This window comes from Setaria viridis, chromosome 8, assembly GCF_005286985.2.
Source record: "Setaria viridis chromosome 8, Setaria_viridis_v4.0, whole genome shotgun sequence".
NCBI lineage: Eukaryota > Viridiplantae > Streptophyta > Magnoliopsida > Poales > Poaceae > Setaria > Setaria viridis.
Window position 1 is genome coordinate 27,378,705 of NC_048270.2, and position 72,089 is coordinate 27,450,793.

At 45.0% G+C, this 72,089-nt stretch overlaps 2 protein-coding genes and 2 pseudogenes across 2 annotated transcripts; 1 reads left to right on the forward strand and 3 right to left on the reverse strand.

The window, feature by feature from the left end:
- Positions 1-112: 112 nt before the first annotated feature.
- Positions 113-1,991, forward strand: LOC140220267 (uncharacterized; annotated as a pseudogene).
- Positions 1,992-10,625: 8,634 nt separating this feature from the next.
- Positions 10,626-15,448, reverse strand: LOC140220268 (uncharacterized). Its single transcript, XM_072290286.1, has 2 exons — positions 15,230-15,448; positions 10,626-10,932 (listed from the first exon to the last, which is right to left on the reverse strand). The coding sequence occupies exons 1-2, from the start codon at positions 15,446-15,448 to the stop codon at positions 10,675-10,677; spliced, it is 477 nt and encodes a 158-aa protein (XP_072146387.1). The 3' UTR covers positions 10,626-10,674.
- An 11,623-nt stretch (positions 15,449-27,071) lies between these two features.
- On the reverse strand, positions 27,072-30,240 carry LOC117834162 (uncharacterized; annotated as a pseudogene).
- A 14,846-nt stretch (positions 30,241-45,086) lies between these two features.
- Positions 45,087-46,422, reverse strand: LOC117834144 (uncharacterized). Its single transcript, XM_034713771.2, has one exon. It carries the CDS (start codon positions 46,291-46,293, stop codon positions 45,349-45,351), a length of 945 nt encoding a protein of 314 aa, XP_034569662.1. The 5' UTR covers positions 46,294-46,422; the 3' UTR covers positions 45,087-45,348.
- Between the last annotated feature and the right edge of the window lie 25,667 nt (positions 46,423-72,089).

Consider the following 72,089-nt stretch of genomic DNA (forward strand, 5'->3'; position numbering starts at 1 on the left):
AGCTCGTTTAAGTATCATGTTAGGCATTGCTAGATTTCTCCTTTTGCAAGCTCTAGCCTTTCGTGGACACGATGAGTCTAAAACATCAAGAAATAAAGGGAACTTTATGGAGATGCTCGAATGGTACAGAAAGAAGGATCCTAAGGCTGCACTTGTGACTGGTGAAAATGCTCCAGGGAATAATCAAATGAGTAGTCCAATGGTTCAGAAAGATTTGGCTAGGGCTTGTGCAGAGGAGACAAGTGAGTTAATTAAAAGTGAAATAGGAGATCGTTGTTTTGCGGTTCTTGTTGACGAGGCTCGTGATGCATCTATTAAGGAACAGATGGCTGTGGTTGTGAGGTATATACCTTCTCTCTATTTGGTTATTTTATTGGTTTTGTTTTGTTGCGTTCAAGTAACACTATTTTCTCTTTTCTCTTGTAGGTTTGTCAATGATAAAGGAAGTGTGATTGAGAGGTTTCTTGGCATTGAACATGTTTCTGACACCACATCAACTTCACTAAAAGAAGCATTGGATACTATGCTTAGAAGATATGGTCTATCTATTTCCAAGATTAGAGGGCAAGGATATGATGGAGCTTCAAATATGAGAGGACAATTTCATGGGTTACAAAGACTAGTATTGAACGAAAACCCATATGCCTTTTACATCCATTGTTTTGCTCATCAATTGCAGCTTGTGGTAGTTTCTGTAGCTAAGTGTTGTGGCTCAACTTTTGATTTTTTTCAATTATGTCACTTCAATCGTCAATGTTGTTAGTGCTTCTTGCAAGAGGAAAGATCAACTCCTTCAAAGTCATCATGATAAGCTTGTTGAGCAGTTAGATAGTAGTGCTATTTTTTCTGGGAGAGGGAAAAACCAAGAAACTAGTCTTGCTAGGCCTGGTGATACACGGTGGGGTACACATCACAAAACATTGGCACATCTTATGATCATGTGGTCCTCTGTACTGGAGGTGTTGGAGAATATTAGTGAAGATGGAACTGATGGGGAAAAAAAACTACAGCCTCTGGATTGATTCAAAGAATGGAGTCATTTGAATTTGTGTTCATATTACATCTTATGATTAGAGTATTGGGGATGACTCAAGACTTGTCACAATGTTTGCAAAAGAAAAATCAAAACATTGTTCGTGCAATAGGATTAATTGGCTCTGTGATGAGAAATATGAATGAAATGAGGGAAAATGGTTGGGATGCTCTTTTTGAAGAAGTAAAGGAGTTTTGCCTCCTCAACAACATAGAAATTCCTAATATGGAAGATATGATACCAGTTAGAGGTCGTTCGAGATGTCGTGGTGCTAAACTAGTGAGTTACTACCATCATTTTCATCATGGAATTTTCAATATTGTGATTGATAAAGTTTATTGTGAGTTAAACAATCGATTTCCAGAAAGATCAACTCAACTCTTGAGATGCGTTGCTTGTCTTGATCCGAGGGATTCTTTTGCCAACTTTAAAGTACAGAAGTTAGTTGAGCTTGCTAAGATTTATAAAGATGACTTCTGTGATTATGACTGCATAAAGCTTGCGGGTGACCTTCCTATATTCATTGATGAAGTCAGAAATGATGATAATTTTGACACTTGTATTGATCTTGGGAACCTTGCTGAGAAGATGGTTCAGACTGGAAGAGATACAGTTTTTCCTTTGGTGTATCGTCTCATTGAACTTGCATTGATTTTGCCGGTGGCAACAGCAACAGTTGAAAGAGCCTTCTCTGCTATGAATATTATCAAGACTGAACAAAGAAATAAAATGAATGATGATTGGTTGAATAATAGCATGATGTGCTATATTGAGAGAGATTTGTTTGCATCGATTGAAGATGAAAAAATTCTAAAGTGCTTTCAAGGCTTAAGAAACCGTAAGATGAATTTGCCAAACGAGTGCTCAAGGTGCATGTTGTTTACTTGTATTAGTCTATTTCAATACATAATGTTATCTTGCTTTATATAGGGCTGATATGTTGAAAATTTTAATGTAGAATTGAGGACGTCGGAACAAGTGGAAGTGGTGTTAATTCATGAATACATGTATGGTTCTTTTTTTATCATGGAAGACTCTTAATTTGGTACTTTTCTACCTTCAATATTTTATGTATTGTTTGAGTCTATTGGTTGAATTGTGCTCTTTGAAAAATATATTATATCTAATAGTGTATGGCTAGTAAGATTTTAAGCCTTATATTAGTTAGCCCGGGGCGGAGCCCGTTTCTGGATCGGCCACTGGTGTAGAGTGCCATGGAAAGTATGTTGGCCCAGCCTTCTAAAGGTTTAGAGACACCAAGATCTAGTACTGAAATTGTTTCCAAGGTTCTGTCACAAACCAGTGCTGCTTCTACATTCCTCAAGAATGCTGGTCTTGAAACACCAAGAAGCAAATCTCCAGCATCAGAAGCACAACTTCGGGAACAGCTACATGCAGAGAAGCAACGAGCTGATCTACTTCAACAAGAACTCGACACCCTGAGGAAGAAAGCTGAAGATACAGAAGAATCAATGGCCAAGACCCAAGAAGTTGTGCTCAGGACCCAGCAACAGATGGAGGAGTTCAAGAAGAAACAGGAAGCGAATGATCTGATCCTTCAGCGCATCTTGAACCTCAACTCAGGTAATAGAGCTACTTAGCTTGTTTGTTTCTCTGCAGTGCCATGGAGGTGTGCTTAGCAGTGCTTGGGAACTGATGTGTTTGTGAAATGGTGTTTGCTATGATGTGAACTTGTGTGAACTTGTGGTTCCCCTGTGTTTGGGAACTTTGGCTGTATGAAAATTAAGTTTGTGATGTATGAACCTACGTTTGTGCAAGATGTATGAACTTGTGCTAGATGTGTGAAAATAAGTTCCATTTCTAGAATGAGTGCAAATGGTATGGCCTGTGCATATATCAAATTCGTCAAATTTTTATGACGAAAAACAATGTTACGTAACTGTTGCCACATCATCGCTCGCATGCTGCCACGTAAATGCACACGAGAACGCCACATGTCAACCATGAAATCGTACACGTGTCAACCTCCCCATCATACACGTGTCGACCTCGTCATCATACATGTGTCGACTTGTCCATCATACACGTGTCCACTAGAACGCCGGTTGAATCAGTTCAGTGACGGGAGCAAAATCGTCATGTTTATAACTATATCTATGATGAAATACACCAAATCGTCACTATGCAACAGCTATGACGCTACATAGGTGACAAACAGAATTTCATCATAGCTTCGTCACAGATATGTTTCCATGACATTATTGGCCTTTACTATGACAAAAATGAATCGTCTTAGAACTTGACTTTTTTAGTAGTGAGAGTTGGGTTAGGCCTTTCTTTGGCCAAAGAGTAATTGGTTAGGATTCTCCTTTATAGTATGGGTGATATATACAAACTCAATTGTACTAGGGAATTAATCAAGCAATAATATCAGAGGATATTGTTGCCCAGCTCTCCCACGTTCCCCTCGCCACCACAGCTCGACGTCGTGCGACCAGTACGGCGCCTCCCCATCGCCACCGCTTCAAGCCCTCTCCTAGGCCTGCCCATAGCTACTTCCTACGCAGCAAGGCGTGTTTTACCAATCTCGTATCAGAGATGCCGAGTGCTGATTCATCTAAGGCGGACAGTGCCGTCGCTTCCGCCAGTACACAGCCAGATGGCGGTGAGTCCATCCTGCTCACCATTCAACGTCAATTGGTGGACCTCTCCAAAAACTCATCGCCCAACACCTTTGCATCGCTGAGGTGGAGAACCGCCCCACCGATTCTGCTGCTCTTCAGCTTGCTCGTCCGTTTGGAATGCCCAACGATGGCAGTCTGTCGCCCGCTTCCACCGCCGCCACTTCCGCTGTCGCCCCCACAAGTTATGTTCCTCCACCTGCGCCTTCCTAGCACGCCTCCATCTTGAATGTCCATTTTCCCCCCTCTCGATCACATGTGCCACACTTGCCACCGCTACCACTGCCTACCGCCACCACTAACCTTCCTATCCCAGGTCCGTTGGTCGCCAGGTCGGCCGTTCCTCACTTCCACAAGCTTGAGTTTCCCACCTTCGATGGCAAGGAAGATCCCTTCGGCTGGCTCAATTGCTGCGAGCAGTTTTTTCGCGGCCAACGCACCTTGGAGGAGGATAAAGTTTGGCTGGCATCGTATCACATGATGGGGATAGCCCAGACTTGGTACTTCATGCTGGAACGTGACTCTAGGCCTCCGTCGTGGTCTGATTTCAAGGAGTTGTGCAATCAGTGCTTCGATCCACCTCTCCGGAGCAATCCCGTGGGCGAGCTGGTGTGGCTACAGTTCCGCTCCATGGTGGCCGAGTACCAGGAGCACTTCCTCGCCCTTTTGTGCCATGCTGATCGTCTAGTGCCGCGTCAACAGGTGCAGCTCTTCACGACTGGCCTCCCGGAGCGGATTTGCGTTGATGTTGAGCTCCAGAACCCCGGGGACCTACAAATGGACATGTTGTTGGCATGGGCTTATGAGCGCCGTTCCCAGGCACCGAAGGATTCCACACCAAGCTGGCCACCTCGCTCGTTAGCCCGGCCTTTCTTCCCTACCCCAGCGACTTCGCACGGCACTACCCCGATGTCTACACCAGCAGCGCTGTCTCCTACACCGCAGGGTGCTTCCGCCCCACCGCGCCCGTTTCGCCGGTTGTCCCCGGCCGAGCTCCTGGAACGCTGCAAGCAGGGCCTCTGCTATAACTGTGATGAGCAGTATGTCCGCAGCCACCGCTGCCAGCGCCTCTTCTACATCGAGGTCGCGAACTACAATGACGATGGAGGGACAGAGTTCCCTGATCAAGACACGGATGAAGCCATGCCGACTATCTCCCTCCATGCATTCACGGGCATCCGGACCAAGGATACAATGCAGCTCCACATCCAGTACAAGGGCAAGTTCTTGCACGCCCTTCCCTTCTAGACTTCGGCTCCACCCCCAACTTTGTCAACAGTGCCATCGCCTGTCACCTGGGCATCCCATCCGTCCGTGTACGGGTCTGCACGTTGGCGTTGCTAACGGCAACAAGATTGCTTGTGAAGGCTGCACCCTGGATGTCCCTATAACCATCGGCATGGAAGCTTTCTGCATCAACTGCTACGCCATTCCATTGGGCTCCTTTGATGTGATTGTGGGGGTGGAATATCTCTGCACTTGTGGCCCAATCTTGTCGGACTTCAATGATCTATGTATAGCTTTCTGGCGTGGTGACCGCTGGGTGTTTTGGAAAGGGATTGGATCAGCCAGCGCTGACATTCAGGAGCCTACGATGCATGTCATCAGTGGCACTGGTTCTAATTTGATGGATCACCTACTGCTGGAGTTTGGCACCGTGTTTGATGAGCCGTCGGGATTGCCTCCGGCACGCGCCTATGATCACCACATCCATTTGTTGCCTAGCACAGCTCCGGTGGTAGTCCAGCCTTACAGATACCTAGAGCTTTAGAAGGATGAGTTAGAGAAGTAGTGTCAGATGATGTTAGAACAAGTCATTATCCGCCTAAGCACCTCAGCATTTTTAGTGCCTGTATTGTTTGTGAAGAAGCCAGACGGCACATGACGCTTCTGCGTGGATTATCGGGTACTCAACTCAGTGACTGTCAAGGACAAGTTCCCTATTCCGATGATGGATGAGTTACTGGATGAGCTGTGCGGTGCCTGTTTGTTCACCAAGCTGGAACTCCGTTCGAGCTATCATCAAGTTTGTGTCCACTCGGATGACATTGAGAAGATGGCGTTCCGTACACACCATGGTCACTTCGAGTTTTTGTTGATGCCGTTCAGTTTGACCAACGCACCGGCAACTTTCCAGAGTCTCATGAATGAGGTGCTTCACTCGTTCCTCCACCGCTTTGTCCTTGTATTCTTTGACGACATCTTAATCTACAGTGCTACTTGGGCGGAGCATTTGCAACATGTTCGTGTCGTCCTCACCACGCTCTGCGCCAACTCCCTCTTTGCCAAGCGCTCAAAGTGTTCGTTTGGGGCTATGTCCGTTGCCTACCTTGGCCATGTCATCTCGGGGTACGGTGTGGCCATGGATGTAGACAAGGTGGCAGCCGTGATGACTTGGCCAACCCCATGGTCAGCCCGTGGCCTCCACAGTTTCCTCAGACTCATGGGGTACTATCGCAAGTTCATCAAAGAGTTTGGGATCATCGCTGAGCCATTGACTAAGTTGCTGTGCAAGGAGGGTTTCCTATGGTCCACTAAGGCCGAAACCGCCATGTCCGCGTTGAAGAAGGCGCTGTCCACAGCTCCTGTTCTACAGCTGCCCGCGTTTGACAAAGAGTTCTTGGTGGATTGTGATGCTTCGGGGTTCGGGTTTGGCGCCGTTTTGCACCAAGGGGCTGGGCCTATAGCGTTCTTCAATAGGCTGTTTGCTACTCGCCACTTGAAGATTGCAGCATATGAGCGAGAACTAATTGGATTGGTCCAAGCTGTGCACCATTGGCGACTATATCTTTGGGGCCACCGCTTCATCATCCGCACTGACCACTACAGTCTCAAATATATGCTGGACCAGCGTCTCTCTACTATCCCTCAACACCAATGGATTAGCAAGCTGTTTGGTTACGATTTCGCAGTCGAGTACCGCCCAGGCCACCTGAACACAGTGGCTGATGCCTTATCACGCCGTGATGCCCCAGAGATAGCAGTGCAGGTGATTTTTGGACCTTATTTTCAGTTATTAGCTGACATCAAGAGCGACACCGAGACAATAGACGAGTTGCGCGGCGCCCGTGATGACATACTTGCTGGCCGGTTGGGAGATCCTTGGAGTGTACAGGATGGGCTGGTTCTCTATGGCAGGCGCATTTTTCTTCCTGAGGGTTCCGAGCATGCCCACACGGTGCTCCATATGGCGCACACGGTCAGTCATGAGGGGGTTCAGAAGACCCTCCAACGGCTGCGTACTGACTTCCATATTCTCCATGACTGACACCTGGTCCATGAGTTTGTTTGGTCTTGTTTCACATATCAGCGCAACAAGATGGAAACACTACCACTGAAGGTCCCATCACGTGTTTGGATGGACATCACCATGGATTTACTTAAGGGGCTGCCCAAGGTTCATGGGAAGTCTATCATCCTCACCGTTGTGGACAGATTCTCCAAATTTGCGCATTTCATCACCCTCAGTCATCCATATACTGCTGCTTCCGTGGCCAAGGCATTTTTTGAGGGTGTCCGGCTGCATGGATTTCTGGAGTCCATCGTCAGTGATCATGATCTAGTTTTCACAAGCACTACGTGGCGGGAGTTGTTTAGACTTGTCGGTGTGCAATTGAAGATGAGCATGGCGTTTCATCCACAAACAGATGGTCAGTCCGAGGTGGTCAACAAGACGATTGCCATCCCCGCGCCCGAGCTAGTTGAAGCCGCTCGCGCAATCCCCGTGGCCGAACTGATCAAAGCCACCAACGAGATCGTCGTGCCGCCTGTCGACGCCATCGTGCAGCTCGACATTTCTGTCATCGCCCCGCGGTTCCCAAGCTCGACGTGGCCCTTGATGTCATTCGTCCTGAGCTCAAGCAGTAGGTCCTACTGCCTCCGCTACCACCGTCGGCAAGCATGACAGCAGCCCCATCTACAGTGAGCTAGACGAGGTCTTCCTCCATGAGGTTGGGCACCTCCACATCCTCCCCACCAAAGCCAAGGGCCCTCGCCACCCTTGCGATCAGCTACACCTCAATGGTGATTTCGTAGAGGATTTTGAAGACGGTGGAGGAGTGGCCGAGTGGGCAGTGGTGACGATGTCATTGGAGGTGGCACACACCCCGGTGAAGCACACGACCCTCATCTGGACCCCATCCTTAGGTCCAGCTCCATCAAGTCCACACGGAGATCTGGAGCAGGTCCAGCTCATCGTAGTGCTTGTCGCCCGGAGAAGGCCCTCCAAGGAATGCAGATCGACCTCCCAAAGGTTGCGGCTGGCGTCCACCTGGATCGGGAGGCGGCGGTAGATCGCGGCCGCTTGGAAGAGATCACCTGCCCCGACGAACACCGCGGAGACCCCTAGGCCAGAAGAGCTTTGTGCTGGGAGCTAGAATGGATTTGTGCTGGCAGGGCACGCACCTGCCAGTAACATTGAGCCAGCAAAAATGCTATTTGCACTAGCGGGTGCTTGCCCACCAGCACAGACCGCTCTTTGCTGGCGGGCGACGTTAGCCACCTGCTAGCACAGATGCTTTCTATGCTAGCAGTGTGGTTACATCACCGGCTAGCACAGATGGTTTCAATGCTAGCTGGTGCTTATGCCGCTCGCCAGAAAATGTATTTTTCCCATTCAATATATTATTTTTCATGAATTATTAATTATTTCTATTTCACGCTAGTTTTTAGCTGCCAAATTGAAATATACATCTCCAACCACATAACAACAAACTTGAATAATAAATAATTCATATTATTAAAAACTGCATCATATTGTACATAATATATAATTCACATTATTAAAAATCCAACATTTGGAATAGAGTTGTTCTTTGCCACGCTAATATTAAAACTACTACGCCCATCTACGAAGAGTTGTGCACTCATCCGTCATCAACACGCCATCTTTATCAAAGAATACTCCATCCTCATGACAAATCTCACGTAGGATGAACCTTGCCATGTCCGTACAAATGTAGTCAATTTGTTTATCTTCGATCTTGGTGTAGTTACTGTTGATGGTAGGCATCTGCAGTTAAACAATAAATGAAGATTACGATGTATTACCATTAGGAAGTTAGAACATGGCAGTGTAAGAGACTTACATCTTCAAGGTTATTCCGGTATATCCTATTGTTTTCGATGAACTCGCACACGTAATATCCGCATAGCACACAGCCAGGAGGTTACCTGTGGCACTGCAAAAAAATAGAAAAATGATACAATGATGAGTTGTTATTAATGACAAGTCTACAATATATGAAAAAAGCAAGTTTTTATGTTCTTACATATTTATGATATATTATTTTCATAGATTTCATCCTTTTTGGACTATGGGGCCCACCTTTTAGTATGTTAAGCTTGTACGCTCTTTGATGATATAAAGATAAGAGTTAGTAATACAACTTAGGTGCATAGAATGTCAACATGCATATAAGTACTACCAAGGAATGTCTTACTTTTGTATAATATCTATGAAATCCTTATACCTATCTCTATCATAGCTGGCTGAGTCAAGGACCACTGCTTCTCCTCGCTTGGGTAAAATAATGATGCAAATCCAATGGTTTCTGCATTATATTAAAATAATTAATATTATAGATGGCATTAAATAGCACCTAGTATATATATAGTAATTAAAACTAGCTTACTCAAAACTGTAAAGAGCTATGATATAATCCTTGTCAGCCCTTTGCCGCATCACTTTAGAAATGTATACGGACACTTTGTGCATCTCTTCTCTATGGGCTTTATTTCTGATAGCATCTTTCTCCGCTTGTGTCTCTGCTGCATCTATTTGTGCTTTGATCATTTCCGTCATTTTGAGCTTGTGCTCTGGCTCTCTTATTCTTGCTGGGTCAAGGTACACTACCTTGAACCTGCCTCCCATCAATTGTTCCTCCCTCCATTGCATCCTGCATAATAGGTTGCTCAGGTACTTGACATAAAATACGTATGTATTTAAAACTCGTGTATGTGATACATGTGGACTTACACGCACCATATGGAAATGAGATTCATGTCAAGATGTTGTCAACGGTAAAGGCTGTGCAAATCCTCAAAATTGATCACAATTTGGTATGGGAGAACGCCAAAGAAAACACTAGTTGAGACATGCGCGGTGATTGCTCGAATGCCTTGTTTCAATGCATTCATGATCCATCCATGTAGCTTATTCAGTTCCCATGGGCTCTCCAGCAGATCCCACTTATACAAGAATGGTCTGCCATGCTCATATTCCATTGGGACCTCATTTGACGCAAAGAAATTGAGGTTTTGATCCTTTTCCTTTTGCCGAGAGGTGCTGCGACTTACAGATTTTTCATTGGATTATGAAGCCTTCTTCTTCAATACGTTTAAAAACTTGTCGATGTCTGCTAATGGAGCCTTTTCATATGTGCTAACCATACAAGGTACCGCTCTCTTGGGAGGTGGAGATGCCGGTGAAGGTGATGTTGGATCATTAACTTCTAAATCATCTACCTGTTCACTACCTTCTAGTGCTGTTGTCCCATCATCCTCATTGAGAGCTTCTAGGACAGGTGATAGCTTTGGCTGCTCGTCCTCATTGTTAGCTCCCTGCACATGTGATAGAGTCGGCTGTTTCATGTCAACATTTGAATCTGGAAGGGGTAGTTCTTGGCTTGACTGTCAGGTTTTCGGCGATGCATTCAGAATGATATCTCGGTGATGCCACAATATGTTCTGGTTCATCGCATCACCGAGAACCCCAATCCCCTCATCAGTAGGGATGTCTATCTTGCACAACTCATCAAACACCGTAACAACTTGCACCCAGGCATATTCTAGCGGGGGTACCTTTTGGAACACATGACCCGTTACTGCCATGCCAGTTGAGACCTCTCGAAACTTATTTTATTTCCTTCTATAAGGTATAACCAACCTACATGGTATATCTACTTGTATGTCATCAATGGGATACCTCACGTTTGCAATGGAGCCAGCACTACTCGGAGCAATGAATCCTGTCTGGGCAAGTAGCATGGTTGGTTGTGCCTATTGTTGACCATCGGATACTGTCAGGTCAGCCACTGTTGCTATGTGCGGGTTGGCCACAAACTCTAAGAACTCCTGCCTGGCAATTTCTCTCATCTTTTCTTCAAGGTTTTTCTTATAATGGTCGCGCTTCCTGTAGCTATCTTGATCGTTGGGGAATGCTTTACCCCAGGCCAATGTTGATGACATCCCTCGAACACGCCCAGAGTGCTCTATAGTTCTGATTGCAGCAGTTAGCTGATCTTTCTCCCTGAGGAGCTAAAAAATGTGGCGGAACCGCCCAGATTAACCCAGCTAAAGTGTATTCAATGTCACCTCATATGCGAACTGACACTTTAATCAAGTTAAAATGGCAGTCCGTTGGGTTTCACCCGATAAAACCACTTGTCTCGGATCGAAACAAAGTATACTCACACGAAGGCAAGTCCAGAGATTACAACATTTCAGTAGTTTAATACATAGGTCCTACTTTATTTATTACATCACAGTAGTTCAAAAGTGCATAAAGTAAAGTTTCTCAGAGTTTAAGCAGCGGAAAGGACACGATGCAACTAACGTCGATACAAAATACCATGACAAAGCTGACCACGATATCAATCACCACGCTCCTCAGCATCCGAGGATGGGTTCCACTCGACCATCCAACCCGGAGGGAGTTGGGTCAGCCAAGTCAAACTGGCAACCATTTCCTCAAAATCAACACTACCTGAAAACATAGCCACAAGCACTGAGTATACTAATACTCAACAAGACTTACCCGTCAGGTGGTAACTACTCCACCGACTTCTAGTGCAGAAGTGGGTCAAGTAGTCTCAAACTGTGAGAGGCAGATGATTCGAATCGAGTTTCTTAACCTTGCAAGGTGAACATAATCCCACGACATTGTGTACCACGACGGGTCCACACATGTCAATCATCCCCATCAATCCACAGGCACGTGGTCGAGCCCACTTCCCTTGGATACAATGCCCCACGGTCCCGGAACATCACCGTACCGTGACTGCACTTGTACCCACATGATGCACCAGGCGAACCGAGTTCCAGATATAGTGAGGTGGTACGCCCACGTCCCGGTTCGATCAGCTACTAGGCTTCCCTATCCCATACTAGGTATGAGATTAGTACTTTCAAACACTTGACCACAGCTCTAAACACATTTCGACCTTAGCATCCTTTCCTAGACAGACGGGGCAAATTCCACCGAATCGGAACCAAAGCCCGACCCCGTCCGTCATCCTTATGGTTGCAGCATAGGTAATCAAGCAACTCCTATAACTTGCGAGTGATAGGAAATCACTCGACTTTTACCGAGTTCCTATTTAGCATAGCAACTACTCAGCCTATCATGCTAGTATTCAACCTTAGGGTCCTGAGATCATGCAATTAAGTTTTCAATCAACTCCTATGAACTTAAATGCGCAAACATAAGTAACATAGAGATTGCATGAATGTTTAAACACAGGGTTATGCTCCGGGGCTTCCTTCCTATTCTATGTTAGTGGGGAGCTTGCTTGAAGCTGGATTGGGCTCTTGCTTGGCCTCGACGTGATGCAGCTCGACAGGTACTTCCTCAGTTGTCGAGAGCAGTTCTTACGTTCCATCTACGAGATTCGCTTCTACACAAGATGCATATACAATAGTTCAAGATTCCATGCTTTCACATGCAGGATGCAATTCATGAATTACTGCAGAAGTGTAAATTACATTTTGACCACATTCACCTAGACAAGATTCCAAACTTTCATTATCTTCATGAAGTAAGGTGTGTTGTGATTTAAAACCCAGGGTTGACTTTGATGGTGATTGTGCACACATATAGGGTTTTAACACTTAGACTTCACAAAAGAAAGGTGGGGTCACTCTAGGGTTGCTCAAGGTTCATTTGCAAAGTTATCTTGTTTCTGAATTTCTGAACAACCTAGTTGTACATTTCCCATATTACCCTTCTCATTCATTAATTGTTTTGATTCCATTTAACTAGATATAACTTCAAAAACTGTTTCTGGTTGCATCAAGCGTGATCTAGTGTTGAAAATTTTACAGAAGCTCCCTAATATCATTAGTGGGCTACTGTAAAATTTTAGAACTCATCTGATTTCTACAAAAATCATCAAAAATAAAACAACACCCGATGGCAGATTTCATATAACTATTTTTAACTCAAGTTTCACTGGTGCTTTGGCTCTGAAATTTCTACAGTGGGTTCTCTATGTTCAATCAGAGGTTACTGCAATTTTCCCATGATTTAATGAGAAGGACATCTATTTTCCATATTTTACTTTTGTTAAACCATGTGCACAAGTTAAGCAAGATCAATCATGTTTCAAACAGAGGCTAATACTTTTCTTAGGGAAGTACTTGTATCAGCAACTAAACAAAAGTGGTTTCACATTTTTATGTATTTTCTTACATTTATAAAGAAAAAAGCAAGGTCAAACCTAGGATTTCAATGTGTGACTCAAATCAGTGTGTTTATTATCTAGACTAGTGCCACAAAATTCATATCTAGAACAAGGATGACACAAGTAAACTAACAGAGGTGGATTCATATTTTTACCATTTTTGTGTGGTTTATAGGGCATTTGAAGGCTTAAATACAAAATAAAAACTAGAGAAAAACCTACAACAGTAATATGTCCAAAACTATTTTTTCAATGAAACTATTCAACACCAGGAGTCTAACACGGTTGGATTTGTATTTTTAGCATTTTTCTACCATTTTATGCATTTTCAAAGTTCGGCAAATTTAAAACAAAACTAAAAACAAAAAAGGTTAAAGCAGTCTACAGAGAGACCCTTAAAACCTTTAAACATTTGCAACGAGGCCCTCACATCTTACACCTAAGACCCTAGAAAAAGTTTTGGCTTTGCAATGTCACCCTTGGAGGCTCAGCCAGCAGCGCTCCGGTGAAATCCAGCGAGCTTCGGTGAGGATAGGGTCGGGAAAGGGGTCGAGCGAGGTCAGGGGCTCACCATGAAGATATGCGCCGCAAGGAGCACGAGTGGAGGAGGTCCGAAGGTGGTGGCTAACAGCGAGGGGGAAAGCGGCGGCTGTGAAGCTCTGGTCCGGCGCCGGCGGTGGCGGCGCTAGTCGGGAGCTGGCTCGGGGAGCTCAAGTGGGGTGTGCGTGGTGCACTGGAGGGCTCAGCGGGCGGCAGTGACCACCAAAGGGTGGAGCTCCATAGTGAGGTGGCACGGCGGCAGAGGGGCAGCACTTCCGCGGGGTGGTTTGTGGCGATGAAGCGTCGGCGAGCTTGGTGTAATGGCTTTTATAGCCAGGAGGTGTGAGGATAAGCTTGGGCTGCGGTTAGGGGATAGAAGGAGGGTAGTGCGCCACTGGCGGAGCAGAGGAGCGAGCGCGCTCATTGGCTGGTGGTGGCGCGGCGCGCGTCGGTGAGCTGCTGCAGTTGGCGGAGGGGGATCCTTGGTGGGCATGATCGTTTTGCCGCGCGAGGGAATTGGCCAGCCGTGCTGTCTTGTCTCAGTGGCGAGTGGCAAAGCGACCTGGCCAGTGGTGTGGCTTGACGTGGCGGTGGCGCGTGCGGCGAGCGGCAGGGGTGCGCGTGGGCGTCGGGTAGCCATTGGCCGGTGAAGATGCACGGCAGAAGGGTAGGGATGTGCGCGCAAGGTAACTGGATGAGCGGCCGGGGCGAGGGGTCGTGTCGCCGGTGAGGATTGGCAGCAGTGTTGCACTGGTCAAGGGGCACCACGCGGCGCGCAGGGACGCGCCGTGCGCGATCACCAGATCGTGACGCACATGGGCGCGCGCGCGGTGTGCAGGGACAGAGGATTTGGAGGGATGTTGTGGAAAAATTTCAAACTGCACTTGAAAAATTTCAAAACTAGAAGTTGTAGGCCTAAGTTCAAACTACAACTCTTAGAAAGGCATCACATTCAAAACTGGTTTATATTTGAAGATACAAACAGGCAAAGTTTGGAGGAACGCTGGTTTACAGGACTTAGGGAAATTTTGAACTGAGTTTTGAATGCCACTGAACTTCAACCCAAATTTTGAACTTATTCCCCTTCAAATCAGGAAAAACTCAAATAATAAAAGTTGTTTATTTTGAAAATTTTTACAACTTTTATATTGGCAAAAGTTTTAGTTGTTATATAAAATTTGGAATTATAAACTGCTCCCAAAAAGTGCCTTTTTAGGAAATTTTGGCAATTTCAGTGTTTGAGTTTCAATTTCAAATTTACTCTTTGGGATTTTTGGTATGTTTGCTACAATTAAAACCTATTTTGAGTGTTTTTCAAACGTACCCTTTTGTTTGACTTAGTTTGGTTCAAATTAGCCCCTATTTGTGATATTTCATGTGTTTAAGTGAAATTGCATTTCAAACAAAAGCAAGTTTAAAAGATTAGGTGCTAGTTTTGAGTCCTTACACTTTAATTAGCCTTTCAAGAATCTACCAAACTTAGGGATGTTACAAAAAAGAACCTTCTTTTGCACCTCGATGAGCTGTGCCAACCTATTGTAAATTAGCTATGTTGAGGTTTTCTTGAATTTAACCTTGCTGTCGGGTGTTACATTCGGAGTTCAAGCTAGTACCCAATTCCTGCTGCGCTCATCCAAGCCTGCAAACATATTTGGTAAACAAGCTCTCCTCCGTTCTACTTCCTCTCTCCTCCATTTAGCGATCTTGGCAACATACCCACCCGCACCCAAGTGATGGGGGTTCTCAGCGGCTTTCATAGCCTTAGCAGTGTTTTCTTCGCTCAGGGCTTTTGCTTCCAACATGTTCTTCTGTTGTTTAAACTCTTCCCACATGTCTATAGGAATCTTAACGAAGTCATCCCTAGCATACTTGCCTTTCTGTACATATTCTTTATTAAGAGTAGACCTCCAATTCCTAAAATATCTCCCAAGTAGGCCCTCAGCAAAGTGTCTTATGAATTTCTCTTGACCTTCAGGAAAATTGAACCTTTCTTTCACTGTGTCCCACAATACATCCTTTGTAGTGGTAGGCACCTTCTTCCAATTACTAGTAGTGATCCAGTTCTACAATTTCTCCCTGATAATAACTCCACATATGTTCTGAAACCTAGCAGATATCACCTCAGGTAATATGGGCTCACCTTTGGCGTCAAGCTCTTCTATTACGAGAGTACCTTTATCAGGGATCTGATTTCGGCTTCGTTTCCCATGTTTCCTTTTCGGGTTACTACAAGAAGCAGTAGTAGCTGAAGGATGTGGTGCAAAGGTAGCTACCTCCTCTTCATGCAGAGTAGATGTTCTACGATGTCGCAGCAGGGAATGCACTAGGGATTGATCATCATTCTATAGAGAAAACAATAGTTGAAGTTTAGATCTTCATGTGACCAACATACATATCATGTGGATATGTATGTGCATGCGATATATACATGATGATCCGCGATTGGATCATATTCAGGGTCATCTTCTTCTAGACACCTGCGAGACCTTGGTGGGCTTGGTTTGTACTCAGGTGGAGTAGAATACGATTCACAATCGTCGTCAGAATTGTCGTCCTCCTCCTCCTTCGAGGATTCAACATCCGGTCTTGGTTGTTGTTCTCCCCCATCTTACAATGTAGGGTTGACTAATTTGGTGGCATATGGTTCCGTGACATTGTTCTCATTGTTGGTCCCATTGTTCTTGTTGTTGTCCATGACTTTTAATATGCAAAATTGTAATACTTACAATTAAAAATTATTTCTATCGCAATTTGTATACATAAAAATTATTTCTAACACAATTTGTATCCTACATACATACATAAAAAAGTCTATCACAATTTGTATCCTGTATCCAAATTGTTTCCTATCACAATTTGTAACCGCTGACGCAAAAATCGGATGGTCACCTTCACGTACTAACACACGAAAGGCCTGGGAGATTTGCTTCACTCCGGTGCAGGTCCTGTAGATCGGCGTGCGTGGTGTGCGCGGGCATGCCAGTTAGTTTGACCATTCAACTGACAAGGTGGAGATAATCCTTTCAAAGTTCGAGGCAATCGGCCGATCAGGTCGATACGATCCTAACACCAGTAGTAATAATGTTGTAGCAAAATAAAGCATGGTGAATAAATATATCGGCCGTGAAGCCGATTCCAATATCTTGATGAGTGTGAGTAGTTCACCGGCAATCCAGCCAATTCAACATAATTTAGCAATAACCATCGGCTAGAAAGCCAATAGGAAATGGAGCGTTGCCGAGCTCTTACCCCACCATAGCTAGAGCCACAAGCTAATGAGATTCAAACTAACGTTGCTACCAATATTTCTAGGTGAAACCACACTGATGCGTCCGGTAGTTGCAGCCTAGAAACACTTAGCAGGATATCAATTTAAACCCCCCCAGCTGATGAATCCAATCACAATGGAACTCAATTCCAATAACACTCGAGGGATAGCCAAGATTAAGATGCAACAGGCTATTAAGTAATCGATCCTCTATGATGATACAATCTAGAGCTAATTAAAGCAAACCAGACGACAAGACGATAGAATAAATAGATATCAGCCGATGCAAGCTTAATCAAGGTAGGATAACTGTGATTCTACCACATCTAGCAAGAGATCGAACCATGCAGCCTTACAAGATACAATAAAACCAATAACTGGTGAATACCGTGGATCGAGACAGAAGCGATGCGCCGTAAGTCGAAGATCCAAGAGTACTTGATAACTTGTATGTAAGAACTAGATCCAACGACAGCGATGCGCCCGGAAGTTGAAGTCTAGTACACCTGATGACGGGAACTTGCAGCTTGCCGGAGATCAAGGTTGATGCAGCCCAGCTTGCTAGAAGGAACTTGTCGAGAAGCTACATTACTTCTACTCCTAGGGCAATGGCGTGAAGCCAAAAGGTAGATGTGTAAAGGTAAATATGTTTGTTGATTGATCGTTGGATGCTAATTACAAGGACCGGGGTATGTATTTATACCCTAGGCTAAAGACTCCTAGTTGATCCATACAAAGACTTGCCTAACAATAAATATCTAAACTAAAAGAAATATTTAAAATACATGGACTCTAATTTCCTATATGTAGAGTCCTTGCCAATGATGCTTCCTTGTCCATCCGTGAAGAGGCCAATACGTGATTAACTTGGTCTTCTCCTTCTCATGCGGGAACCTAATCTTATTTTAATCATCTTCACGTACACGTGCTGGTCTGTACGCTCTTTCTTCATTCTAATCAACATTTATTTATTCTGATTACCTCTTCCTGTCCAGCTGATCCCACTTAGCCGATGTCCATCTTACTCCAGATTATTTGGATTTACTGGTTAAAATCCGGTGTCAACACAGGCCCGCCAATTTTGGAGCATGAAGGCTTCATATTTCGAAACTAATTATAGAGGTCCGATGCTTGTCTTTGGAGCCAATGACGTCTGATTGCAATATTCAAAGCCGCATCGACTACTCCTAAAATATAAAGAACCCCGTCGGCTTGATGCCTTGATCCCACTCTGAGCCGATGAATTCGTTGGCAGTGGAAACAACCGATAAAAACTATATACATAAAAATTATTCCTATCACAATTTTTAACCTATATACATAAAATTTATTTCTACAACAATTTGTATACTATATCCAATTATTTTTCTATCACAATTTATACAAATTTATGATTCTTGAAAATTGCAATCAATAAATATTTATACACCAAATTTTCCTATCCCAATTTTCAATACAATAATTATAATTGAATTAAATAAAAAAATAACCGTTGGGGAGGGCTCGGGAGAGGAGGAGGCGCAGTGGCTAGGGGAGAGGAGGTGGCGCAGCTGCCTCGGGCGCCGTCGGGGAGGGGGTCGGCGCGGCGGCAGCTTGGGGAGGGCGGCGGTGTCGGATGGGGAGGTCGCGACGGCAGCCAGCGGGGAGGAGGGTGGCACGGGGGCAGCTCGGGGAGGAGAGGGTGGCGGCGGAGGTGCTGCAGGAGGGCCAGTGGCGCACTGGGAGGCGTGCGGCATCGGGGAGGGGGCGGCGCTCGTGGAGGAGGGCCGTGGTGGTGCATGGGAGGAGGGGCGGCGGCGCTTGTGGAGGCGGGCCACGACGGTGCACGGGGAGAGGGCCACGGCGGTGCTCCGGGAGGCGTAGGGGCGCACAGGGGAGCGGCTGCGGCGGCATTGAGGAGGGTGGCGGTTCCGGTGCAAAAATTTGGCAGCCTGACGGTGTCATGAAAATTTTGCGTCGGGACTTAAGAAAATTTGGTGCCTTGGTTGCGCGTTCTATAGGAGAGATCTGTACTGGCAGGCGCTAATGCCCCCCGCCAGCATGGAGGTTTTGCGCTGGCGGGTGGCATTAGCGCTTGGCGGGCAGCATTAACGCCCGCCAGCACAGATTCTATGTGCTGGCAGATGGCATTAAGCACCCACCAGCAAAGAGTTTTCACCAAATTTCAAACATTTTGAATACATGTTAAATGATTTCAAAATTATTTGAAACGTCTACACCTAAACATAAATGTTTTATAGTGCTTGTGAAAAAAATATTTTCATAAATAACACAAATATTTTTGAGTAGTTAGTTTACATGTCACTATAGGTTCAAACTCATCGTGAGTTATATGGTGATTATGAGATGGATATCCATTTTGGGAAGGACGTACTCTTATACCATCTTAAAATTGTGTTATTTTTTTATCCATGCTGGGGCACTGCTAAAGTGATTACATGCCAAATATGATGATTGTTGGACCAAATTATATTTTATTAAAATTTAGTTAAATCAAAATGTAAATATATTTTTGTGTTAAACCTTTTAAACATGTCCATATTTAAGAAAATTCCATAATTTGAGATAAAAACTAAGATGTATCTTTGCTGGAAAACACAAAATCCAAGGGGAAGGTGGATCGTGCCATTCCATCTAGGTTTAATGTAATTTTAATAAAATATAAATTTGTCGAATAATCATGATAATTAGCATGTAAGAACTGTACCAGTAGACCAACATGGATAAAAATAATAATACCATTTTGAGATAGTATAACAGTGCGTCCTTCCCAAATGGATATCTAAGTCATAATCACCCTATAACTCATGAGGTGTTTCAACCTATAGTGACATGTGAACTAACTAGTCAAAACACTTGTGCTATATTTTTTACATTCACTATAAAATATTTATGTTCAGGTGTAGAAGTTTGAAACAATTTTGAACTCATTTAGCAAGTATTTCAATTATTTGAAATTTGGTGAAATTACTTTGCTGGCGGGTGCTTAATGCCACCCGCCAGCAAAGACGAGCTATGCTGGCGGGCACTAATGCCAGTCGCCAATGCAAATGCTCTGTGCTGGCGAGCACTAGTGCCACCTGCTAGCACTGATGCCTCCACTATAAGGCAGGGGAGGCCCTGAAAATTTCTAAGTCCTGGTGCTGAACGAAAAGACGCTATCAGGCTACCCGACTCCGCCGTAGCGCCAGGCCGCCTCCTCCCTACCGGCATTACTTTTGTAATGGCTAGCATCACAATTTGGATACTTTTCCAATTTTGCACACTCACCGCGATATAATATGCAGTGGTTCCTGCACGCGTGTATTCTTTGCACATACATATTTAATAGATTGATAATCTTTTTTGCTTTGTATGTGTTTTTTAGCATAAAGTTAGGCTTCGGAAGAAATTTTCCCAGCAGAGTAAGCAGATCATTGAAACTATTATCTGACCAGCAGGATTTAGCCTTCAGGATCAGAAGATAAAGGACAAAATGTATGACTGTCCACTTCTTCCCACAACCCTTATACATACTGTCCTTTGCTGCTTTCCTAAGCGTCTCGAAATTCTCTAACCCTTTAGCACTCCCTAGCAACACTTTTGGTTAAATGTGGCGCAACATGTCCTCCATATCAACATCACATTCCTTGTCCACCTATGGTTCAACACGTGCATATATTTGATCATCATTTTAATCTCCACGGTCATAATCATCATCCATCATAACATGATCACTTTCGTTTACATCATCACCACCCACTTCATCATAGCCAGTGTTGATGTCTGTGTTGTTGAAAGTACCTCCTGCCTCACCATGGTAGGATCAAATTGTGTATCCATCCACAAAATCTTACTTTATCAAATGCCTCTTGATGACATCAGTATCCTCCCATACAATATCGTTGCTGCAGTCAAAACATGGACAACATATTTGCATTGTCTAGCAACTGCGAGTGTGCTTCTCCGCAGCCTCGACAAACTTTGATACCTCTTACATGAATACATACCAATGTCTCTGTATGCCGTACATCCATGCTCTATGATCCATCTTTAACTACCTATGACAACAATCCTATGTTATATTAACTAATTTAATAAGCTATGGATGCAATAATTAATAATTCAATTAAACCATGGATGTAGTACCTAATAAGTAGGATGAAATATAATCAAAATCAATTCTATATTATCCTAAATGAAACTCAATTAAACCATGGATGTAATAATTAATAAGTAGAAAGAAAAAATCAAACTCAATTATATATTAAATTCAATCAACCTTATTAATTAAAACTATGGATCTAATAATTAATAAGTAGGAAAAATATAATCGGACTCAATTCTATATTACAAACATAGCATTGTAATGGTTATAATATGATCATAGAATTTTATTTATAAAAACGGCGCTACTAGCGCCCGGACGTCCGATGGGGACTTACCCATTGGACACTCCGTTGCAACATCCAACATAAATATCCGCAACATCCAATACATAAGACTGCAACATTGAAAAAATATGTGAAAAATGTAGTGCAATGTAAATATCGTATTCTAAAGGAAAGAAATTTCCGCCACAACATCGAACGCCTGTTTCATGCAACATTTCTCAACCATATGATAGGTTGAGTTTGAGCACGGTGAAACACTAAAACACAAAAGTTGCAATATAAAACATCAACAGATGAAACATCAAAACCCAACTGTTGCAACATTTATACCGCACACATCTATAGCATTTTGCAACATCCAAAAACTTCTACTGCAACATCATGGGGTACCTAATGCAACATGGAGTCGAAAGCGCAAAGTTCGCCTCGTGCGCCGCCAGCCTCGCACGCCGCCGCTCGTGCGGGACTCGCCGGCCTCACCCTCGGCTAGCCTTGTGCGCCGCCACCCTGGATCTCCCGCTGTTAGCTTCGCCCTCTGCTGACCTCGTGCGCCACTGCCCCGGATCTCCCGCCGCCCGCCGGAGGCGATGGGGCTGTCAGCCGGTCATGGATAGGCTGCGGAGTCGCCGGACCTTGACTTGGCACATCAAGGAAGGAGAGGGGAAGGGAGCCAGGGAGGTGGACTGCTATGACCTCCGTACCTCCATGGTGATACTTGCGAAGAGGATGGGAAGAAACCTGCTGAATGGATAAGAACGCCTGGTGTTGGGTAGTCTTGTGGATGGGAGAGAGGCCACATTGCTTGAAAATAATTAGCCACAAGTGTGGACATGTGGGCAGGCAGGACATCTAGGCCTCCACGGTAGAGCCGTCCGACGAATCGCACTCGTGTCAGATGCATGACTTGAAGCATTACCGTTATAAAAATAATCCATATCTAATTATTCTCTCTCTTCCCTCCTCTCTCTTCTAGGTCTAGATCTAGATCTAGATGATAACCTAATCAAGCTAGAAATGATGGATAGAAGTTGAAAAAGATTGTTGGAATGAATGACACAAACTCACATTTTATAGCCACCTCCTCCAAAGACAACTAGAGCAAAACCTTCCCCTTAGATTTGGTATTTTTGGATCTTTTTCTAAGCTCCTCTCGAGCAAGCTCCAAATGGAAGGTTGGCTGGGAAAGAAGCTGTCTGCGGCCTTATTGTAACATCCGCAGAAATCACCAACTAAAATCACCCGTTAAAATTGCCTTTAAAATCTTTTTACCGCTGAGCTCCCGAAAATCGGAAATCTCCCCGGCGATTTCGCCGTCCCGGCACCCATGCCGACCCCCCCCCTATCTTGTTATATGTGCCCGTAAATCTCGCCGCGTGCCGTTGACAGACGTCGCGCGCGTGCTCCGACCGCGTGCCGCAATCGCCACTGGTCCCTCCCCTTTTCTTTCTCCTTTTCCCCCTTTTTCTTTTTCCTTCCTCTTTTCTTCTCTTTCTTCTTTCTTCCTCCTCCTTCCTTCTTTCTTCTCTCTTCTCCTCCTTCTTCTTCCTGGCACCCAGCATCACCTCCCCCTGGCGCCAAACCTCCTGGCCGGCCAACGCCATTTACTCCGGCGGCCCCCCCCCAATCCCTGGCGCCATACTCCCCCATCGCCCGGACCCGCGCCGCCCGCCTCGGGTCCCGCCGGTCACCTCCGCCCGTCACCGGCCCCCTCGCTCGGCTCAGTCCCGCCGGTCACCTCGGCCCTCCCGGCCCCGCCGGCACGCCCTGGCGCCACGCCGCCCGGCCGCCTTGGGCCCGCGCCCGGGGCACGTGCCGCCGCCCGGCGCCGACTCCCCGGCCGGCCTGCCCGGCCCCTACCCCGCCGTACGCCGCCGCCACTCCGCCCGACGCGCCACCACCGGACCCCCCGCCTTCCGCACGCCACCGGGTCCGCTCCTCGCCAGCCTATAAAAAGGGGCGAACGCCCCGGCCACCACCACCACAACCCGCCGCACCCCCCTCCCTCGCCACCTGCACAACCGCCGCCGCCGCCGCCGCCTGTGCGCCGCGTGCGCCGCCGCCCGAAGCCTTCCCCGGCCGCACCTCCCTCCTTTCCCCGAATCCCCAGAGTAAGGAGCAAAATGGGGCCACCACGACCCCCTCTACCCTCCCCCGCCGCTCCCTCTCACCGCCAGCGAAGCCCTGGCCGCCCCTCCCCTCCACTGCCTCTGTTCCAGATAGATAGAAAGGAAGAAGAAGCCCCTCCTTTCCGATCTAACCCTCAACTTTCCCCAAATTACACATAGGTCCTTCCACCTCTCTCAAAGGCTGTTTTACAGATCAATCCCTCCACCCCCATAAATATTTACAAATAGGTCCCTGGTTTATTACGAATCAGTCCTAAACCTCCGTTTAAGCCCCTAATGCATGTTTAACCCGTCATTTCATGCGCCAAACTTCCTCCAATTAATCCCAAATTTTACCACGTCATCCTCCAAAATACCTCCGCCGATCTATCTCCAAATTTCCGAAAATAAATCTTTCTACCTATTTTCCGTTCACGTTTTCTGTTCGGAGCTCACGGTTAAAAACCGATCTTTCTTTTATTTATTTGTGTGTCTGCTTGTGTGTACCGTAGATCGCGGATTGCCCGAGGAGGAGCCCGAGGAGGAGTTTGACCGCGAACCCGAGCCCGAGGACCAGTACCGCGAGCCAGAGCTCCCGGAAGGCTTTGAAGACGGCAAGTCCAATCTCACCCTTTGATGCATACTTAATACCTAGTTTTTTTTAAACACAACCCATTGGCCTATTTTACAAAATGCATATTATTTCATCGCAAGACATGGTTGGATAGCCACCCCTTGATTGTTACGAACATTCTTTGCTATCCTATGCTTATCTCTAAATACGACTTGCTCTGTTTAGATGATAACCACTGCTAGAACGCTTAGGAATTGGTTACACAACTACAGTCATTATTACCATGGTGTTTTCGGAAAATAAGCATGTGTGTGTGTGTGTGCAAGTGAGAAAATGGCTTTTCGGGTTCAAGGGAAAAAGATGTGTAGACAGGATGGATGAGTATTCCTTGTGTGGGATGCCATGTTGTTGTGCTCGTACCTTGGTGGTTGAGCAATGTCGGGAGATATCCATCTTGTCGTAATTGAGTACCGAGTTGATGTGTCGTCTTGCCTAATTCCACCATCGTGCAACCACTCGACCGTTGTATGGGCAACGGCTTAGCATAAATCCCACTAGCTGAACTGTTAGTCCTCAGGGGTGCTGGTGAGCAACGGGAGCCCATGGAAAAGGAGTAAGATCTTGGTGACTTAGGTCCTGGTTACGGTCTCGTGGACGAGCCGTGAACCCCTTGGGTGTTTCCGCGAGGGCTAGCCAGCCTTAGCTAAGGTGGGTAATGGCTTTGTTAGGATCCGTACCGTCACTAAGGTGATCGCGATACGGTACCCTACTTATGGGAAAAGTGTACAACCTCTGCAGAGTAAAAACCTATCCGGGTAGCCGTGTCCACGGTATTGGACGAGTTATGGCTTGGTCACATAACTAGTACTTGGGCAAGGATGTTATGTGTGTGTGTGTGTGTGTTGGGTTTTGGAAGAGTCTGGCAGATGTGCCGTGCGCTATGGCGGACGGGGAGTCCGATAGCGATAAAAACTTGGATCCTTTGTGTAGGATCAACCCCACTTAAATGTTTCGGTTACGAAAGGAAAACTTTACAAAAACCCTTTCAAAAACAATCCTCTGCATGTGTTAAAAATCTAGCTTTACCGCAAATAAACTCTAGCCTATCCTTGTTGTGACCTATGCATGTACTTGTATCCCCTCCGTGGATGGGGTTGGACTTGTTGAGTACGTTTGTACTCACCCTTGCTTCGTTGCTACAGAGGAAGACCCGGACTTCGTCGCCGAAGACCTCGAGTAGAGGTTGTGTCCGCACCCAACGCTGCCTGTGGTGTTGGCCTACCCAAGATGCTGCTGCTGCCGTGTAGTCCCGAGTGCTGTCTTTTGGCAGTCGCTTGGTTAGCCGCCGTTATTTATTTACTGTTTGTTGCTGCGTGGCTTTCACGCCCACTCCCTCAGGAGTTGTACGGTAACTGAATTATCTGTCGAATAAATGTGTTATCAGCCTCCTGGGACTGATATTTGTATCACATTTAGTCTCTACTTATGTGGGGACGCTTCACTTATCTGGGTGGCATCTATGCTGGCGGTCCACCTAACACACCCACCAGCACATATGCATCCCATCTGTGCTTGCGGGCGCTTAGGTCAGGTCACCTTTGTGCTGGCGGGTGCCAATTCCACCCGCCAGCATGCTAATTTCGACGTGCTAGCACAAATCGTTTTTAGCGTAGTGGACGGGCACCACTGGCTTGATCTTGCATATGGTAGCCTTGAGCCCCTCAAGGGATGAGATATAGACGGTCATGATTGTCATCATCGCGGTGCCCACAGCAAGGCGCTGGGTCCCGCGGCGGCCGGCGGCAGGGAAGGCAGGGCCGTGCGGAGAAGAAGGAGGCGGTGACGGAGGGGGGCGAGAAGGCGGCGGTGAGGATTGGGGATTGGGGGGAAGGAGTTTGTTACGGGGGATCCCTTGTTGCGACCGTTGCGCCGGGCTGAGAGGAAACCCCTCTGGAGTTCGAAAAATTGTGAAGATGTGATCCAACGGCTCGCATCGTTTCAAAGACTGTAATGCTACAGAACAAACGTCCGGACTCTTAAAAAAATCGAATGCTCCGACACATGTTGCAATAGTTAAAGTATCGATGTTGCAACTATTGTTTCTGTGTGTTTTACAGTGAATGTTGCATGAAACATAGTGTTTATGTAGCGGTGGAAATTTTCTATTCCAAAGTTGAACGATGTAGTCATTTTTACATATTATTTTTCATATTGCAAACTACAAACGCTGATGTCGCACTAGGTAATTTTTAATATTTCGTCGGAGCGTCCACTGGAAATTTCCCATCCGACGTCCGGGCGCTAGTAGCAGAGGCCCAGGCGATGAGCTAAGCTGACCCCGGCCAAGGGGGTCCCACCTGTCATAGATAGTTCCTGGGCTGGTCCGCCTCGAACCGAGCCGAGAAACACCCCGTACGTCCTCGTCGCCGGCCACGAGGTGCTCGATGGCGTGGCCGTGCTAGCCGGCGCGCGCCCGGCAGCGGCAGCAGCTCCGGTGCACGCGAGGTGTTCGACGAAATGCGTAAGCCGATAAATCCGCGCTCGTTGCCTGCGCCTGCATGGGTGACGCTGCTGTGGTTTGCTTGCTGTTCCTCGTGTGGTGGTTGTCTGAGAGCTTCAGCTTGTTCTATCGTTCCCACCACAATCCTACCTGTTCTATCTGAGAAATTTTGCCTACATGCTAAAGCATACTTCCCAGGTTAAAATGCTTCCACAGTTTGACCGACGGTTCAATTCTGAATGCGGCGAAACTGAAAACCTCCCTGTGCTGTCATGCAAAGATCGATCTGGTTGCGCTTCACCAATCAGCCAGCCACCCAGTTGGCCACTGAAACTTAAATTCTGCTTGATGTTGTTTGCCGCTACATATGTTCAGTTTTTGTTTCCGAAAAACTCATATGCTCAGTTTGTCCCAACAACCTAAGCCCAAGCAACATATGGACTCATGGGCAGCAAGAGACATATGGAGGCTGCTGAAGAAGTGAAGAGTACCAACGGTCACATGAACTGAGGTCGACTGCAGGAAAATTGCATAATGCAGCCCAGCACCCACAATACTAGCTCCAAATCAGCTTTTAGCAAGCATTATGAGTATTTCTCACGCATGCTAAAAAGCATCATATTGACAACTTCGAATAGAACACAATGTTAATATTTAGACAGAACAGTTGCATTTGAAGATCATCCTGTCATAAGGGATACAGAGTTTACTCTCTGTTAACACATTCCACAACACCTTACATCGGTGTACATTAGAGGCTATTCATATAACAGAGCTCAACTCCGAAACATGTAATGTTTGTCAGTATATGCACTTGCTGCACGGCTCAATAACCTTTTGGTTCACAGACGAAGGCACTCTCCCCTCAACATATCTCTGAATGGCGACACGGGCCTTTTCAGCCTCCACAAGTGCATCCTTACGCAGCTGCAAGCATTTATCAGACCTGGAACATCTCTGGTCATGCCCACGGGTAGTATCTAATGTTAGAGACACAAGTGACATTGTTTTCCGAATAATATGGATTGTAAGCTCAATCATGCTCTTTGCAGAGCAAAAGCCGGTTATCATCACATTCTTGAGGCGGCCATGGCACTGTTCTGAAAGGCACCGTGGACGTGAGAAATCACCACCTGAATCTTCAATGATAGAATCAGGCCTTATGGTCGGCATTGCAATCTGCATGCAATTAGTTTTCAATTAGGCTGGACATAATAACCTTCGGCGTTAAAATAGAAGAGATCCCCAAAGGGTAATAATTAAAATAGTTGTCCTTGAGGATGGCTTTTCAGATATTATTACTGGTGACTTACACGTAAGACGAAGGTCTCCAACGCAGGAGAAGCATCAAGGAAAGAGACCAGTGAGTAAAAATCATAGTCCGAGGGAAATATTAGTGCGCACAACAATATCTCCAAGTACTTGAGCTGGAGAAACTTACAAGATGCCATTGGTGTATTGCCTGTCTGAAGAAAGACATGCCCCAAATATTAATTGTATATACCAAGTATGAGTAACTTAGTACAGTAAACATACGATATGACACTTTTTATCTGCAGAACAATGAAATGTTTAGGAAGGATCAAACTGACCTCAGCTCTTGTTGATAGAACAAGAGTTCGAACATTTGGCACGATCAATGGAAGTTTGGTTCTAGCATAATACAGGGCACCAGGTGAATGGTCATGACGGAAGTCAACTCTCCTGACATGCAATGCATCTCCAACTGAGGTACATATTGGGTCCCCTGCATAGTAGAAAATGGAGAGCTTTGGGGCATTGCATTCAATCATCTCCAGCTTTAGACAGCCAAACACATGTACGATATTAAGCTGCTTCAGTAGATAAGGTATCTTTAAGCAGATGATGTCCCTGCAGTTGGAAAGGTAAAATTGCTTCAATGCACAAGAATTGGACAGAAAACCGTATAATTCCTCCCCAGTAACATTGATGGAATGCAATCTCAAATTTGTCAAGCTACTCATGCAACCGACTTGCGCAGCAGAGTGAAGAACATACACCGAGAAGAAAAGACTGAATGGAGCTTCTCCGCTCACTAGATAAAACAGAACACGGGAAGTTGTACTTGATGTCACGTCGTCCGAACATTGTTAGCTCAAAATTTTCAATCCCAGGAGTAATGGCAATTTGAAGCCAGCGGTCAACATAACTAGGATGCAGATCAGAACAAGGGTAAGTATGAAGGCTAAACATCTTCACTCCCATGCCAGAGTGGTTCTGCAAAATGTGGTCAACTCTACTGATAAATTCCCTACTTATTTCATCTTTTCTAGATGCATCTTCCTTTATGCGGAGTGAGTCAACAGAAAGCATGAGCTTTGGATAGCAACTCCAAGAACGCAGAAAACTGCGAGACATGCAGGCAGCCTGGGCCACATCTTGCATTTGCATGAAAGTGTGTATATGACGAAGGATATCCTGTGCAAATAAGCATGCAAGAAAGATTACTAACGTAAAATGGCTGTAACAACAATGCTTTCGTGAAATGAGCTGGACAAAGAAGTTACTATCCAACTAACAATTTTCTTTTGTAATTGCTGTTAAAATATTAGGCATTTCTGGGATGTTTGTTTTGAAGAATTAGGTGACCCATCATCTTCACACCTTCTATTTTTGTTTGGTTTGAGGGATAGAATGGGTTGATCTATCACCACCTCATTTCTCACAAGTACATAATTAGTATAAATAGAAGTGGAGTCATCCCACCAAAATTCATGGGATCAACCTGATGACTATCTCATCTAGCATGAAGTAATTCCTCAAACCAAACACATCATTATTAAACAGTGCACATCCTCTGGGCAGCACTATTGGTAAAACAGAAACAAGTACCATAAGCAGGTTACAAACAATAACCATCACCAGAGGAGACATAATCACAATTCGATACAAAATTTACCAGCAAAGATGATTATACATATGGTCACTATCAGTAGTACCAGGATCTCATTTCTTACCTCTGGAAGCTGGACCTGGGATCCCCTTATTTCAGCACAATCTGAATCATCACCTTGTTGACAAGGTGAGGCCTTTATTTGAGCGGCCAAACAAGTCGACCCATCACCTGCAAACCAGCAAAGTCGTGATACAGAAGTGAGAATGACAGGAGAAAACAGCAAGCAGGAGCACATTTGCAGACACCACTTAGCCTAAAGGTTCAACTTTCGCTCAAGAGCAGTAAGCCTGACAGAACCAAAGGCTTTGAGGTTTCCCTCAATAGCCATGACTTGCTCAGGGGAAAAAACACATTGTACAAGACCTTCAATTCTCTCTATGCGCCAAGTAAATCGCCTAAAAACCTAATCCTTCATGTGCGAAATCAGCTCAAAACTAAGGCCTGATGCGCAAAATCTCTAGCCAAGGCAGATAAAGCTACTAATAAGTCGACGAATCCTATTGCTGCTAGACCTGTTGGAGCAATAGAACAACCTCTCTCCCCCCTAAAACCAAAAATGAAAATTTAGGTACAACAACAATCCCAACGCAAGACTCGGAGGACTTGGATCTCACAGAACAATAAAGCATTCAAGAAGTGACCATACAATACAGGTCACAAGTGACCGGAGCAAACAACAGGAAGGCTTACTGGTTACCGGGCACTGCGGCTGCCCCTTTGCGGACATCGCGTCCATCTCCTCTAGCACCCCCATGGCCGCCGGCCCCCAAATCGAAGCCAAGCCTGCTGAATCGAGGTCTCCTCTCTCTCGCCGATCCGGCCGCTGCGGGTCCGGCAACCACGGCTCGGATCCGGCAAGCTGGTGGCAGTTCCGGCGGCTGGAGCCCGTCTATCTGAGAGGGGATGGATGGAGGGAAAGAGTTCTTTTTAGCCCCTTCATTTTGTTTTATTTCGAACCCCGGTTTGGGAGCCCGACTTTGGAGTGGACTCCCGTGAGAAGGGGTGTTTGATACAAGGTATTAAATTTTAAAAGTATCACATCGGATGTTCGAACGCTAATTAGGAGGACTAAATATGAGCTAATTATAAAACTAATTGCAGAACCGCTATACTAATACGCGAGATGAATCTATTAAGCCTAATTAGTCCATGATTTGACAATGTGGTGCTATTCGCGAGATGAATCTATTAAGCCTAATTAATCCATCATTAGCAATGGTTACTGTAGCACCACATTGTCAAATTATGGACTAATTAGGCTTAATAGATTCATCTCGCGAATTAGACTACATCTGTGCAATTAGTTTTGTAATTAGATTATATTTAATACTTCTAATTAGTATATAAACATCCGATATGACATGTTAATTTAGGACGTCGGATTCAAACAGGTCCGAAGTCCTCGGAGAGCGGGAACAGCCCCGCGTTGTACTCGAACTCGACCAAGATTTGAAACCGTTTTGGAACCGGAATCAACTCAAGTTCATCAGTATTTAGCAGACAGGAGTACACAATTTTATGGTTTCTTTTTGCAATCTTGATATGCATTTCAAGAACGCCGATATTATGTGCCCACGCGTATTGGAGAAAACGGCACAAAATATACTGGCCCATGACGTCATCGTGGATACATGATGGATGCTAAGGTTCAAGTTTATTTTTCACTGAAACTGTAGATGAACATAAAGAAATCATCAGCAAGTAAAAGTTACACGACACTTTTCACTTGCATAATAACGAATTCTTTTGTTTAGGCAGGATCCAAGTGACCTCATCTCTCGTTGATAGAGCGAGAGCCTGAACATTTGAACTTTGAAGTGATGAATGGAAGTTTGGCTCTATCACAATACACAGGGCACCAAGTGAATGGTCATGACCAAATTTAACTCTCCTCTTTTGACGTGATAAATGTAAGTGAAGAGCTTTGGGGCATTGCTTTCAGTCATCCACAACTTCTGGCAGCCAGACACATGTAGGATTTTAAGCTGATTCAGCATATCTTTAAGGAGATGAAATCCTTGCTGTTGTAAAGGTAAAACTTCTTCAAAGCACATGAATTGAACAGAAAACCATATAGTTCCTCCCCAGTAACATGGACAGAATGCAATCTCAAATGTCAAGCTACTCGTGGAACAGACTTGTACAGCAGGGCGAAAAGAAAGAGTGAGAAGAAAAGGCTGAATGGAGCTTCTACCCTCATTAGAAAAAACAGAACACGGGAAGTTTACTTTATGTCATGTCATCCGAACATTGATAGCAACTTGAACCCAGCGATCAACATAACTAGGATGCAGATCAGAACAAGGGTAAGTATGAGCCACACATCTTCACTCCAATGCCAGAGTGGTTCTGCAAAATGTTGACAACTCTAATGGTAAATTCCATGGTTATTTCATCTTTTCTAGATGCAACTTCCTGTTAGAATTCTAGGCATATTTCGGTATATTTTAATTCCAAAATTAAATATGTAAAATATTATAATGAATATGTTGAATGATTCAGTGACAAAATAATATATACCAGTGTTCAAGTTTAAATATCTAATAAACAAGAACAAATATAGGGATGTACCCTGGGGCGGGGCTAGTGACGGAGGCACCGGATGCGCCGTTACCATCTAGATTAGTCATACTAATCATGGGATGGCCTCAGTCGATGTAGTCATACAAACGAGACACCAGAAGAGGTCAATGCAGTACAGTACCTCGAACGGTCTCCGGGATGTAGCAGGAAGAAGAGGACGTAGTCGATCAGCACGGTCACCAGGAAGAAAACGTTGCGGACGAACGGGTCCTCGGCCACCAGGAAGTAGACAATGCAGAGGTCGCCCACCAACAAGTAGACGTTGCAGGGGTCGGCTATAGAGGTGACGAACTAGGAGGGAGCGAGCAGTCGCGTTGAACGCTCCCCAAAAACCTTATCGCTCGCCTATCCCAAGCAGGAACTCCAGTGGAAGGTGAGGTTCCGGAGGCTCTACTCTCGCCAGAACTTGTGCGCGCAGTGCCTGGTGATGGGAATGCAAAGAGAGCAGCAAAAGACACGGAGAAGAGAGAGGTCTCCCAAAAGGAATACCTTTATGTGTGTCTGGGAGGAAGAGGAGGGCACCTTATATAGGCGAGCAGTGAGAGAGGGGGCACAGTAGCCAGCACAGTCATCAAACGCAATCAATTTGCCCATCCATCAAATGCAATCAAATCAGGCAATCAAACCAGTAACTGTTGGAATATTCCAGAGTTTATTCCTTAGCTGTACTGGAGTGAATTCTTTCAATTGATGACTCTGATGATCGGCAAAATGTTCCTTTCGTCTCGACACGCCATGCCATGCCACGCCCACACCCACGCCCTCGGCCTGGCCCAGCCCGGCGAGGCGAGCAAGCACGCGCGTGTGGCACGCTAATCTCCTTTATTGACTTCACAATTGGTGTACACAGAGTCCACCATTTAAGTCAATTAAGATCCTCTTCAAATCCCCATGTGGGACTAAACACTTAACTCTCTAGCATTTATTAGTGGGCTTTTAATTCTTTTAATTGAATAAATAAATGGGCCAAGCCCATATATTCTAACAATCCCCACCAAGAATTTCAAGCCACACTAGAAATGCTCTCAGATCCACTGTAATCTTTGATATACTAGTATTTGATGGAGATTGTTAAGTTGAACTTCCATCTAGAGCTAAGGCTACACTTATTAACAACTGTTCAATGGACTATGCTTTGAATTGACAGTCTTGTGCAAACAAGTTTGACCAGAGCCCTTCACTGATACTAGGCTGCGAAAGCATCCCCGCAGTTTGGAGCTTATAAGTCATACTCCAGACCTTTCATGAGTTTCTAGAGATCACCCACATCTCATAGACTATGACTAGTAGTCAGACTCATGTAGGTGCATTCCTCAAAAGATGTTCTGTAGGACAATATCTTTGCTTCAAAGAAACAGCTCCCTTATTTCAAAGAGGCCACTTGGAACGCATTAAGGTATAAACCAACCTGCCATACAGGATTGAAGAGAAATGCATCTTTCACTACAATGAGCCTATTCAAAGGTTCTCTTCTCTCAGTTAAACTATAGCTTGTTTCACCATCCTACTTCACGGGATCTCCGATCACATAGAACAGGTTACCACTATAGAATAACTCATGTGGGTCTCAAGCCCAATTCAATAGATGCATTGTCTATCACATTTCGTGCTCTTGACATGCCTTGATGACTTCATGTTATCCTTTGAATTGTTCACCTTAACAATCACAATTTGGTTGTTACAGTTCATTAGAATTACCGATATCAGTTTTTCAACTATCGGCAAGTCCATTAGGAATTCACGAAGCCACTCAGCCTGAACAGTGAGCGGTGTCTAATGCTGGGAGTTCTACTTCCATTGTTGACCTCGTTAAGATGGTCTGCTTGCAAGACTTCTAGGAAACAGCGCCAACTCCAAGTATGAATACATATCCACTTGTGGCTTTTATCTCATCAGCATCAGAGATCCAATTTGAGTCACTGTACCCTTCAAATACCCTTGGGTGACTAGTATAGTGAATCCCGTAGTTCACAGTGCCTTTTAGATAGCGCATCACTCTCTCTAGAGCATGCCAATGATCATCTCCCAAATTTGAAACAAACTAGCTTAGTTTGGTCACATCAAATGATATGTTAGGCCTCATAACACTAGCCAAGTACATAAGTGAACCAATAATTTGAGAGTATCTCAGCTGACCTCTCATTATCCTTTTATTTTTCCTTAAAATTACACTAGCATCATAAGGTATTGAAACAGGTTTGCAATCACTATAACCAAAGTGACCTAGAACTTTTTCCACATAATGGGATTGCAAGAGTGTAACCCCACCATCACCTTCTCTTACTAGTTTTATATTAAGGATAACATTAGCCTTTCCCAAATCTTTCATCTCAAAGTTTTGAGACAAAAAGTCCTTAACTTCCTTAATCACATTAAGGCTTGTCCCAAAAAACAGTATGCCATCGACATACAAGCACAGTATCACTCCTTCACCCGCACCAAAATGATAGTACACACACTTGTCGGCTTCATTCACAACAAAGCCAGCGGACGTAAGAGTTTTATCAAACTTCTCATGCCACTGCTTAAGAGCTTGCTTGAGCCCATACAAAGATTTTAACAGCTTACACACCATTCCTTCTTGACCTTTTGCTACAAACCCTTCTGGCTGATCCATATAGATCTCCTCCTCCAACTCTCCATTTAGGAAAGCTGTCTTAACATCCATTTGATGGACGAGAAAACCATAAGAGGTTGCTAGGGAAAGTAACACTCAAATTGTGGTCAATCAAGCAACAGGTGAATAAGTGTCAAAGAAGTCTTCTTCTTCTTTCTGAGTATAGCCCTTAGCCACAAGCCTTGCCTTGTACTTTTCAATAGTACCATCAGGCCTAAGCTTCTTCTTGAACATCCACTTGCATCCTACGGGTTTGCACCCATAAGGCAACGACTTCCCAAGTTCCATTAGACATAATATAATCCATTTCACTCCTACTTCCTTCCAATAGTCAGCATTAGGAGATGAATATGCCTCTTCAATGGTTCTAGGAGTGTCATCCAAGAGGTATATAATGGAATCATCAATGAAAGACTTTTCAGTCCTTCGTCTCTTGCTCTTTCTGGGAGCTTCATTGTTATCCTCCTCAAGATTTTTCACAAGTGTAGGTTCATTGTGTTGTATTACATCGGTAGAGATATTCTTCTCGATAAACTCTTGCCTAGATGAACTTGTTTCATCTCTCGTAGGAAAAATATTCTCAAAAAATGTAGCATCTCTAGACTCCATTATAGTACCAACATACAAGTCAGGTACTTCATATTTTACTACTAAAAATCTATAGCCAACGCTGTGAATAGCATAACCCAGAAAGACACAATCCACAGTTTTAGATCCAAGCTTACGTTTCTTAGTTATTGGCACACTAACTTTTGCCAAACAACCCCAAGTACGTAAGTTAGAAAGTGTTAGCCCCTTCTTCTCCCATTCCTTGAATTATTTCTTTATTCTTTGTAGGAACACGATTTAGGACATGACAAGCAGTCAATATAGCCTCACCCCACCATTCCTTGGAAAGTCCTGCTGTATCTAACATGACGTTAACCAAATTAGTTAGAGTGCGGTTCTTCCTTTTAGCAACCCCATTTGACTAAGGTGAATAGGGAGGCGTCCTCTCATGAATAATACCATGTTCCTCGCAGAATAAAGTAAAAACATTTAAGTACTCGCCACCACGATCCGACCTAATTCGTTTTATCTTTCTCTCAAGTTGGTTTTCTACTTCAGCTTAGCTGGACAATGTGAAGCAAAGTGATCTGGACTCTCGCACACAAAGCAAACTCTCTTCTTCTTCTTCTTAGCCGGTGCATTTGTTTGTTTAATATTTCCTTAGTTCTGCGGTGGCTTCATCCTCTTCTTTTGGGAATTGGAATTGTTCTTCTGAACAAAGTTGACACTTGAAGCTCCAACAATTCCTTTTCCCCATGTGTCTTTTGCTCTCGCCTTCTCTTCAACATCAAGAATCCCAATGAGATCAGAGATACTAAACTCTTTCCTCTTGTGTTTTAGAGAAGTAGCAAAATCCCTCCAAAAAGGTGGTAGCTTAGAGATAATAGCTCCGGCCACAAACTTGTCGGGCAACACACAAGGAATCTCTTTGCTATAGTCTTTGAGATCTTTTGATAGCGCCTGAATCTCATGGGCTTGTTCTACTATGAGACGGTTTTCAACCATCTTGTAGTCAAGGAACTGCTCCATGAGATACAGCTCACTGCCAACATCAGAAACTCCAAATTGAGCCTCAAGCGTTTCCCACATCTCCTCGCTACTCGGCAAAGAGAGGTACGTGTCAACAAGGTTTTCAGCTAGAACACTTATGATGGCACCACGGAAAAAGCTATTAGCACGATCAAAGGCATTTGCTTCCTCTGAGGTACTGCCCTCGGGCTTTCCGTCTATGACATGCATAACATTCATGGCCGTCAACCACAACTAAGCCTCTCACACTAACGCTTGTAATTGGAACCATCAAACATGTTTTGTTTAATCGATGCAGCAAAACTAGATACCGAAAGTCTATCAACATTATAAGGTTTTTGGATTGTTAGAATTCTATGCATATTTCGGTATATTTTAATTCCAAAATTAAACATGTAAAATATTATCATGAATATGTTGAGTGATTTAGTGACAAAATAATATTTGCCAGTGTTCAAGTTTAAATATCTAATAAACAAGAACAAATATAGGCATAGATGATTTAGGATGTACCCTGGGGCGGGGCCAGTGCCGGAGGCACTGGATGCGCCGTTACCATCTGGATTAGTCATACTAATCGTAGGATGACCTCAATCGATGTAGTCGTACAAACGAGACGCCGGAAGAGGTCGATGTAGTGCAGTCCCTCGAATGGCCTCCGGAAAGTAGTAGGAAGAAGAGGGCGTAGTCGATCAGCGCGGCCACCAGGAAGATGACATTGCAGATGAACAGGCCCTCGGCCACCAAGAAGTAGATGATGCAGAGGTCGCCCACCAGGAAGTAGACGTTGCAGGGGTCGGTTGTAGAGGTTGCAGACGAACAAGGAGGGATCGAGCAGTCGTGTTGAACGCTCCCTAAAAACTTTATCGCACGCCTATCCCGAGCAGGATCTCCAGCAGAAGGCGAGGTTCCAGAGGCTCTGCTCTCGCCAAAACTTGTGTGCGCAGTGCCTGGCGATGGGAATGCAAAGAGAGCAGCAAAAGACACGGAGAAGAGAGAGGTCTCCTGAAAGGAATACCTATGCGTCTCTAGGAGGAAGAGGAGGGCGCCTTATATAGGTGAGCAGTAAGAGAGGGGGATGAACCTGGACACCAGTAGTCCGCACAGTCATCAAACACAATCAATTCGCCCAACCATCACATGCAATCAAACCAGGCAATCAAACTGCTGCAATCAAACCACTAACTGTTGGAATATTCCAGAGTTTATTCCTTAACCGTTACTGGAGTGAATTCTTTCAATTGATGACTCTGATGATCGGCAAAATGTTCACCGCACAGCAGCACATCATGTCGCATCGCTCGCTTGCTCGCTCGTCTCGACACGCCCACGGCCCGGCCCAGCCCGGCGAGGCGAGCAAGCGCGCGCGTGTGGCACGCCAATTTGCTCTATTGACTTCACAATTGGTGTACACAGAGTCCACCATTTAAGTCAATTAAGATCCTCTTCAAATCCCCTTGTGGGACTAAACACTTAACTCTCTAGCATTTATTAGTGGTCATTTAATTCTTTTAATTGAATAAATAAATGGGCCAAGCCCATATATTCCAACACTTCCTTCGTACTGAGTTAATAGACAGGATGACCTTTGGATAGCATCTCCATGAATGCAGGAAATCATGAGATACACAGGCAGCCTGGGCAGCATCTTGCATTTGCATGAGTGTGTATATGGTGAAGGATATCCTGTGCAAACAACTGAACAAACATGACAGAAAATTAACATAAAATGATTGTAGCAATAATGCTTTCATGAAATGTGCTGGAAGTACACAATACTATCCAATTAGCAATCAAATTTGTATTTTCTGTTAACAAATTATTGAAATTTATTTAGTGTGCAGATCCTGTGGGCAGCATTTTCTGTTGGTAAAACAGAAATAAGTCCTACACGGTTGTAACCAATAATCATCACCGGAGGATGACTGACATAATCACAATTTGAAACACATGAATCCCCAATCTAACTTGCCCTACACCTTTGGACAATGTGGTGTTTTTTGCATGTTAGATGGACAAGGAACTCTGATAATCCAAAATGCATCAGCAAAGTGATGGATTTTGCAATTATAGTCACAATCAGTATCAGGATCGTATTTCTTACCTCTGGAAGCTGGACCTTGGATGCCCTTATGTCAGCATAATCAGAATCATCACCTTCATGAGAAGGTGAGGCCTATCACCTGCAAGGTCTAGTGTGTTCCAGCAATGCGCGAACAGTCAGCTGAACTCAAAACTCCTTATCAGGTGCATCCAGGTCGCCTTGATCTGCAGGTGGGCAGAGGGTTCACCAGGGCACCTTTGCCTGCCACCACTGAAAGTGGTGTATGAGAATTGAGAAGGCACCTGCAGCCTTATCCTCCTCCGTCCAGGTACAAACTACTCAGGATCAAGTCAGTTCTTAGATGTGGGGAAGCCCTTTTTTTATGGATGTAGATGCCATGATAATGTACCCCTTAGACATCAAACTGTTTGTCACCATCTGGGTTCAATGTGAAGTTGTAGCATGGCTAGTAATAAAGGAGCCTGATTACCAGCGGGTAAAAACAGAGAGCCTAGCAAGTGATGTTCTCCATGTCGCTTCTCATGACCTCTTCCTGCTCCTCTACAGCCACTGCTAAGTACTGCTTCAACTGAAGGAGGTAGAACCCAGTCAAGGACTCCATGATGAGGTTGTAGCGTCCAGAGCTCACATGCTGTCCAGAAAGCATGCTGCAACAAGTTACCTGATTACTCCACCTTCTGTGGTTGAGCGTCCATTCTCCTTGGAACTAATGAAGCATAGCAGCACATCAACCTCAGACTGTCCATACTCCAGAGGCCTTGCCGGACTAGTAGAGGAGAAGATTTTTCCAAACGTGACACTGAGATAGGGAGATAGTGGAAGTTTTTTTAGAAACTAGGTTTCCCCGCTTTATTTCAGAGAAACAAAGCATGGTTACATTTTGGACCAGCGTATTGGCAGCGCGCCCGCTGTTGCTTTCACTCAGTACCACCAGAGTCCAAGGAGCCCTTTGGTCGGGCTTTGGCTCCGGCTTATTTGCCGGCTTATGCCGAAGCCCTACCAAACGCTAAAAATCAAAACGGCTTCTTCCCAGAAGCCGGTAAAAGCCTCTAGCGTTTTTGAACTAGGATGAGAGAGCTGAAAAAAGTAGCTTCCCCCGGCTTCTCTTCCTCCCTTGCGCCAAGACAAATGGAACTATCCCTCAACTTGGCTGGAATTGCAACGAAATTGCCATTCCTACCTCTCTGGTGGCGGCGTGAAGCTCACCGGTGATGAGAGGTCGCAGCTGCCCGGCGCGAATGGTAGCAGGTGCACGCGTGCAGCCGCAGCTGGATGGCGCGGACGGACAGCGGGGTGGAGCAACGGCAGTACGGTGCTGGGCAGATCAATGACGGCGTGACCCCGCGGGGCGCACTAGCGGCAGAGCTGCTCAGCGGCAGGTCGAATCGGCAGCGTAGCCTAGCAAGAGAGACGAGAGAGAAGACGAGAGAGCGAGATTGGGAGAGCGGACGGTGGACTCCGTATAAGAGGATAAGGATGTACGGAAAGAAAGGAAAATAGGAAAGGAGGAAAGGGAAAAATAGAAAAGAAAAATAAAAAGGATAAAAATAAATAGAAAAAAAAAGGAAGAAGGAAAAATGGTATTATCTTTTTATTTCACACAAATCACATTATCAATAGAGCCACACATAAAACTTGTATGGGCAAGCAACATACATATGCATGGGCAAAATGGACAATTGACATCTTCTATACATTCTAAAAAGCTAAGAGAAGCCGTTTTGCCACACATTTTTCTACAAAATAAGCTAGAACTAAAAAAAAGCTGCTTTTTCATACGAGCCAGAGCTAGAGTTATTTTTTCACGAGCCAAAACCGTGCCAAACGGACCCTAAACTTGTTACAGGGTTTGCTGACAGATAAAGCAAACTCGACTCTTCATTAACGCCCCTTCCAACCCCCAAAGGATTGACATCGCTGGAGCCAAGCTGCCCAATGAATGTTCCCGCACCTGACAATCCCTGCATCCTCGTCGTAGCGGAAGCTGCTCGTTCCCAGGTTAGCTGTAGCGGTTGGCTCATCTTGGCCTTCAGTATGCCCAGCACATGGTCCAGTCCTGCAGCATGCCCTTCCTCGCACAAGACTCAGCAGCTCTCCAGCGTCCTTATCATCCTGTCCATCAACTTCTTCTCGTTCACCCATCTCTTGCCCTGAAAACATAATGCATTACGAAATTTCCATAAGTTCCATAACAATGCAGCACTACACATATTAAGAATACTGTTCTTCCTATTGCCCACTCACCAACGGGCCATTGATTCAAAATTTTCACCAATTCTAATTCCAAAGATATCAGAGATGTATCCCCACATAAGTGTGGCGATGTAACATTCAAAAAAAAAGATGGTTAACTGTTTCTTGCTCACTACAGAAGAGTCAAGTCTGATCATCCACATGTCTTCTTTTTGCCAGGTTGGTTCTAGTTAAGGTTTTGTTATTAGACGAGCCATAAAAAGATGTGAATGCGGGGAGGGGCTCTCAAACTCCAGACAGCAGGGGTGTACACAGGTTGAACGCCTGCGAAGCTGATGATTTTGTACATCGCTTGAATAGAGAATTTGCTACTAGACTCAAAAGCCCAAATGATAGCATCAGTCATCAGTATAACTGATGGATTCGACCATGGTGACCAGTTCCCAGCTGCGCATTAGCCTAGGAGTAACCCCTCTCCTAGGAGATTTTCAGGTCAGTTCCATCCCACACGTCAGCCACACATAGATTTTTCTGATCAGCTATTGTGTACAGCTCCCAGAACTGAATGGCTAAGCTATTATTTTCGAACCAATGATCCTCCCAGAATCTAATGGATTTCCCATTCCCAATCTTCCATTTTACACCCAAACAGGCTGCTTTACAAGCCTAGAGCACCCCCTTCCAGAAAGGTGATGCCCCAATCTCGGGACAACAGAAGATATTTGGATCATTGATTTTGTACTTATAATCCACTATCTTCCTCCAGATAGCATGCTCCCCCAACTGATATCTATTTATCCAGGAAGCCAGAAGGCATAGGTTGAGGTTGCCCACATTGGGGATCCCAAGACCGACAAATTCTTTTCTCTGGGCTAGATTATTCCAATTGGAGAGGTGATATTTATGCTTCCCCTCTGAATCATGCCAGAAGAAAGTTTGCCATTTGAGAGTTAATACTTTCAATGGCCCATTTAGGGAATTTTATCACAGATAACAAATAGATAGGTATGCTTGCCAGGCAGGATCTCAGTAAGGCGAGTTTCCTAGCACTAGACAATAATTTGCCTTTCCAGCCCGCTATCCTTTCGATCAGCTTATCTACGATTGGTTGGATATCTTCTCTTCTAAGCTTGGTGTAGTGGAGGGGTACACCTAGATATTTGATGGGGAAAGTACCAATATTATAACAAAGCAACCTAGCATAGTTATTGTTTTCCTCTTCAGACATACCTAAGGTCATTAGATCACTTTTATCATAATTAATCTTCATCCCCGACAGATGTTCAAAACAAGTCAATAGCCACTTAAAGTGTGTAGCTTGTGATGGGTTGATTTTCAAGAACAGCAACGTATCGTCGGCATATTGCAGGCTGATTATGCCTCCTTCATAAACCTCAGGTAGTAGGCCTTCAACTAGACCTTGTCTAGTTGCTTTAATAAGCATTCTAGTGAAAACATCAGTAACTAGATTGAAAAGAAGGGGGGAGAGAGGGTCCCCTTGCCTGAGCCCCTTCCCTGCTGCAAAAAAGCTGCTGTTTTCATAATTAAGCCTTACACAAATTGAACCACCTCTAGTCATTTTAATGATCCAGTTGGTCCATTTGTTGGAAAAACCTCCAGATCTGAGCATTTCCTCAAGGAAGTCCCAGTTAACCCTGTCATAAGCTTTTTCATAATCTAGTTTGAGAATAACACCAGCTTCACCTCACTTCACAACCTCAGGAATAATCTCATGGGCTGCCACCACACTCTCTAAAATGTACCTTCCTTTAATGAAGGCAGTTTGGTTAGGGAAGATAAGCCTATCACAAATCTTGATCAATCTATTATTGAGGGCCTTGCTAAAAATCTTGAAGCTGCAATTAATAAGGGCTATAGGTCTGAACTTTTTTAGTTCAGTTGCCCCTGCTTCTTCTGGTAGCAAGGTCAGCATAACATAATTCAATCTGTTAATGTTTAGCTCTTCATTCTCAAAGGCTCTAACAATGTTCATAAAGTCAGTTTTAATCAACTCCCAGAACTTTTGGTAGAATAAGAAAGGAAAACCATCGGGTCCTGGAGCCCCATCGGCATAGGAACCAAAAATGGCTTCCTTAATTTCCTCAGTAAAAGGAGCCTCCAGCAAAACATTTTCCTCCCTGGTAACTCTATCCATGTCATCCCAAAAGCTATTTCCCAAGTGCAGGTATAGCTTGCTCTCTGATCCAAACAGATTTCTATAAAAGTCACCCGCCACCTTTAGCATCTCATTGTTATCAGTGACTTCACCATCATGGCCTTGTAGGGCTGGGATGTTTTTTTTTTCTTTTTCTATGGTTAGCTACAGCCTGGAAGTAGGCAGTGTTCCCAGTGGCGTAGCCAAGGGGGCTGGCAGGGGCCATGGCCCCCCTAATGTTTCTGCAAACATGTACTATATACTTAGTTTTCTAGTAGGTAAGCACAGAAAACACTGTGTTCTTATCCCCCTCTTTGATGTCCCTGTCTCTAGATCTTTGTTTAGCTTTTATCTCCTCCATTCGCCAAATATTTTCTAGTTCAGATTGGATGTCATTCATCCTGTTCCTTTCTTCTTCATTTAGTTGGTTGTGTTCAGAGAACACATCCAGCATATCGAAATCTCCTCCAAAAGGGACTGCTTATATATCCAGGTCTCAGCATTAATGTTGAGAGCCCATCCTTTTAGTTTCTTCCTTAAGAGTTTAATTTTAACGTGCCAAACATCTAGGGGCTCTGTACAAGTACAGGGAGTAGACCACGGATCCCTGACCAGTTGGTAACACTCTTCCTTCTCTAACCACCATTTTTCAGAGCGGGGAATAAGAAAGGTTTCTTTTCAGTCTTCAAACCAAAGTCCACCATAAGTGGCACATGGCCACTTCCCAGCCTAGAGACACATCTAACATTCATCCCAGGGTACCTAGCTACTAGCTTCAAGGCTGGTGGTAGAGAAGATTCTGTCAAGGACTGCCATAGTAGGCTGTTCTTGATTGTTTGTCCAGATTTAGGACCTCGTGGGGTTTTTGAGTTCGGTCAGCCCCCATTGGTTAACCTAATTATTGAAAAGATAAGACCAATGGAAATTAATATTTCCATTGTTTTTGTCGGTCATATTTCTAGTTAGGTTGAAATCACCTCCCAACAGAGTTGGGCCATCCCACTCTCCCATAACACCATGGAGTTCATCAATGAACTCCTGTTTACCTTGGTCATAAGGCGAACCATAGACTACAATCAACCTCCAAGTAAAATTATCATGGACATTTTTAACTTGTGCACAAACACAAAACTTCTTGATATCCCAGCTCACAATATCGAACTTGTTACTTCTAAAACCTACCAGGACACCACCAGTAGTGCCTCTAGCAGGTAGTATAGGTAGTTCCAAGTAAAATTCCTTCCCACGTTTTCAAAGAAAGCTGCATGAAAACTAGATTTTTTTAGTTTCCTGAAGGCCCACAAAATTTAATTTATTCTTATCTATGCAACCTAATCTGCCTGATTTATTCAGGCCTCTAATGTTCCACATTGCTCCTATCATTGTTACAGTTTCTTGTGTATGAGGCTTATTGTTCCTTTGAACAATTTGAGACCAGGTCTCCCTACCTGCCCCTTGGGGAAGCTGAGTAATCTCAGGACCCTCACGGATAGGTATTGCATTGCTATCAATATCGTTATGTACTACGATATCAATATCCAAGTTGACAGGCAAAACAATTTCTGGATGTTCATTCTCAAAATTAACACACCTAGTGATTTCATTGTTTTTCAAAGCATTAATGTTTTGAGTTATTCTATGGGTGTCAACACCCAAGTCAATATCCACTTTAGCAGCTAGTTGTGGCAGATATTCATGCTCAAGCACAGCAAAGGACTTACCTGGACCTTTGCGTGGGGCTTCTAGGTTCTTGTACTCCCTCCATTCCAAATTGTAGGTCATTTTAGCTTTTTTAAGTTCATAGATATTATTATGCATCCAGATGGAGTATATGTCTAGGTGCATAATAATATCAATGAAACTAGAAAAATCAAAACAACCTATAATTTGGAACATACTTTGGAACGGAGGTAGTAACATTTAAGATCAATAGCCTTCTGAATCATAGATCTGTTATCCCCTGCATTCCTCCTTGGTCTTTCTGGAATTAATTCCAGCCCCCATTTGTGTTTTTCTTGGTCTTGTAGTGGAAGATGACACTCACTGGCTGCGTTCAAGATGATGTAAGGGAGCAGAATCATCAACAGATAGCTTTTCTTGATGGTGGCGGTGAAGATTTCAGCCAACATGTTCTGGAATTGGAAGGTAGCGGGAGATGACACTCACTAGCAACATCTAAGATCATGGACGGGAGCAGAAACATCAACAGAAGTTTTCTCGCACCAACCTCCAACTCCCCAGCAAGCACAACGTTCTGTTCCAGCACATTCAAAGCCACAGTACTCCCCATATTGAGAAGTAAATCCTGCAGAAGACAACGTATTTGCAGATGGGATAAACCTTCAATCATATAAGCACAAGATTGATTAGAACAAGAAATTTAGACAAACAAATGAATCTGACATTAATGGAAAGAAATGCAGCACGGAACCATGGACTAGTTCAGTGTACTTATCAAATAATGGAAGCACGGAGATTCATATATCAGAAAAGGAAAAGGCACAAATCACTATTACTGCTGGCAGAGGATGGTTCATAGTCATAGATTTGAAGTGCAATTCCATTAAACTGTGCCAGAGCCCGCTCAACAAACCGAGCTCATACACTCAGAAGATAGTCATAAACTTTTCCCAGACCACCTTCTCTGGTGTGCAATTGTTGTTTCTACATCCTAACTTGTATTGCCCTATGCTGACGCGGTGTGGTATGCTACATCCTAACTTTGAATTGAAGCTAAACAACAAACGGGCCTCTGTTGACCCTCTGCAGAACCTTGTATGCTACATCCTAACTTTGAATTGAAGCTAAACAAAAAACGGGCCTCTCTTGACCCTCTGCAGAACCAGCTGAAGGCGGCTGATCTTCTGAAGGAGCACACCCTTGATTGCGTCCTCCTTGGCCTCCGGGTTTATCTTGCTGTTGATGTGGCCAAGGTGGTGCGCGCCGTCCTTGGCCACCGGGTTCACCTGGCCTATGTCGTCGCCAAGGTTGTGCTCGCCGGCCTCCAAGCCACTCGCGAGGTGGAGCGCGTTGTCCTGGTCCGCGAGCCCGGTCAGGATCTTCCCCTTGCCAACCACCGGGTAGAACACGCCGCGCTGGTCGACGCCGAGGTGGAGGGCGTCGAGCCTGTTGCTCAGGGCGCCTTCGTCGCCTGACCCAACGGGGAGCCCGGCCTCCCTGTCTTCGACGCTGACCATGTCCTCCTCGAAGTACACGGCCTCGACATCCCCGACCTCTCCTGCCTCAAACACGTCCTCCAGGAGCCACTCGAGGTCGTCGTCCATGAGCTTCGTCTCCTCCACGCCAGCGCCGCCAAAGCCGAGCAGGTTCGCGACCCTGGCGATACGCTGGCCTTCGATGGTTATGCTGTCGAGAACCTCGATCATGGAGGCCGGATGGGCGTGGATGACGACTTCGTTAGCGGTCTGACGAACGCCGTCGAACCGAATTTTCTTCATGGAGATCCCCTCCACGATGTCCAACCTCATCAGGTCGAGGTGAAGCTCTAGTAGGTCCAACTTCTGGTAGTACTCGCTGGCCTGCAGGAGCAAAGCCAGCGCGCCGTCGTCGACCTTCCAGAGAAATCTGCTGTCGTAGACCTGCTTCTTCAGGAGGTCGAGAAGCGGGGCTGCCTCGAACAGGTCCCCGACGCGGGGGACGAGGACGAGGACGAGGGGGCGCTGCCCTCCCGACCAGAGATCAATCTCCTCCTCGAGCGACGCCAGGGAAGACACCTCCAACACCTCCATTGTAGCGAGCTGGCCACGCGGAACGGCGGCGCGGCGCGGCGAGGAGAGGATTTGGTAGCGGCGGCGCGGCGGTGGCCGCCTGGCCGGTGATTGGGAATTGGGAATGGAAGAGGGGGAGGCGCGAGGGTGGGGGCCCGATACGGCCCGGTGGCTTATTAACCGACGGCTCCTGTTGCTTGAAAGAAGCACAAACAAATCTGGGTGGTAGAAGCAGGCCCCGATCCGCGGGATCCCTTCTTCAACCATTAGAAAGCGGACACGTGGCCAAGCGGCCAGATCGTTGTGGAGGCGTGAGCTGGCCCGTCACTCGACGCCGTCTTGGTCCCACCTGTCAGCCAATGGGGGCGGGGGATTTTCCCTCTTACCGCCGTGACGCCGTCACGCCTGGCCGCCAATTGGCAGATGAGCCAACCCGAGTGCCCGAGCCGCGTGCAACTCCAATAAAAAAAAACCTGGCGTGCATCTCGTTTCTTGCCACGCCCATGCGCCAACATTAGTTGGACTTGGGATCGAGCACGCCAGTGCAAAAGTTCTTGAAATGAACTGTGTACATTTAAAAAAACTAAACAAGTGAAAAAGGAAGGGTTAATTGGAAATATGCCATTACAATTTGCACGTTTTGGAGATGTGCCATTAAAAATCATTAAATTGGAAACTTGCCATTACAATTCGATCGCTCATGTGTTGTAGACGTACTCGTCATTTCAATGGAAGATATTGCCCCTGCCTGGACACTACAACCCGACTTGCACAGCCCTAGATCGAATCCTTTCATTCCCCCCACCGGCCCTCTCCTCCTGACGAACCCTAACCCTAAGCTAGCAACTGGAGGTGGCAGTGGAGTAGAGCAAGTTCCCGAATCGATCTTCATCCGCGATGATGGAGGCGGCCTGAAGTAGATGGAAGTCAACCCTAACTGCCACAGTGCGGCGGCGATGATGGGCGGTGGTACGGCGATGGAGGGCAGCAAGGTAAGGTACGGGATCTAAATCCTTCTCGATTTGGTCGTGGTTTTGGGCTTATCAGACGCAATGCGGTAGTTTCCGGTAGGATTGATAGGTGCTAGGGTTTGACTTCTTGTGTAAACTGGTAGGGTTGAGTTCTTCTCGCTAGAGATTAAGGTGGAAGGATTATGCACAACTGACTCTTTGGGTACGAAATCATACTCAAAGGGGACAGTTATTAAGTGGGATGTGGAGATAGGCACATTTACATTTGAGTTGCTAATGAATAGTTTGAGGAATAAGGTGAAATGGGCACCTAATCAGGATGCCACAGTGTGGTTCTTTGACAAGAGAATTGGTGAGGATGTCAGGCTAACTAATGAAATCAAAATGCTTGATTTGTATGAAATGTACAAGTCTGAGATGAGTTGCCAGGTGCTTTGTGTAGGTGTTTGCCAAATCTGTTTGTGTTGATCATGAGTTTGATGCGTTAGAGCCTTTGTGTGTGTTGTCTCTTGATGAAGTTATACCTGATAGTCATGACCGCACTCAACCCACTATTGCACAGCATACACCTAAGACAGGTGATGGCGCGTCTGCATCTAAGGGTGCTAATTCAAAAGGTCCTACAGCTATGGAAGCAGATGCGCCAGAGCCTGACCGTGAGCCTGATTTGTTTGACAATGATGAAGAGTATGCTGGTGTGGACGATGAACATTTATATATGGCTGGACCAAGTCCACAACCATCTGACAATGCACAACCTGATGATGGAAGTACTGATCCTTTTGCTGATATAGGAGGTATACCTCATGATGCAGAGGTCAATGATCAAGATCCTCAAGAGATCCATGTTCTTCATGATCCTGAAAATCCAAATATTGCCAAAGGTTCTCAGTTTCCTAACATCATAGCATTTAGGAAAGCAATAAGGCATTATGCTGTGAAGGTGGGCTTTGAGTTTGCTAGGCTTAAAATAGACAAGACCAGATTCATTGCACATTGTGCTGCCAAAGGGTGTTCTTGGCGCATTCATGCTTCTACGATATATGATAAGAAAACAATAGAGGTATGATATCTATACCTTCTTAGTCTGTTTGCTTTCTATAAGTATTCATGCTTTCTGTTTGCTTGGATCTCTAATATGTTTTCCTGTCTTGTGCAGATTAAGGTGCTACATGCAAAGCACAATTGTGCTACTACCAAGTTGAGAGAAGGCAAGATGGCTTCACAAGGTTAGTGCTCGATAGGCTGTGTGACTGGTTGAAGAAAAACCCAAAGAAGACAACAAAGGATGCCAAGGAGAAATTGGACGAAGATTTTGGATTAAGCTAAAGTACTCCAAGGCTTGGTCAGGTATGTAGGTAGCACTAGAACAGATTCATGGTAAATATGAGGAAAGTTTTCAACTGTTATTCAATTGGAAAGCACAAATAGAGTTATCTTCCCCTGGTTCTATTGTTGAAATAGAAGTACATGGGAAGAAGTAGAGATTTAAGAGAATATTTGTTGCTCTCAAGCCATGTATAGATGGATTTTTAGAGGGATGTAGACCATTTCTTGGAATTGATGCAAGTAGTTTGAATGGTAGATATACTGGACAACTGGCTTCAGCTACTGGTGTAGATGGACACAATTGGTTGTATTATGTTGCATATGCTATTTTTGACTCAGAGACTGAAGACAACTCGACCTGGTTCATGCAACAATTGCATAGAGCAGTGGGGTCACCTGTAGGATTGGTTACTGCACAGATGCATGTAAAGGACTTGAAATTGTAGTTGGGAAAATTTTCCCAGAGGCTGAGTGTAGAGAATGTATAAGGCACCTCTATGGCAACTTCATGAAATATTTTTCTTGAGATGTGTTCACTTGTACCCTGCTGCTAGAAGTTACACAGAGGGCATGTTTAAGTGGCACGTGAAGGAGATAACAGAGTTTGCTCCAGATGCTATAGAGTACCTACAGGAATATCACAATAGGATCTGGTATAGATGTGGGTTCTCAGAGGCAAGTAAATGTGACTACTTGACAAACAATGTCTCTGAAAGTTTAAATAGCCAAATCAGGAAGTTTAAAGGGTTGCTAGTTCATGAGTTAGTTGATGGTTTGAGGGAAATGATCATGGAGAAAAGGTATCTTAGGAGAATGATTGGAAGACAAATGGAAGATGGGATCTAAGGGATATGGGTACCCCATAGGTCCTCACCGACCAGGGTACTGGCTGGACTTGACAAGTGGGCCTGCCCGACCAGCACGTCCGGGCCGAGGACACGAAGTTACTTGGACTACACGTCAAGGAAACTACGCTGTCCAAATCTACCCGGATATCATGGGACACGTATTGTAATCCAACTTAGCTTACTTTCGATGTAAAAACCGAGTAGATTAGATTCAAACCGACTTGTAACTCTTGGTTGTCAGACTATATAAGGCGGCTAGGGGCGTCCCCACAGGGCATTAGATCAATCCCAAGCAATACAATCCACGCATACAGGACGTAGGGTATTACTCTCCGGAGGTCCAAACCTGTCTAAACCCTTGTGTCCCCTTTGTGTTCTCGTGATCACCTTTGAGTTCTTGGTCTCGCAATCACCTTTGCCTACAAATCAACCACTTGGGTAACCCCCTAGTGGACTATCGGATAATTAACTCCAACAATTGGTGCGCCAGGTAGGGGTGGTTGCGAGACTCATTTTTTGTCTCGATGGCATCCCGTGCCAGTGTTATTTTTCCTGAGAGCATGAAGGACTTCCTCAACAACCTAGTCCAGATCCAGTTTGGGACCATGCCGGCGGATTCAATCCCGACCACTTTCTCCATCAACTCGGCAACTCCCGCCGACTCAGCGGCTTTTGCTAACGCGTCGACCTGTAGCGACTTGGCGACTCCCGTCGACTCGACAGCTTCCACCAACTCGGCTTCTGTTGGATCCATTCCCGCGAAACAGGCTCTCCACCCAAGGATCATCATGCTGCATGCCCAGCAAGTTGGTGAACTCTCCCTCTCCGAGAGGGTTCCAGATCTGGTCACCGGCGCTCGCCTACCCATTCCCTCCGATCTGATCACGGGGCTAGATTGCATCAGCAGCACCATCGTTGAGTACATAGAGCTGTCTGAGGCTGCGCTGCGTGAATCCAAATCGGCGTAGGGTCCATCCCGTACCCCCTTCAGTCTACGAAAATTGGCTTCCGAGTATTCCGCTAGGCTTGACCAAGTTTTCCAAATCCAATCTGGAGACCCACCTGAACCCGCCCAGTCTCCGAACTGCGGTGAATTCCAAGTGCCTCGCATCATCCTGATGCCAAACTCTTACAGAAGCGACAATGAAAGCAACTCTTCCACACCAGATCGTGAGGCTTTCATTGTCTCCATCGACAAGCCGCCTTACGATGGCAAAACGGAATCTCAAGAAGAAGGTCGTAATGTCAGGAATCGTAATAGAGCAGAGCGGCGGCAACAGGAGCAAGCTAGCCGACAACAGCAACTTGTGGCTAACACAGACGCAGCAGGTGACCAGCAACAACATCCACACAACAATAGAGACAACCTGTCCTGACCACCAAGACAGACGCAGGCGACCCATGCGATCCCGCAACCCATTAGCTGACCTCAAGTAGGGCAGTCACAACATGTTCACTACACCCCATGCTAACTTGGGGGCTGCCGTTGCCGAGCTAGAAAATCTTCCAGATTTAGGTCAAGTCCGACAAGCCCGGGCACGACTCCAAGCCGCCAAAGCCCAACTTGAAGAGCATATCATCAATCGATGTGCTCACTCTCGATCCACATCATCTAGGCACTCCCGAAGCCGCTCTGGGCGTAGCAGAATTGATCGCCATAGAGGTGATTACGCTGGTGGTCAGCTGGAGCCAATCCATGAAGAAGCAGTAGAACAAAATGTTGTCCAACCTCCCGACCCACCAGCCATCAACAATGCCAACCCACCAGCCATCAACAATGTCAACCAACCAGCCAACCCTCTTGTCAATGGTAACGCCAACCCTCCTGTCAATGGCAATGCCAACCCTCTTGTTAACGTCAATGCAAACAATGACTGACAACGCGACAACAATGACAACCGCCACCACGGCGGGAGAGGCGGAGCAGATGCCAATGGCCAACCAGAACCGCGATACGACCTCCACAAGGAACTGCGTGAGCTCCGTCAAAACCGTGACATACGCGCTGACCTCAACAATCGCCATAACGAGCACGATAAGTATGAAATCCGCCACCGTGCCGAGTATGATCGCGACTACAGCACTCCCGTGCCCAACCGTGACACAGCGCGTGACGATCACCATCGCTAGGAAGATGAGATGCGTCATCGTGCCAACTACGATCGTGCATACGACGCCCCTAGAGGTGCCTATAACCCGCCCAGGTGCGAGTACGACTACGAAGATGACTATAACCCGCTTAGGCGCGAGTACGACTATGACTATGACGAAGCATGCTATCCACCTAGGCGCAACTATGGTGGACGCGGCAGGGCTCCTCCCGACCAGCACTATCCCTGCAGTTATGATGATGACATGGCGATTGATGGCTTTGCGGCTTTCACCCCTCACCTCAGGGTTATTGTTTGGCCACCTACATTCAAGCCAGCCAACAACGAAAAATACGATGGTCGCTTTGACCCCACCATATGGCTCAAGACATATAGTACCGCATTTAGAGCTGCCAATGGCACCTATGATCAGATGGCCGCCTACTTCCTGGTGGTGATGGGCGCTGCTCCGCTACTATGGCTGGAGAATCTTACCCCAAACAACATTGATAGTTGGGGTCAGCTTGCTAGAGCTTTCACTTAGAATTATCAGGCCACCTATAGCCGACTTGGCAACAGGGAAAAGCTCAGCCAAGTTCGCCAGATAATAAGCGAGCCACTCTGAGAATACGCCAATCGCTTCTTCAGAAAACGCAACACACTGGCTGACATTGATGACCGCGATATCATCTGATACTTTCACTCCAGCCTAACAAACCAAAGGATGTTTGAGAAATTGTAAGAGGTGGCCCTAAAAAGGGTTGGGTAGATGATGGAAGTTGTCAACACACAAGCTGACCTCGAAGAAGTGTCAAAAGTTTAGTTCCAGAAACACTACCAAGACGATGATTACGATCCGCCAATGCATGATGAACCCCAAGCACGCCCGGAACCCCGGTTCCACAAAAGGGCCCCAGAGGTCTACGCCACTGAGGGTAATCCAACCAGGCAAAGCACCTTCCACCGAGAAGAATTTGATGGAACCCTTAGCAGCCCATGCCCCTTCCATAAGGATGCATGTCACACCCTGCGAGACTGCATAGTCCTAAGAAAGAGCTTGGTGCTCTGGTAGAATACAAGCGACCACACCGCAATGACTATCGCAGAGAGAACAACAACCACGACTATCAAAGTCGCGACGGGGACCATCACCAAGACGACCGTGACAACCACAACAGTGGTGATCGTGACGACCACAACAACCATCGCAACTACCATAGGTGCGACGATCGTGCCGACCAAAACAGAGAAGAACATCGCTACCAGCCACATCAAGATGCCCAGTGACCCAACGCCGACTAGAACGGGGACTTCCAATGACCCGAGCGCCAAGTCAACATCATTATGGGCGGCCGTAATGCCTTTTGCAGTAACCGTTAGCAGAAGCTACGCCAGCAAGAGGTGCACTTTGTCTCCGTACAGCCAGTCTAGTACCTGCGCTAGTCCGAGCAATCCATAACTTTCTCTAGGCAAGATCATTGGGTCCACATCCCAGATCTCGGGTCCTATTCGCTGGTGTTTTGCCCGACCATTGACAAGGCCCTACTCCCAAAGGTGTTGATTGACGGTGGCAGTGGCCTCAACATTATCTTCATCGAGACATTGAAGTGCATGGATTTTTGAGGCGTCCCCACATAAGTAGAGACTAAATGTGATACAAATATCAGTTCCAGGAGGCTGATAAAAAATTTATTCAATAGATGGTTCATAAACCGTACAAATCCCGAGGGAGTGGGCACGAAAACCACGCCGAAACGATAAGCAAATAAACAACAGCAGTGAGTCAAGCTACTATCAAGAGACAGCACTTAGGACTACATGGCAGCGGAAGCATTCTGCAAAGGCCAACACCATAGGCAGCGTTGGGTGCCGAAGCGACCTCCTACTTGAAATCCTCGGTGATGAAGTCCGGGTCTTCCTCTGAAGCAACAAAACAAGGGTGAGTACAAAAGTACTCAACAAGTCTAACCCCATCCTCGGAGGGATATACAATCAAGAATATGCACAAGATAAATCAAGGATAAGGCTAAGGTTTATTTGCACTAAAACTAGATTTTCAACACATGCAAGGGTTCATTTTTCAAAAGGTTTTCACAAAGCTTTTCTTTAGTAACCGAATCAATAGGTGGGGTTGATCCTACACAAAGGATCCAAGTTTTAATGCTACCGGAGTCCCTATCCACAGTAGCTCACGGCACAACTGTCGAACACTTCCAAAATCCAACACACACCATGAAAATCATCCATGTCCAAGCACTAGTTATGTGAGCAATCCAAAACTTGTCCAATGCCGTGGACATGGCTACCCAGATAGGTTTTAACTCTGCAGAGGTTCTACACATTTCCCACAAGTAGGGTACGGCAGCACGATCACCTTAGTACCGGTGCAGATCCTATCAAAGCCTTTACCCACCTTAGCTAAGCTTGACTAGCCAACACGGAAGCAACCAAGGGGTTTAATGACCTACCAACGAGGTCTTAACCAGGATATAAGTTCACACAGTTCTTATTCCTTCTCCATGGTCTCCCATTGCTCACCAGCTCTCCTGATGACTAACAGACTAGTTAGTGGGATTTATGCTAAGCCGTTGCTGCATACAATAGTCGAGTGGTTGCACGATGGTTGGGTTAGGCAAGATGACACATCAACTCGGTCCTTAATTTGTGACAAGATGGATATCTCCCAACCTTGCTCAACCACAAAGGTACGAGCCCAACTTATTGGCATTTCACACAAGACACACCCATCCATCTCATCTAAGCATTTCTTTCCTTTATTTCCGAAAGCCCATTTTCCCTTTTTAAAACACTCACACATTTATCCTTTAACAAAACACATTGTAGTCATGATTCAGTTGAGTAACAAGATCCTAAGCATTCTAGCAGTAATTATCATCCAAACAGAGCAAATCATATTTAGAGACAATTATAGGACAATCAAGAAATAATCATAACAATCAAGGGGTGGCTATCCAACCGTGTTTCAGCAGTAAAATAATATGCAATTTTATAAAACAGGCCAATAGGTTGTGTTTGAAAAATTGGGATAAATATGCATCAAAAGGTAAGATTGGACTTGCCATCCTCAAAGCCTTCTGGGAGTTCTTGCTCGTGGTGCTGGTCTTCGAGCTCGGGTTTGCGGTCAAACTCCTCCTTGGGCTCCCCCTCAGGCACTCCGCGATCTATGGCACACACAATCAGGCACACAATAAATAAAAGAAAAATAACATTTTACCCGTTCAGCTTGAATAGAGAACGCGAACGGAAATTAGGAGGAATGAGTATTTTCATGGAATTTCGGTGGGAATATATTGGAGGATGTCGTGGTCGAATTTGGGATTAATTGGAGGAAGTTTGGCTCATGAAATGATGAGATAACCGTGTATTTGGGGGTTAAAACAAGGTTTAGGACTAAACTGCGAGAACTAAGGACCTATTTGTGAATATTTCTATAAGGTGGAAGGGCATATTCGTGAGAGAACTTTGAGAGAGGTGGGAGGGCTGGTTTGTCAATATGGACAAGGAGGGGGTTAGATTGAATTTGGAGGAAAGTTGGGGGGGCGCCCTAGTGGCGGGTGGCCGGCCTAGGCTCACCAGTGGCGAGGGCTAACAGTGGGGGAAGATGGAGGAGGGTGTAGGGACTCCATTTTGGCCCTCACCTTGGCGAATCGGTAATGGGAAGCGAGGGGGCCAGCGCGGGTAGGGGCAGATGGAGCTTCGGCGGGGGTGGGCGACACGCAGGAGGGAGGGCGACGCTTGGGGGCGCGGGGGAGGCGGCGTTGGTGGTGTGGGAGGTAAGGGCGAGGGATGGTTGGGCCTTGGCGCCCTTTTATAGCTGGTGGTCGGGGAATATGATGATGGCGCACAGGCGAGCGGCGTTAATGGCAGCCGAGATTCCCGGTCGGTGGCGTGGCGAGGTGGAGTTCCGCGTGGATGGCGTGGTGGGGCCGGGCTCACACGGCGAGGAGCATAGGTGCGCACAATGACGACTGGCGTGGGGAGGGGCTGGGCGGCGAGCGGTGACCGACGCGTGGGGCGGGGAGAGCGCAGTCGGGGCGCTAGGTGTGCGGCGTGCGGGACCGGCCAAGGCGTGTTGGTGGGGCCGGGGAAAGCAGTGCTAGGGAGCCAGGCGTGGGTGCGCGGGAGGTAGCGTGCGGCGCAGGTGGGGCTGGCGTAGACGCTAGGTGCCAGGAAGAAAGGAGACGGAGGAAGAAAGAAGAAGAAAGAAGGAAGAAGGAAGAAAGAAAGAAAGAGAAGGAAGAAAAAGAAAAGGAAAAAAAGAAGAGGAAAAAGGGAGAAAAAGGAAAAAGGGGTAAAATAAAAGGAGTCTAGGCATAAATGGATCGGAGTAAAATGATAGGGTTTACATTGGGTGAAATGTTAACGAGATAGCAGAAATTGCGGGAGTTGTCACGGCACGAGTACGACAGTCTTCCGACCGGCACGCGGCGTGACTTGCGGAGAGGAAAAGAGAACAAACGGCGGAGATTGCGGAAGCGGTTGGTGCACGCATGGCAGTTTGTTGACTAGCCCACGGTATAATTTGTGGAGAGAAAAGGATAAAAAGGATGGTTGTCGGCTTTGGGCACCGGGACGACGAATTTGTCGGGAAGACGGGATTTTCGAGAGCTCAACAGTAATAAGATTTTGAAAATAAATTTTTGGCAGGTGATTTAAGTTGGTGATTTTTACAAATGTTATAATTTTGATTTGAAGCGGCTCCAGCCTTGCGAAGAACCTTTCTACGGCATTGTTCCTAAAAAAGGATCCTACCCCATAGGCCGAGTTATTTTGTCGATCACTTTCAGCACACGAGCCAATTATCGCACAGAGTACCTCACATTCGAGGTGGCTAACTTCAAGACCTCCTACCATGCTATCTTTGGTAGGCCAATGCTGGCAAGGTTTATGGCAATTCCCCACCATACTTACGTTGTCCTCAAGATGCTAGCTCCAAACGGAGTCCTTTTTGCCTATGGTGACATGGAGACTTCATACAAATGCGACACTGAGGCAGTCCAACTTGCAGAAGCCCTGGAGCTGTCAGCTAAGACCTGCGCCATGGTTGCTGAGGCCCAGAAGATAAGCACGGATCAACTAATAATTCTTGAGAAGGAGCCGACCTCTACATCACTACAGCCCAACCCCAGGGTCAAGAAGATTTGCCTCGGCCTTGAAGACCGGACCAAGATGGCTCTCATCGGAGCCAACCTCTCGAAGAAATAGGAACTCACACTCACCAGTTTCCTGCGGGATAACTCGAACATATTTGCGTGGAAGGCATCAGATATGCCTAGTGTCCCCAGGGAGCTGGCTGAGCACTCCTTGGACTTGAGCAAGACTGCACAGCCGTTCAAGTAGAAACTCCATCGCTTTGCCCAAAATCACAAGGAGGCCATTAGGGTAGAATAGAATAAGCTCCTAGCTGCCGGATTCATCTGTGATTGTAAACATCCCGACTAGCTAGCAAACCTAGTTCTTGTAAGAAAGAAAATAGGTGAATGGAGAATGTGCATTGATTACACTGACCTGAACAAGCACTGCCCTAAGGACCCTTTCCCTCTTCCGGGTAAGGACCGAGTCGTAGACTCTACTGCGGGGAGCATCCTGCTCTGCCTCCTCGATTGCTACTCGGGCTATCACCAGATTGCCCTTAACCCCGCCGACCAAGACAAGATGGTCGAGAGACCAAGTTGAGATGTGCCTTGGTCTATTTGTGATGAGTGATTGACTAAATGATTTGAGGCTTTACCGGTTGAGTCCATATTTCATATGTGCATGATTATGCTAACGGCTAACCAGATATGTTGTGTTGTGTGCGTTGTGTTGTGGTGTTTGTGTAAACTATATGTTGTGTGTTGTGTCTCTTAGCTTGGGATGTGTAGGTGTAGGATGCGACATGGCAGTCGACAACATGAGGTGAAGGTCAAGCGAAAGGTTCATGCCGATGTACTAGGGCTATGAAGGGTGGACATGAGTAGGCTTGGACTAAGGGACCCGAGGAGTCTGGGCGGAGTCATAGGCTTTCCACATGGTGCACGAAAGAGGAAGAGTACACAAACGGTGATGGAGATGGCGTCGGTCGAGTCAAGCAGGACGGAGGCAAGTCGAGTAGGCGGCCCGGGAGCCGGGAGCGAAAGACTTGGAGGCATCAAAGGCTTGGCGGAGGTCGGACACATGTCTACATCAGTGAGTCACATCATACACGACGTGCAAGAGGGTTTGACCGGTTTGGCCTCAAAACTGGGGATGAGTCACGCTTGAAGGGTATGCAAGAGGGTTTGACCGGTTTGGCATCAAAACCGGGGGACAAGTCCGGTGTGGCTGGATGGCATCGAGTTGAAAGATGCGTGGCATCATCGCAAAGTTTGCATCAAGGTGAAGCTAAGTCAGGAAGGTGTCAGGTCCGTCCGATGAACGAAGAAAAAGTTGGATGATGTTGCCCCTAGGGGGTTTGGAGTTGTATGCTTCATGTTAGAACAACTTGGGAAATAGCCAAGTGTCTATATATATGAGAGATGGCTGGTTGGGGCAGCCATCCCTTTGGTTGTTTTTGGTGGGAGTTACTCATTTGTTTGTGAGAGCCTTTGGTAGAGGGAGAGAGGGAGAGAGGAGGGATCTTTGATTTGATCTTTTTGCTATCCTCGTTTTGTTTGTGCTTAGGATTGGCTTGTAACCGGACATAGTGAAGTAATCCAAGATTCAATTTCGTGCTCAATTGCTTCTCCTTCTTAAGATCTAAAATTTATCTTTTTTCCTATTTTCGGAGCATTTTTGGGTGAATTTTTGGATCTCACGATTGGCAGTGTTTTGGGGTGTTTTTCTTGGGGGAAATCGGTGCTAGGACTTGTGCAAGAACATTTAGGATGATCCCCTAGCAAATCCATGCACGAGCACCTTGGATTTTGATATTTTTCGAAAATCCCCTTCACTACAAGGATTTGACCCTTTTAGCACCACTTGTTTTCGCAACACCACACATTTGGTTGCAATATTTGGTTCTATGGCAACCAACGGCATAATTGGTAGCGATATATGGGCCTTATGGCCACAAAAATTGTGTGTTGCATTATTTATAAGCTCTGTTGCAAGAGGGAGGCACTAATGCTACAGTGGAAAAGGTGGTTGCGAGTATGGGTTCCTATTGCCATGACTAGTGTTGAATTGTGATAATATTGATTTTGTGTTGCGATAGCTAGGCGTTGTTGCTACCATTGTAAAGTTGGTTGCAAGTAGCTGTGCATATGGCCACGGTGTAATTACATCGTCTTAATCATGACCTACGTTGCAAAAGCTGTTGCTATATTGCATCCAAAAAAAGATTAGTTGCAAGTAGTTGTGAATATGGCCATGATGAAACTGTGGTTCTTTAATCTTGTCCTGTGTTGCAAAAGATCTTATTATATTGCATCGAAAGAGTCATTCGTTGCATCCGTTGAGGTTCTATTGCCACTAGCATCATATGTGGCTACATTTGAGTATATTTGGTTGCCAGAATATTTTGTATTGCCACTAAAATTTATTCGTTTGTATTGTATATCATATACACTAGAGTCTGGAGCGCGCCCCTAGTGCGCTAATATTTTGACCAATTACGTACAGTGTCAAGAATGTGATATATTTGGGGGAAAAAATAAAATTGGTGGCTCTAATTAGGTCATTGCATACGTTTATGTTTAGATCTATACAAGGATCGTGCCGGTGCGTTGCTACGGACAAAACAAATTTCGTCTATAAGCATCAAACATTATCGTGTGAAATATTTACTTCTACAAACGCAAACATGCGAAATGCCCCCAATGTGAATAAAAATAACTTTGCAATGAGTAATAAAATAAGCAATAAGTAGTCGGAGCAGGGAGCAAAACAGATGTACATATGAGTAATAGAAGCTGATAGAGGAAAACCAAAACAAAGAAAAATCACCTAGAAGTTGACAGGGAGCAGGGAGCATTTGAGTCGATGAGTACAAAACATTCACAAAGACAAGAATTTTCAACACCAACACAAATATGTATGCCCATAACAATATTTGAGTTCAATATTTCACAGGTACTAAGCCTTCAATTAAAAAAATCACACCAATACTTATAGAATCACATTTATGTAAAAAACTCATCATCCTATCCTTGGCCTAAAGAATTGACAGGTGCAACATGTCCATCGTCGATGAGGTGTCATCATTATCATCATGTTCATCAACTAAGTCTTCATCATTTGGTTCTGGCACAGGTATAGCTTTTTCAATGACCCTAGCATCTCTAGTCACTCCTTGGAGATCATTCCTTGCCCAATTTATCAACACTTCATGTTGGTTAGAAATATTCATGGCCTCCGCACCGATGTCAAGTAAGTCAATATCAATATATCCTTGTTGTTCAGTCTCTTCTAGTTCTGGCATGGAAAACAAAGTCCTAGGCTTCATTCTAACAACACTGCTCCAGTTGGATTTATTTGCACATTTGACATAAAAAACCTGCTCAACTTGAGTCCCTAGAACATAAGGATCATTTACATATCGACGACGAGTTGTATCAATATCTATAATCCCATATTGATCTTTACTGTACCCTCTACTTTTGTTCTTAGTAGCGGCAGGAACGTCGTACCAATCACACTCAAATAATATGACTTCTTTTTCACTAGGGAAATCTAATGTGATTATCGTTTTAAGGACACCATACCAATCCATATTTTCTGTACTATCATCACCCTTCACTAAAACTCCAGAATTTTGTGTACTAAAGCTGACCTCTGTAGAAGCCATTCGAAAAAGGAAATCATGGATGAAGCATCTACTGAAAACACGGGCCATATAATGGCGACCCTGAGAAAGGGCATATAGCTCATCACTAATCTTCCATTTTGCATAAACTACCTTCATCTACACTCAATTCAAATAAATAAATAAGACAATTTCTATTTTTTTTACATGTATATGACAACATTGCTCACCTTACGTTCAAACCACCCAACAAAATGCTCCCTATGACACTTATCAACGCCATGTGCGCTAGTTCTTCTCATTAGCTCCTTATGCTTACTATATATTATTGGTTGGAACAAATAGATTACATTAGTGTAACATTAATCATGAGTAATATTCTACTCTTACTTATGTACTATGAAAAAATACAAAAACACAAAATAGATGGTAGTAACAGCTTACTTAATCCATGGAATTGCCTCGTCACAGTTTGATAATATGTAGTGTCGCATCTACAACATGTCAAATCTAGAAATAGGCTCAATTTTGCATCCTTTCTTGCTATAGTCAATGTTCCCAAATATGCTAGGCCCAGCCAGTGGTTCATTCACCGCGCTGCTCTGATGACGCGCTGGGCAATTCAGCTTCATATCAATGTCTTCTATGAAGCAAGAGCAGAATGTCATGCACTCCTCTGAGATATATCCCTCTGCTATTGAACCTTCTGGTTGTGCCTTGTTTCTAACATATCCTTTAAGTGTACGCAGATACCTCTCGATCGGATACATCCACTGATAACACACTGGTCCTCCAATTTTAGTCTCCTCAGCTAAATGAATAGGCAAGTGCATCATAATATCAAAAAATGCTGGTGGAAATATCATCTCAAACCGACATAAAGTCTCTGCAATTGAAGAACTTAGTTTTTCAATGTCACTTTGCACCAGCTCCTTTGAACATAGCGCATTGAGAAACCTGCTAAGCTCAATCAATGGTCTAGAAACATCTTCAGGCAATATGTGGCGTGCAACTAAGGGTAACAGTTTCTGCAAAATAACATGATAGTCATGTGATTTCAGTCCAGAAACCTTACAGCCATTGACACCCACGCATCTCTTTATATTAGACGCATAACCATCAGGCATCCTCACTCCTTCTAAGAATGTACATAACATGATCTTCTCATCCTTGCCTAAGGAGTACAGTGATGGTGGCAAAGTATACTGACCATTCTCTAGCACTGGATGCTGATCTTGCCTTATCCCAAGATGTTGCATGTCAAGCCGTGCCTTGTCACTATCCTTACACTTACCATCTATGTCAAGCAACGTCCCAATTATGCTCTCATAGATATTTTTCTCGATGTGCATAACATCCAAATTGTGCCTTACAAGCAATTTTTTCCAGTAAGGTAGCTCAAAAAATATACTCTTCTTCCTCCAGTTGTGCAACCTACGCTCTTCTTCACACTCCTTCCTCTTCTTTGTGGCTATCCCAAATTTTGGTTGCTCAAAACTTTCATAATGCTGTATAACCTGTGCACCAGTCAATGGCACAGGTACCTCCCTCATCTCTTTCTTGTTGTTGAAGCTGTTTTTGTTCCTACGCCACCTATGGTTCTGAGGTAGAAACCGGCGATGACCCAAGTAGCACATTACGAGGGTCTGATGCAAAATTCTTATACTTGCCATCCACATGCTGCCATGCCAACGAGTTTGCAGGGTGACGCATTTTCCCATCACGCACCAGTTCATCCTTGTGCCAACGCATCAGTGAAGATGGTGATGCTCTCATATACAATCTTTGTAAACGAGGAATAAGTGGAAAATAACGAAGGATCTTATGGGGAAAATGCTTCTTTCCACCACCAGTGATAACAAGATCATCATTTTCAGTACCCCCGGTCTCTTTCCACCTAGACTCACCACATGTTGGACAGTTATCCTTTTCAGCATAATCCCCACGAAATAACACAGTCATTCACACATGCATGAATCACATATGCAAAAATTTAGGAATAAAATGAAAAAAAGCAAAAAAATTTGTGATGCATCACTAAATCGAACCGTGGTGTACAAGTACCAAAGCAGCATATAAACCATTGAGCTATCACTTGATTTTGGTAACTAAGAAGAAATTTATTCATTTTAATGCTTCTCGGTTCCTCCAGCATCCGCATCTTTGCCTTCAGCATCCGCATCCTCCCCAAAACCCGCGCACCCTTTCCTTCTCTCCCATCGGCCGTCCGCTCCCTCCTTCTCGATGCTCCCATCCGTGCAAAAGCTGCCCGCGCCCTCCTCCACGACCCTCCCCGCTCCCACCTCCTCCTCGTCGTCATCCTCCTCCTCCTCCTATGTCTCGCGTGCCTTATCTGGACGGCGGAAAAAGGGAGCAAAGTTTCTGTCTGAAGTTGCAGACCATCCACGCTCTTTACTGCGGACTGTCCGCTGTGCGCGGACCGTCCGGGGCAGCTACTGCGGACCGTCCGATAAAGGAAATAGAAACTTTCAACTGATAGTTCAGTTTTTCCTCAACCGGCGGACCGTCCGCGCTATTCCCTGCGGACCGTCCGCGACGGGGGTGCCACAGTGGACCCGCGCCTCGCGTGCCTTATCTAGATGGGTCTTGACCCTTTCTCCTCCAACTGGTCAAAACACTTTCTTTCATCCCCTTCTCCTCCACTTATAGAGGAAGATCCTCTCCTATGGTTATGCTTTGGAGACTTTCCCGGACCGCCCGAGGAAGGATTCCGAACCGTCCGTAGGATCCTCACCATGACTGGACAGTATTCCTTCGATCTCTTTTGGTTTTCTTGGTTGTTCAATGACGGTTAGGGTTTCATGTGGATTTGTCCATGGATAAGGGTTTGCATGTTGGGGATTCACCTCTGTCTTCTTCTGTGAACTCTCTCAATCATCAGTACCATTGGAAATCAAGAGATTTGGGGGAAGGATTTTCATGTTGTTCTAGATCTCGGGGTCAGCCCGATGAACGGCGGACTGTCCACTGTTACCCGATGGACTGTCCGCGGTTCTTCAACGGTTGCCCGAGAGCCCTAGAATCTTAGAGATAATAGCAAGTGTCATTCTCTTTGTATCATTGCATAAACTAATAACAATTCTCTATATCATTGACAGTGGCCGTGTTGGTCGTATCACAAAGGCCTTGACTCGGAAGCTGAGAAAGGGAAGTTCATCTAAGCGGCCTCGGTTTGAGGATGATGGGGATTCAGGAGAAGAGGATTCTAGAGTTGATGATTATGCTCCTAGTGATGCTGAAGTGGAATCCTCAGTGGTGTTCTCAATGCATGTTGATGAAGATGTTGATGAAGATGAAGATATTGATGAAGTGATTGATGTGACCCTACACACAGCACCCAAGCAAAAATGGAACATGGAGACCTACTCCAGAGAGAGGACACCTTATCAATTTAGTCTTCCCTGTACGACATCTAACCTGTTCTTTCACACTCAAGTACAGGAAGATGCCTTCTTTGGTCACCTGGTCAATAAAACAGTGTTCAAGCATCAGACAATAGATTTTGTGTACATGGCTCAGCAACCTGTTATGACCGAGGTAGTAGGGAAGTTTGAGGCTATTGGCTTGAGGAGGTTTCTTGAGCATAAGTGCAACTGGAATGACACTATCATCCGTCAATTCTATGCCACTGTTGAAATTGATTTCTTTGAAGATACGATTGAGTGGATGACAGGAAAAAGGAAATACAGCTCTACTTTTGCTGAGTTTGTTGCGGCCAACCATCTTGACTATGCTTTTCTCACTGATAACTATAGGATAAATATGGTTGATGAGAACATTTTGGAGCTTGATGACATAACACAGTATTATGAGCCAGCTAGAACTGGGATTCCTAGACTCTATGGAAAAACAACTGGCTTGAGGCACTATCCTGCAATAATCAACAAAATAGCTCGAGTCACAATCTTGCCTAAGTGTGGCTTCAAGGATGGATTTGTGGGATATCATAGAAACTTTGTGAAGCATGTTATGAATAGATAGAAATTTGATGTAGTAAGATTAATTATGGACCAAATTGCGGCAAAGAAGGTCAATCTTGAAATCAATGTATACTTTGCCCCTTATATTATGACACTCATCAAGGCCAAAGCAAGATTCCAAGGTCCGTGCAATGTCAAACATACCGTCTACAAGCCATATGCAAATAACCCGGCCTTTCTTGAAAGAGAAGTCACTCCTTATCCGGCTGTGGGAGTAAATCAAGATGAAGGATATATGGGGTGGGCAGAAAATGATGATGGCAATGCACAAGCCATGCCTCCTCCTCCCCCACAACGTCCTTCTGGGTCACAGTCACATTGGGAACCTCCTGTCGGTTATTTTGATCCATACTTTGCAAATCTCCAGGAGGGCTTTAATTCAACGTTTGAAGCTTTTGGACAGCAAGTGATGGATAATTTGTTTCCAATGCAAGGGGAAACCTGAGGACGACGAATTCATCGACATTGAAGTAGACATAGCTCATATCTCATTTTATAACCTGGTATACTTCAAAGAACAGCTTGGGTATGGAGCCAGGGACTTCTTATACTACAAGAAACGTTGCGGTAGGGATGTAGCTAAACTTTAGGCCATCAAATATTAACGCCACGTAGAAGCAATGCTACAGGACAATGCTGCAGAGAGGGAAATCAGGTTGGTATTGTCAAGGGAGGGTAAATGTCAGCATAACACCAATTAAGCAACATGGGGGAAAGCGAAAACATGATCAATCAGGTACACATGAACACCTTGATGCCTACAAGGTGTGGGTAGCAAAACTGCAAGCCAAAGAACTAGACATAGGTGAGATCATTCTTTGCATCACCCATTCAAATTGTTATAACACAATGTTGCTTTGACAAGTGCATCTGGTTAATCATGACTCACAGACTACAGGGATGACTTCAGGGATGAAACAATTGAAACATACAAGGAATGGCTAAGGCATGCAGGCTGTCGTTGGCATATGCGTAATTTAATTGCTTTTATGATGTCATCAAATATAGTACCAGCTCTTGTACATTCAATAAAATAATTGATGCATGGTGCTTTATTTTTTTTGCAGTGTCATTATTGAAAGAACATACGGATGATGACCATATAGCTGGAGGGGATGAAAATCAGGAAAGGAGCACGGCAAACAAAGATAGGCTAGCTCATGCAAGAAAACCAAAACAACAAAGGAATGGTATGTGCTGGTCTTTCCATTTTGCATTATACTCTTTTGCTGATCATATATTTTATATTTGTTTCATATGTTAATAAGGTGGACCCAAAACTCGTGGACATGGATGTCTCAAAGGATATAAAGTAGCTACAAAGATAATGAAGAGCGGATCTCAGAAATTAAAGATCGAATTTGATTCCTTGCTGGGAGGCCCCTATGGTGAGAACAGCCGCAAATTCATGGATGAGATTGTAATCTTTACCAGGAAAAAGGCTCCACTTATAGGAGTGCAATCGTGGAAGGATGTGAAGGACAATGTGAAAATAGCAATAGCAGAAGAAATGATGGTAAGTCAATTGTTTTCTTTAGCCAAATGTTATAAATTTAGTACCTCCGCTTTAATGTTCTATTTGTCTTTCCATTCAAATAGAAAATTTGGGACTTAGATGACATTGAAGATGCTACTGAAAAGATATGGGCAATTGCCAAAGAGAGGTACAAAGGATGGAGAGCTTCATTTAGTTCGAAATACAAGGCATACTCCACTGACGCTCAACAAATGAAGCATAAGCCTGAAGATTTAGACAACGTGGAGTGGTACTACTCGATCCAATATTTTGGAAGTAAGCCATTCCAGGTTCGTCGGTGTTCAGTTTCTTTTGTGATTCCACTACTAAATATAATGTAATTAACAAAGCACTGCTTGTACACATTTTGCAGAAAATTAGCACTAGGAACTCTGGAATCCGACAGAAGGTGAAGACTAAGCATCTCACGAGATCAAAATCATATTCCCAAATTAGTTTTGAACAGGTGATGACAACATTAGCTAAGCTAATTACTTTCTTAAATGGTTGCTACCTAATGCTAAATTATTGCCATCTCAGAGAAACAAGGGTAATGGACAACAACCTACTGATTTGCAACTTTGGATGACTACTCACACCAAGGATGGGCAATGGTCAAATGAAGACTCTAGGGATATCTACATGAGTGTTTGTATATGATTGCACCTTTAAAATTTTAGCATGTTTCAATCTTATTTTTGAACTGTTTGAAATTACATGCTTCTAATTTATTTTTCATGTTTCACTTAGGAAAATGCCTGCATCCAAGTTACAGAGGCAGAAAAAGGGAAGGGTAGGCCCTTCCTTACGGTTGAGGAGGAAAACACAGTTTTCCATCTCAACTACTCTAAAACTCTTGGAATAAAGTCATATAGATGTCATGGATGTGGATACATGGCAAAATATCCAACAAGAAATGCTCTACTGAGACATAGAGAAGAAGATGCAACCCGTACTGAAGTTTTAGTTCGACAAGAAAGAATGCAGCACCAACAAGAGGTTGAAGAATTAAAAGAAAAGCTTGAACTTGCAGTTTCAGCAAGGGAAAGAGACAAGGAAGAAACTAAGAAACAAATTGAAGAAATCAGGGAAGAATTCCGGTCAACACTACAACAACAAATACAATTAGCATTGCAGCAGGTAATCACTTTGGACCACGTTTCTCCTTTTTTGGCTCCTCTATTTTAGCTAATGTTCCTTGTCTTTTGGGTTGCGCAGGCTATCCTAGGAACCATCAACACCACACAAGTTCCAAACGGACCAAGTGTCAACAACAACTTCATCACACCACCACGCATAGAGGATGCGGCTATAGAGGTAATACAAATACAACAAGGTTACTTACAGAAGATGCAACATGTTTACATATAAAATACAACTTGTTCACACCAAAGCTTTCATTTTGGCAGAATTATGAACCAGTAAGCGTGTTGACCACATAAATGTTAGTTGATGAAGGTACTACCATGACATCAAAGACTAATGCAACCAGGACTCTTTTTTAGAAAAAGAATGGTTCCAATGGGTCATTGAATTATGTTTCTACCCAACAACTATTGAGGACTCGTAATCAAAAGAAAAAACAGTAGGTATGAATACCAATGTGATTTGTCTTTGAATGGTGGGTAATATGCTTTGTATGATATGTCAATAAAGTTCATCAAACTGGTGGGGATCTTGTCATCTCAAATGGTATATGATATTATTGCAGAGTGTTCCTTAATTTAGTTTATATCTTTACTATGTCACTATGATCATTTAGTTTGCACGTGATTAGTTATTCCATGCACTTAATCACCAAGGTTCCTATATTAAATTAATAAATTATATGTGTTCATGAATTGCAAGAAAGCGTGGATAGCTAAAATATTTAGAGAAAGCTTTATGCCTATATGCTGGTGATGGACAGCTAGAAGAATGAAGAATTATAGAAATTTTTATTGGTGATGGCCGGTGCTGATGGGGCATGAAGAGATCAATAAGAGAACTCATATTTAGTTTTATTTTATTATGCCAAACATAGTTACAAACTTGTAGTTAGAGAACATGTTTATTATAGCAGTACTCTGTTCATTGTGTTATTACTTTGGTCGAGACATATATTTGAAGTTAATGAAGGTTTGAGTTCTTATATGTGATGATGAAATATATACTTATGGCACAATTATTTTGTAACAACAATTAAATTTCTAGCTACAAAACGAAATTAAAAAGGTGTTGGCCAAAATGTCCTCGTTGCAACAAACCAATACGCAACCACCGTTTGTTGTTGCAATATACATTATTGCCACAAACCTTATGTGTTGCTATAGGACGTGTCTACCACCAACAATGATTCGTTGCATTTTCCATCTATTACCACCAACAATGATTCGTTGCATTTTCCATCTATTACCACTAACAATGATTCGTTGCATTACTTTTTATTGCTACCAGCAAGTGAACGTTGCAATTGTGACTCTAGCCACCAAATTTGTTACGTTGCAATATTTATTTGATGCAATGGAGCATATTGCATGGCAATATGGCCATATTCGCAAGTAACTACGGGTTGACAATAAACCTATTTTGAGACAAATTTGTTCATAGCAATACTGTCATATTGCAGCCATGTATTTTATTGCAACAATAATTCATGCAACCATTCTGTTGGTCGCAATATCCGTGCTTGCAACCAAATCGCAGTTGCGTTAGTTTTTTTATGTGCATTGCAAAACCACCATATTGCAACACCACTCCAAAAGGATGCAAAAACCTATTGCACCGTTCCAAATGCAACCACCTGTCAACGACCATACATAGATGTAATTGATCCTTATTGCAATCAAAATAGCCATATTGCAACCCAATATAGGCGTCACGATAGGGCTGGATCCTAGTAGTGCTTTCTTGTGCCCTTCTCCAAATCCATGGAATCTTGTGACCAATTCATGAGCTTTTCGACTTGAACCTTTAGGAATACGTTTGGTATGTTGTTTTGAGTCTATGGTTCAAATTTTGTGATTTTTGGAGGTTGTTTGATCAAGTTTTGGATTTTTTCACCTTCCTCACGAAGGATGATTTTGGAATTTTGGAATATTCCGGAAATTTCTGAAGTTCTGGAATTTTTCGAAGGTTTTTTCGGAATTTTCCGAACTGAGGTGTTAGTTTTTAAAGTTTTTCTTCTGACACTTGTTTGGACTCTTTCTCGCTTCCGCTAGTCTCAAAATTGGTTGGTAGCATCATTCTTAGAGCAACTCCAAGAGGCTGCTAATCTTACCCCCAATACCTTTTTTAGGAAAAAAGAGAGAAAAAATGAACTCCAACAATCCACCTAAACTTTCCCCAATTTTTTAGCGACGCTAAAAAACAGCCTGCCACCGCGTATATTTTAGCGTTGGCGTTCCTCCCCCAATCCTGATTCCCGCACGCCCGCGCGTCCCTTCCGATGGGCCCAATACGATGACGTGGCCTGTGTTTGAAATATTGGGGGCTATTTATTAGCGATCTGCTGTGGACTAATATGTTTTTGGGGGAAATTTTTTTTAGGAGAACCTCCAATACATAGTTTTGGGGAAGAAATTTTTAGGATACTCTTGGAGTTGCTCTTAGGTCCATTAGCTCGTGCATAGCTAAGTGGATTTGACATTGCTAGAAAAGAGGTTTGTGGATTGGTTTGGGACTTTATTCTAGGTTCTTTGAGAAATTGAATCGGCTCCCATTTACCCCCTCCCCTTTGGTCACCTTTCCGGTCTTTCAACGGTGTTCATAACACCCTTTGGTATCTACTGCTACAACACCATGATCTTCGGGTTGAAAAATGCTAGTGCCACCTACCAGAAGGCAATCTAGGGTTGCCTCGCAATACAGCTCCACAAAAACATCGAGGCTTACATCGATGATATGGTCATCAATACAAAGGATGAGGAAAAGCTTCATAGCCAACCTTGAGGAAATCTTCAATAGCCTCTGGGCATACTGCTGGAAACTTAACCCCGACAAGTGCATTTTTGGTGTCCCATCTAGCAAGCTCCTGGGCTTCATGGTTAGCCAGCGAGGCATCGAGGCCAGCCCTATCAAAGTAGATGCAATCAAAAACATGACGAAGCCATCAAACAAGAAAGATGTCATGAAACTCACTGGAATGATGGTGGCCCTTAACCGTTTCATCAGCAAACTTGGAGAAAAAGGCCTGCCCTTCTTCAAGCTCCTCAAAAAGGCAGACAAATTTGTGTGGGATGATGAGGCTAGCAAAGCACTCAAAGAGCTCAAGGGCTTTCTCACTGCACCTCCGGTCATGACGGCCCTGGCCGACCAGGAAAGACTCTACCTTTACATCTCCGCCACGACACACGTGGTCAGCACTGTGTTGGTCATAGTGTCAAGAGCCCAGCCATGCCTATGCGGTGCAGCGACCAGTGTACTACGTTAACGAAGTCCTCAGTAATTCCAAGACCCGCTACAGCCAGGTGCAGAAACTGCTTTATGAAGTGCTAATATTTTCAAGAAAGTTGTGTCACTACTTCCAGGTACATAAGGTCTGTGTGGTATCCTCGTTTCCCATCGGTGAAATCCTTCACAATAGGGATGTCAACGGCCGAGTTGTGAAGTGGTCCATTGAGCTCGGCGAGTTTGACCTTGAATTTTGCCCGCGTCATGCAACCAAGTCACAAATTATGGTCGACTTCGTAGCAGAGTGGACAAAAATCCAGAAGCCGCCCTCCCTGGAGAGGCCTGAACACTGGGTGATGTACTTTGACGGCACCTTCAACCTCGAAGGAGCCGGTGCAGGGGTAATCTTTATATCCCCTAAAGGCGAACAACTCAAGTACGTCCTCCAGATTCATTAGCCACTAACAATGGCGCCGAGTATGAAGCTCTCATCGACGGTCTCCGTATAGCTGTTTCCCTTGGAATGAAGTGTATACTTGCCTACGGTGATTCAAAAGTGGTGATCGAGCAGGTTAACGAGAATTGGGACTACACAAAGGACGCCATGGATGCCTACTATGTACAAATCCACAAGCTTGAAGCCCACTTTGACGGCCTTGAATTTCATCATGTCCCTAGGGACCATAATGTGGCTCCCGATGTCCTATCCAAGCTCATATCTAAGCGCGCGTAGGTCCCAGTCAGTATATTCATTCAAGATCTTCGAAAACCTTCTATCAAAATCATGGATCCTGACTAGGCTAGCGATGCTAGCGTTCAGGCTCCAGCCAACCTAAAATCCACTGAAGTCATGATGATTGAGGCAGAGGAAGATTGGTGCGCTCCATTTATAGCCTTAATCACTGACCAGATGGCACCAGAGGATAAATAGAGCATGAAAAATTAGCTCGGCGCAGTGCCAATTACATTGTCATCGGCAAAGAGCTCTACAGAAAACCCGCGTCTACAGGGATAGTAATGAAATGTGTTCTATGCAGCGAAGGAATTGAGTTATTCAACAAAATCCACTCAGGGACATGCGGCAACCATGCTGCCTCGGGCACTTTGGTCGGCAAAGCTTTCCACTCTGGTTTTTACTGGCCCACAGTAGTAGCCGATGCAAAGGAGCTCGTCCAATGATGCAAGGGGTGTAAGTTTTTGTCCAAGCAGTAGCACCTCCCGGCTCAGGCCTTGCGCACCATCCCTCCATCATGGCCCTTCGCATGCTGGTTAGACATGGTTGGACCTTTCAAAACCGCTCCGGACGGCTATACACACATTTTCATGCCAGTTGATAAGTTTACAAAGTGGATTGAGGCAAAGCTCGTCACCAGCATTGAGTCAGCTAAAGTAGCCCAATTTGTGGAAGAAATCATTCATCACTTTAGAGTGCCTAACAGAATCATAACCGACCTAGGCACACAGTTCATAGGTGCCGAGTTCTGGGGTTTTTGCCAAGACAATCTCATTGATGTGTACTACTCCTCAGTAGCGCATCCACGTTGCAATGGCCAAGTGGAGCGTGCAAATGGGATGGTCCTCCAGTCCCTCAAGTCATGCATCTTCATGTCATCTGGGGCCTAAGAACGCAGAAGAGGTGAGCTACTAGATACACACCTTTCTTCATGGTGTATGGTTTCAAAGCCATCTTGCCATCTGATGTGGCCTTTGGTGCCCCACGTATCCAATACTATGAGGAGGGTGAGGTAGAAAGAAGTCGTCAAGTTGACATTGACAGTCTCAAAGAACATCGTGTAGCAGCTCTCCTCCAACATGCTCGCCATGAGTAGTAGATACAACATTACCACAATCGCAATATCAAGGAACGGTCCTTCAACGTTGGTGACTTGGTGCTTCACCGAGTACAGTCCACCAAAGGACAAGCACAAATTGGCTGCCCCTTGGGAGGGCCCCTTCATCGTCAAAG

Excerpts from the sequence above, each read along its gene's own strand:
- LOC140220268 (XM_072290286.1), bottom strand. The coding sequence starts at position 15,448 with ATGTGGGAAGAGTTTAAACAACAGAAGAACATGTTGGAAGCAAAAGCC. Across the intron at positions 10,933-15,229 it reads ATGAGCGCAGCAGGAATTGG|CTCCTCAGGGAGAAAGATCA; the intron begins GTACTAGCTTGA and ends CACATTTTTTAG.
- LOC117834144 (XM_034713771.2), bottom strand. The coding sequence starts at position 46,293 with ATGGAGGTGTTGGAGGTGTCTTCCCTGGCGTCGCTCGAGGAGGAGATT.